General features: G+C 51.7%; 3 protein-coding genes across 6 annotated transcripts; 1 reads left to right on the top strand and 2 right to left on the bottom strand.

The window, feature by feature from the left end:
- Positions 1 to 12469: 12469 nt before the first annotated feature.
- On the bottom strand, positions 12470 to 23530 carry TMEM249 (transmembrane protein 249). Of its 3 annotated transcripts, none has more exons than XM_083449092.1 (6): positions 23348 to 23530; positions 22693 to 22875; positions 20023 to 20120; positions 17160 to 17352; positions 14898 to 14983; positions 12470 to 12687 (listed from the first exon to the last, which is right to left on the bottom strand). In XM_083449092.1, the coding sequence occupies exons 2-6, from the start codon at positions 22817 to 22819 to the stop codon at positions 12532 to 12534; spliced, it is 660 nt and encodes a 219-aa protein (XP_083305218.1). In that variant the 5' UTR covers positions 22820 to 22875; positions 23348 to 23530; the 3' UTR covers positions 12470 to 12531. The 3 variants fall into 3 exon arrangements, with proteins under 3 accessions (XP_083305218.1, XP_083305219.1, XP_083305220.1); XM_083449093.1 differs by having other exon boundaries at positions 22693 to 22872; XM_083449094.1 differs by having other exon boundaries at positions 23480 to 23522.
- Positions 23531 to 24293: 763 nt separating this feature from the next.
- Positions 24294 to 34219, bottom strand: FBXL6 (F-box and leucine rich repeat protein 6). 2 transcript variants are annotated; one of them, XM_083449043.1, is made up of 10 exons: positions 34149 to 34219; positions 31528 to 32112; positions 31084 to 31239; positions 30832 to 30895; positions 30076 to 30207; positions 29804 to 29911; positions 27790 to 27903; positions 27052 to 27283; positions 25783 to 26032; positions 24294 to 24774 (listed from the first exon to the last, which is right to left on the bottom strand). In XM_083449043.1, the coding sequence occupies exons 2-10, from the start codon at positions 32058 to 32060 to the stop codon at positions 24606 to 24608; spliced, it is 1758 nt and encodes a 585-aa protein (XP_083305169.1). In that variant the 5' UTR covers positions 32061 to 32112; positions 34149 to 34219; the 3' UTR covers positions 24294 to 24605. The 2 variants fall into 2 exon arrangements, with proteins under 2 accessions (XP_083305169.1, XP_083305170.1); XM_083449044.1 differs by lacking the exon at positions 34149 to 34219 and having other exon boundaries at positions 31528 to 32132.
- Positions 34220 to 34902: 683 nt separating this feature from the next.
- On the top strand, positions 34903 to 64054 carry SLC52A2 (solute carrier family 52 member 2). Its single transcript, XM_083450302.1, has 12 exons — positions 34903 to 36073; positions 36188 to 36249; positions 36554 to 36692; positions 40627 to 40773; positions 43449 to 43587; positions 45641 to 46502; positions 47527 to 47650; positions 47997 to 48205; positions 49783 to 49808; positions 59258 to 60275; positions 61643 to 61766; positions 63561 to 64054. Exons 5-12 carry the CDS (start codon positions 43458 to 43460, stop codon positions 63771 to 63773), a joined length of 2706 nt encoding a protein of 901 aa, XP_083306428.1. The 5' UTR covers positions 34903 to 36073; positions 36188 to 36249; positions 36554 to 36692; positions 40627 to 40773; positions 43449 to 43457; the 3' UTR covers positions 63774 to 64054.
- Positions 64055 to 68693: the final 4639 nt, after the last annotated feature.

Below are 68693 nucleotides of genomic sequence, written 5' to 3'. Positions count from 1 at the left end.
TTTTTAAGCAGAGGTTGGAAAGCCATCAGCCATGGATGTTTTAGTTGAGATTCTTTCATTGCAGAGGGTTGGGCCAGATGTCCTTTGGGGGTCCCTTCCAACTCTACAATTCTATGATTAGAAGAGCCTTCTGGGTCAGATCAAAGGCCGCTTACCTAGTCCAGTCTCCCATTTCCCACAATGATCAGCCACTATTGCAAATGCAGTCGACTCTCAACTTACGGTCCAGGGATAGCACATAAAGCCAAAAATTTGGGCGCTCTCCCAAGGTGAATGCAATGGCAGGTAAGATTGGTAATGTTACCCCCTGCAGTCCCACCCTCTTTCTTTCTTTCTTTTCCCCCCCAACCAAGTTCAAAGAGCTGAATTTGCACAAATTAAATGTGTGTAAGTTGCGAGCCTACTGTAATTTGAAAATGTTAAGCTTGGGCGGAAAATGAGGCATGAAAATTGTGAGCTTTTCTTATGGTGCTTTTATGCTGCACAAACCCCCTTGAGTGATGGGCCAATGAAGGCAGCAGAATTGGGGAGAGCAAAAAGAACAGCCCTTACCCTGTAGGACCTGTGGGCTGAGGGCAGCAGAAGGTAGCCTGACTCCTTACTAGAAAAGTCTGGAGGTGAGACTGTCCCAACACAGCTTGAAAAAAGAAAAGTATAAAGAAAATGAAGATTGACAGAAGGTGTGGGGAACTTTTGGCCCTCCAGGGGTTGCTAAACTACAACTCCCATCATCTCTGGACATGGACCATGCTTGCCGATGTCAATAGGCAGGGAGTTCCAGAGTGCATGTGCAGCCACACTAAAGTATTGGTTTCCTACAAATTACCTGCAGCAGAGCCAGTTCTGCAGATCTAAGTGGTCAAGGAGGGGCATGTGGGGAGTAGCAATGGGGAAACATCAATAAATAGAGAATAAGAGAATGCCGTGTGGGCGGCCCTGAACAAATCCACCAGGAATGCACTATTATTGTGTCAATGACAAGTTGCAGGAAATACACCTGCAAAAAAACAACACAACCCATCAGATTGGAACGGGAGGCAGTTTTGCAGCTTTCCAGAATGGCTGTAGCCCCCACCCCCTTCACCTCATCGCCAGAGAGGACCCAAAGCTGGTTTTAAAAGGTGTGTGTGGTCAGAGAGCACTGCAAATGCAAGCAAGCAAGGGAAGGATACGGTTCGTAGTGCATCTGATGGAGTCAGCAGCCTGCCACAGCAAATGAACGAAGAGGAGAGTCTCTTAGGTGCAACCCTGCATTTTTATTCTCCGTTCTGTGCGACGGATTAACCCTGGGCTGGAACATTTCAGAAAGGCCGCTGCAACTACGGGGCGGGGTGGGGGGAAGCCGGGCCAGCTGGCTCACAGTCCCCACCCCCACCCCTGGTCCATGACATGCCTGTGCCCCCGAAATGGAAGACCACCCTCCTCTGAGCAAAAGCTCTGGCTTCCAAATGCCAAGGACACACACACACACACACACACACACACACACAAACACACAAACACACACACTGCCTGTCCCAGCGGCAACAGCAGCTCAGGTTGCCAGCAGGCAGGAAGAAGAGACCACCCTCTGCAAAATCAGCTGCTGGGAGGCCAGAGGAGGTGCTGAGTGCCAGCACCTTCTCCCAGGTCAGGAGATGTCCCACCGAGGGCGGAGTCAGCTGGGCTCCCACCAGAGCTGCAGCTACTGGAGAGAGTGGCTCAGGCAGGGCCAACTTGGTCTTAGTTCAGCAGAGGCGGGAGAGGATGTGTGGGAATGTTCAGGGATGCAGGAGAGGATATATTGTCCGATAATAGCCTTTCCAACTTGTGTAAACTAGTTCACAGTTTAGCAGAGTAACATTCCCCTTTTTAAACTCACAGCGGATGCGTTTGCTCAGGCTCGCTGAAGCCTCTATAATAACTGTTCTGGTAATTTCCCTTTATTCCCTCATAAAAGATAAGACACGACACAGTCTTCTATAAAAGTATAAAAAGAGTTTACTCACTCACATTCTGTTCACAATAGGATCCCAGAAGCCAGACTTAGCTTAGAAAAGTAACATACACTTGGAAACTGTCTCAATAAGAAGACAGTCCCTTTGTCCTGTCTTGGCCAAGAGGGCATCTTTGGCTAAGCAGATGTTGCTTCTTGGATGCATGTAGTCAAAGAGAGAGAGATGGCTGCCCTGCTCTGTGCTTTTGTCGTTACCTGCACAGGTGAGGCCACGCCCACCTCTAGTCACATGCAGAGGAAGTCTGTCCCAGCCCAGAAGGAAACAGGAAGCTTACCTGCTGGCTGGACAAACATTCCTCCCCATGTGTAAATACGTTCACTCTAGGAATGTTGTACTTGACTGCTCTTGTGTTTCACATCCCACAGGATGGAGAGGGCCCTGTGGCCAGGTGTGCCCAGGGACACCGACCCCCTGTTCCCCCTGGCCTGTCCTCCTGCCCTCAGCCTCCCCCGGAGGTTGCCAGGACTCTGCCAGGCCGGTTCCCTCTGAGGGCAAGCTCAGGTCCTGGCTGAGCCATTCTGTGCTGGAAGTAAATCTCTTCCAAACGTTTCCAGATTGAAAGGCCACGTGGTGTCCATCTGTCAAAGGAGGGTACCAAACTTCCAGAGCAGACTTTGTTTTAATTTTTGCTTGAGCAACAGGTCAGGTGCCCTCTTCGTGCCCCACAAAGCCAGAGGCTCTCTTCTGCCTTGGTCAAACCCCACCTGGAGTCTGGTTTACTGCTCTGGGCACCACAGCTGGAGAAGGATATCGCCACCTGGAAGGTGTGCAGAGAAGGGAGACCAAGGGTCATGTGGCCCAACTCGCCGCAACGCAGGAATCTCAACCAAAGCATCCTTGAAGATGGCCGTCCAACCTCTGCTTGAAAGTGTCCAAGGAAGGAGAGTCCACCACCTTCCCAGGGAGTCTGATCCACCACCCAGTAGCTCTTACCAGCTACTCACAATCTGAATCCATGAATTCACGTCCTGCCCTCTGGAGCAGGAGGGAACAAGCAGGCTCAGTATTCCAGGTGGCAGCCCTTGAGATAATTGGGGACCCTGCTCCCCCCCCGCCCGCCTCCCTTCTGGCCCTTTGGTGGGGGCATCCTGCAAGGGTCAGGGCAGAGGTGTGAGCTCACCTGAAGGCAGACCTGGGGGAAACACCTCCCCACCCCCAAAAAATGACATTGAGATGGCTCTAGTTACAGGTAGGTAACCGTGTTGGTCTGCCGTAATCGAAACAAAAAAAAAAAAATCCTTCCAGTAGCACCTTAGAGACCAAAAAAGTTTGTTACTGGGACGTGGGTGGCACTGTGGGTTAAACCATAGAGCCTAGGACTTGCCGATCAGAAGGTCGGCGGTTTGAATCCCCGCGATGGGGTGAGCTCCCGTTGCTCAGTCCCAGCTCCTGCCAACCTAGCAGTTCAAAAGCACGCCAAAGTGCAAGTAGATAAATAGGTACCACTCTGGCGGGAAGGTAAACGGTGTTTCTGTGCGCTGCTCTGATTCTCCAGAAGCGGCTTAGTCCTGCTGGCCACATGACCCGGAAGCTGTACGCCGGCTCCCTTAGCTAATAAAGTGAGATGAGCGCCGCAACCCCAGAGTCAGTCATGACTGGGCCTAACTTTCAGGGGTCCCTTTACCTTTTAAGGTGCTACTGGAAGGAATTTTTTTATTGAGATGGCTGTCACCTGGAAAATAGAGCAAGCTTGTTTTCTCCTGCTCTGGAGCTCAGGACTCGAACCAGCGGCTTCAGGTTACAAGAGATTCCGACTAAGCCTCCGGAAGAACTTTCTGGTGGCAAGAGCTGTTGGCCAGTGGAACAGCCTCCCACGAGAGGGGGTGGACTCACTCTCCTTCCCTGGAGCAGAGGTTGGACGGCCACCTGTCCTGGGTGCTTTAGCTGAGATTCCTGCATTGAAGGGGGGGCTGGACTAGATGATCCTCGGGGTCCCTTCCAACGTTACAATTCTATCCTTCTTAGGGAGATCCCGGCACGCCTGGCTGGGGGAGCGCCAGAGGGCTGGGCGCTAGGACCCAAAGCAGCTCTCCTGCCCCCCCCCCCCCCGTGCGCGCCTTTGTGCTCCGCTCCTTGTCACTGGCCGCAAATGAAGCGGTAAATAAAGAAACAGATCAGCTTCTTCCCCCCCCCCCTCGGGGGAGGCCGCAGGCAGCCGCCCGCCCAGCGGGGGGCGGGGATGGAGAGGGGGAGAGAAGGAGAGTTCATTAGTTGTGGATGGAGTCTGTTTCATTGTTCACTCTATAAAAGCAATTAAAGGGGGTCGCCTCGCACAGCCGTGGAGCTGAACGGCGGGGGGGGGGGCTCCATTACATGGCCTGCCACACCAGCACGGCTGCTGCTGCGGTGGGAGGAGTGGGCTGGGGCGGGAAGCCGGGAGTGGGGGCTCATCAGGCCATCCCTGTTGGAGCGCCTTGCTTCCCAACTTCAGGAGAGCCGCCAGGTTACTAGTCCCTGCGGATTTCCTCTGGGTTTGCAGGGAGCCTGACAGAGCTCGGAGGGAGAGGGGTGAAGGCTCACAGACCAGCCCACCCCCGTTGCTGGCTGGCACCCACAGTCGGGCCCGCTTTCCTGGGTGCCGGGCAACCTGTGGGTGCTGGAGAACCGGGGGTGGGTTGGTGGGCTGGCTCAGGAAATGCTAAGAGGGGTTTTGGAGTCGCTGGAAGTGAGAGCGCCTTCGTGGAAGGGCCAGTCGCTGCCTCTCGGCCTCATCTACCTTGCAGGGTCGTTGTGTTGATGAAATGGGGAGAGCCACGCACTGCAGATGGCGACAGCAGTCACGAAATTAAAAGACGACTGCTTCTTGGGAGAAAAGCAATGACCAACCTAGACAGCGTCTTAAAAAGCAGAGACATCACCTTGCCAACAAAGGTCCGTATAGTCAAAGCTCTGGTTTTCCCAGTAGTGATGTATGGAAGTGAGAGCTGGACCATAAAGAAGGCTGATCGCCGAAGAATGGATGCTTTTGAATTATGGTGCTGGAGGAGACTCTGGAGAGTCCCATGGACTGCAAGAAGATCAAACGTATCCATTCTGAAAGAAATCAGCCCTGAGTGCTCACTGGAAGGACAGATCCTGAAGCTGGGGCTCCAATACTTTGGCCACCTCATGAGAAGAGAAGACTCACTGGAAAAGACCCTGATGTTGGGAAAGATGGAGGGCACAAAGAGAAGGGGACGACAGAGGACGAGATGGTGGGACAGTGTTCTCGAAGCTACCAGCAAGAGTTTGACCAAACTGCGGGAGGCAGTGGAAGACAGGAGGGCCTGGCGTGCTCTGGTCCAGGGGTCACGAAGAGACGGACACGACTAAATGACTAAACAACAACAACACACGTCACCGGGAGCTCCTTGGGGGAAATGGCAGGGAATGACTGCAATCAATAAAACAATGCAAAACAACAACAACAACATCTGGTGCCCTCCATATGCTTTGGACTACAGCGTCCGTCATCTCCAAATTTCCTCACGAGCAGGCCCATATGCCAACCAGGCACCTGTGAGCCACTTGCAGAGGTCTTCCCTGGCGTCCACAGGGTATGCCTTCCTGCCCTCTCCCTCCCCAGTTGAAATTAGGCTTGAAATAAGCATCCAGGTGTTACCTGTAGGGGAAGGTTTGGGGGGGCACATAGTGCTCACACCTGTCTCCTCGTGTTTGCAAATGTGTCCAGGGGCCCCAAAAGGTTGGGATGCCCTGCAGCACCACAGACCCCTCCGAGATGCAGGAAAAGGACATTGCAAGCGGGGAAAACCGGGAGAAGATGCTTTGCTCCCTCTGTCCCAATCAGTCCCTTTTTTCAGGGGTACTCAGGGGTACACAGGACCAGCACCTCCTCTTTTGTTGCTAAAAATGTGACACTTAATGTAACAGCTTCATGGTGTGAGGACCAGCACATATTTTTCTAGAGAAAAAGCACTGCTCACAATACTAGATTCCAGGTTCACTTAGGGCAACTGACTGAGTGCATGGCAGATTTTACACAAATAACTTTTATCTGATGGCATTCCGTGCTCCAAGTTGTGGCAACTGCAACCGAAGGGGTTTTTTTTTTTTAATTAAAAAAAGTGTTAGCAAAGCGTACCACTTTGTTCCTGCTGCTGAGTCTGTTTGAAGGTCAAATGTCCTCCCCGCCCCCCCCCCCCCGGCCTTCGAACTTCTAGCCATGAAATGGTGAACAAAAACCCTGTGGTTTTTAATTCAGCATTTCAGAGTTGCAAATTCCGGGAACTTTCTGTTCAAGGATCTTTAGCCGTGAATTAATAATCCCGAAGACAAGCTAAATGGACCCTCCATGGTTCAAGATAGTCTACCTCTGGACAGTAGTTGCAGGGAGGCAAACAAGGGAGGGGAGGTTTGCTGACTTCATGCCCTGTGGACTTTCCAAGGGCATCTCCTTGGCCACTGGGGGAAAACAAGATGCTGGAGCAGGCGGCCTGCTGGTCTGGTGCAAATACCAAACTCTCCTGTTGTTTGGATGTCCTGGGAGCTCCGGGCAAGATGGATCCTCCTGGAAGAGGCTTCTGTTGAAAATGCTTTGCACACAGGCAAGAATTGCTTCCAACTCATTCCCCTGTGATATGGGACGCAGGTGGCGCTGTGGATTAAACCACAGAGCCTAGGACTTGCCGATCAGAAGTTTGGTGGTTCGAATCCCCGCGATGGGGTGAGCTCCCGTGGCTCAGTCCCTGCTCCTGCCCACCTAGCAGTTCGAAAGCACGTCAAAGTGCAAGTAGAAAAGTAGGTACTGCTCTGGCGGGAAGGTAAATGGCGTTTCCGTGCGCTGCTCTGGTTCGCCAGAAGCAGCTTAGTCATGCTGGCCACATGACCCGGAAGCTGTACGCCGGCTCCCTCGGCCAATAAAGCGAGATGAGCGCCGCAACCCCAGAGTCAGCCACGACTGGACCTAATGTTCAGGGGTCCCTTTACCTTTACCTTTACATTCCCCTGTGATGGAGATATGATGGGGGGGCAATGGCTGTACCTCCTGGGCAGGAGTCACACACCCTCAGGAGAGCAGAGAAAGGAGGAGAGGCCAGGCACACACACAAACACACACACACACACACCCCTACAACTCCAAGCCTGATCCCACCCCCTTGACCCCAGGGAGCAGGGGTTGAAAGATGGATGGGTGAAGGTGGCCACAGCGATAAGGCTAATGAAAGGAGGAGTCCAGAGAGAGACTCCTCTCCTTGGGAGTGCCACAAAGATATGGGGCACTAGAACAGGGGTCAGCAAACTTTTTCAGCAGGGGGCCGGTCCACTGTCCCTCAGATCTTGTGGGGGGGGCCAGACTATATTTGGGGGGAGGGGATATGAATGAATTCCTATGCCCAACAAATAATCCAGAAATGCGTTTTAAATAAAAGGACACATTCTACTCAGGTAAAAACACACTGATTCCCGGACCATCCGCAGGCCAGATTTAGAAGGCGATTGGGCCGGATCTGGCCCCCAGGCCTTAGTTTGCCTACCTGTGGACTAGAATGTTGAAGGCCTTGGTTTGGCCTCGAAGGCAGACAGCAAGGACAGGGAAAAGGAGGTCCTTCTTCACACGGCACACAGTTAACCTGTGGAACTCTCTCCCTCTGGAGGCAGGAATGGCCACCAACTTGGACTGGAAAAATTCACGGAGGGGAGGAGGACTGCCGTTGGCTCCTAGCCAGGATGGCTCTCCTACGCTTTCACAGTCAGAGGCAGCCATGCTTTCAAATGTCTCTTGCTGGAAACCACAGGAGCGGAGAGTTGCTCTCGCGCTCAGGTCCCGCTTGCTGGTTCCCCAGAAGAGGAATCTTAGGTTTTTATGAATCACAGAAACAGAGAATTGGAAGAGTCGGAAGGGGCCCCAAGGAGGGAGGAGGGCCCTCATGATCGAATCCTGCTTGCTGGTTGTGGGATGTGAAACACAAGAGCAGTCAAGTACAACATTCCTAGAGTGAACATGTTTGCACATAGGGAGGAATGTTTGTCCAGCCAGCAGGTAAACTTCCTGTTTCCTTCTGGGCTGGGACAGACTTCCTCTGCATGTGACTAGAGGGGGGTATGGCCTCACCTGTGCAGGTAACAACAAAAGCACAGGGCAGGGCAGCCATCTCTCTCTCTTTGACTACATGCATCAAAGAAGCAACATCTGCTTAGCCAAAGATGCCCTCTTGGCCTCCAGCCAAGAGAGGACAAAGGGGCTGTCTCCTTATGAGATAGTTTCCAGGTGTATGTTACTTTTCTAAGCTAAGTCTGCCTTCTGGGATCCTATTGTGAACAGAATGATGTGTGAGTAAACCTTTTTATACTTTTATAGACGACTGTGTCATGTCTTATCTTTTATGAGAGAATAATGAAAAAATACCAGAACAGTTATTAGAGAGGCTTTAGCGAGTCTGAGCAAACGCATCCGCTGTGAATTTAAAATGGGGAATATTACTCTGCTAAATTGTGAACTTATTTACACAAGTTGGAAAGGCTGTAATCAAACAATATATCCTCTCCTGCATCCCTGAACATTTCCACAATGGTTTCCCATTGAGGCATCTGGTTGGCCACTGTGAGAACAGGATGCTGGACTAGATGGGCCATTGGCCTGATCCTGCAGGCTCTCCTTATGTTCTTATGTGCATGGAATGATTCCTAGGAAGGGGGTGGAGGTGGGGCTCCTGGGTCTTTCAATGAGTTAACTTTGACACCACCTTTGCTAGGACATGGACTGACCTTTTGGAGGTTCACCGTTTTCTAACTCCAACCCCTGTGCTCCATGTACATCCAAACTCTCCGAGTCTGAGGGCTCATCCTCTGAATAAGCCTGTCTGTCGTTTGGGGACACAGGTGTCCACAGTAGGGCAAAGGGTCTTCCAGCAGCGTAAGCTGCCTAGACTGGGACAACCTGCCTGCAGCCGCCACCTTTGCTTTGGTAACCTTGAGGTCGGATTCCTGCAATGCGCTTTCTGTGGGGCTGCCTTGGAAGTTGGAAGTGGTGTGCAGTGTGGCCGCCCAATCACAGGCAGGCTCAAGGCAATGAGCTCCTATTTCACCAATCCTGGCACAGCGGAGCTGGCTGTCTGGAGGTTGCCAAACCCAACTCAAGTGCTGGTTTTGACCTAAGAAGCCCGGTACGAATCAGGACCCCGGGATCTTTCAGGGCTCCTCTCCCAGTAGGAACCGGCTTTCCTATCTTCACCTGAGACCTTCCTCTGGGTGCCTCCTCTGAGGGGAGTTTGGGGGGGGGGCTCCCTACTAACGGAATACCCTCTCCAGTGGGGTCCACCTTGGGCGGCTGCTCCCAGACCTGTTTCCCGCAAACCACCAGCCGGAGAAATGGCCCGTGGGTGGGCTCATGCCCTGCTCCGGTGCAAGGAGAACATTAACTGGGGAGGGGGGGGTGTTGTTTAGGGTATCTAAGCTGCAGAGGGAAAGTTCAAGAGCCCCACCACTGCTCTGAGCACATCCACAGCCTCCGCAGGCTGCATTTTAGCATTTTCAACAAGCCCTCCCGTGCCCCTCTCCGGGTCCCAACCTTCAGTAACTCGTTTAATCCTGCCTCCCACCCGCTCTCGTTTCCCACAATTTTTAAGCATGGCGCACATGTGTCGGGGGCTGGGCTAGGTGTCCCTTTCGGTCCCCCCTCCTCCTCCTCCTCCTTCCGACTCTACAGTTCTCTGTGCAAAGCGGCGCGGTTTTGGGACTGCAGCTGGCAAGGCAGAGGCGCTTGGAGGACACGCTGCAGCAGCGCGCGCGGGGAGGAGATGCGATTCAGTGCTGCTGCAATGTGGGCCGCAGTGGGAGAGCTGAGCAGGCGCCTCTGGAAGGTGCGCAGGCGGCCACAGGGACACCCCCCACGACGCGCAGAAAGAGAAAGTTGCCCCTCTCTAGCCCCTCTCTCCTAAAGCCCCCTTCCCCTCCACCCTCGCCCAAAGCCAAGTCCCCTATGCCCGGAGCCTCTGCACAGCCCCCGTCCCTGCCCGCCCGCCCTTGGCTGGTCCCTGCCTTCTGCTGGGAGGAAGGAAGGAGCCGGGCTGGGGAGCCAGCAAGGAACTTTCCCAAATTCTCAGTGCTGCAGCCAGAGGCTCAGCAGAGGCCCCGAGTCAAAGTCAAGGAGCGCCATCTAGTGGGCGAAGGGGGGCAACAGGAGAGTAAGGAGAGAGAACACTCAACGAGGCTGCAGGGTTGGGGTCCAGCTGTGGCGCGCCGGTTGGTGCAGGGCTACAACTTCCATCAGCCCATGGCAGCCTGGCCAGCGCTCAGGGAGGACGATGGGAGTTGGAGCCCAAGAAAAGTCCCACCATCTGGACCGCTGAAATGGGTGCAACTGGGTTCTGAAATCCGCACGCAAGCAAGCACACCTGGGTTCAGACTGAGGCTTGGAATTCAAGCTACTGAAAGTTTGGCATTCACATTAGCGAAATGAGCAGGATGCTTCGGAGTGGGAAAAGGCGGCGGGAATCAAGCCCTGATTTCCCCCAGAGAGTTGTGGGAAGGCTGAACTGAGCATTGTAGAGCGCCCTGGCTTAGAGCCTGGTTTAAAAATCAATTCATTTGCTGCACCCCCAGCTTGTCTCCTTGTTTGGGGGGCTGTAGGTGACCAAAAAGGGACGCAGGTGGTGCTGTGGGTTAAACCACAGAGCCTAGGACTTGCAGATCAGAAGGTCGGCGGTTCAAATCCCTGCGATGGGGTGAGCTCCCGTTGCTCAGTCCCTGCTCCTGCCAACCTAGCAGTTCAAAAGCACCTCAAAGTGCAAGTAGATAAATAGGTACCACTCCAGCGGGAAGGTAAACGGTGTTTCCGTGCGCTGCTCTGGTTCACCAGAAGCGGCTTAGTCCTGCTAGCCACATGACCCAGGAGCTGTATGCCGGCTCCCTTGGCCAATAAAGCAAGATGAGCGCCGCAACCCCAGAGTCAGTCATGACTGGACCTAATGGTCAGGGGTCCCTTTACCTTTTTAGGTGACCAAAAAGGACAAAGGAGATGGTGTTGGACTTTTGGAAGAAGAGAGAACTAGCCCCGCTGTACATCGGGGAGGGCTGTGTGGAGAGACTCTCTTCCTTTAAATTCCTAGGAGTTTATCTCAGTGAAGACCTTACTTGGAAAATCAATACAACCCAGGTGGTTAAGAAAGCCCAACAGAGACTCCGTCTCCTCAGAATATTGCAAAAAAACAACAACAATGTCAATCAACATCTGATGCTCTCCTTCTACCGGTCCACAACAGAAAGTGTCCTTTCCTACTGCATCACGGTGTGGGACGCTGGTTTGACATCACCTGATAGGAAGTGCCTACAGAGGGTGGTGAATACAGCACAAGATATTATGGGCTGTCCCGTGAATCTGCTGGATGAAATAGCGGAAGAACGTTGCCTCAGGAGAGTAAGGAAAATTCTCAGGGAAGATTCACACCCTGGCGGGCACTTTCTTGATCTCCTGCCCTCGGGCAGAAGATATAGAAGCAGGATTAGTCACACCAACAGGGTAAAGAACAGCTTCTATCCGTGGGCTGTTAGCTGCTGAATGAAAAGATAACAACAGGGCAACTGACTTTTGGGTTTGGTGGGTGCGTGTCAGTAAACGAGGGGAATTAAGACTAAGAGAGCTGGGGGGGGGGTCTTCGAATCTCACTGTATACAAGATGTACAAGTGACAATAAAGAGCCAGTGTGATGTAGTGGTTAAGAGCGGCAGACTTGTAATCTGGTGAACCAGGTTCGTGCCTCCGCTCCTCCACATGCAGCTGCTGGGTGACCTTGGGCTACTCACACTTCTCTGAAGTCTCTCAGCCTCACTCACCTCACAGAGTGTTTGTTGTGGAGAGGAAGGGAAAGGAGATTGTGAGCCACTTTGAGACACCTTCGGGTAGCGATAAAGCGGGATGTCAAACCCAAACTCTTCTATTTCAGTTTCAAAAGTCGGGAATAGCAGCAACTACCAGAGAGCCAGACTTTACTGGCAGCTCCACAGGGAAGGGTTAAGCTCCTCTTCAAGAAGAAGAAGAGTTTGGATTTGATATCCCGCCTTTCACTCCCCTTAAGGAGTCTCAAAGCGGCTCACAATCTCCTTTCCCTTCCTCCCCCACAACAAACACTCTGTGAGGTGAGTGGGGCTGAGAGACTTCAGAGAAGTGTGACTGGCCCAAGGTCACCCAGCAGCTGCATGTGGAGGAGCGGAGATGCGAACCCGGTTCCCCAGATTATGAGTCCGCCGCTCTTACCCACTAGGAGCTGGGCAACAGATAGGCTTTCAGGATGAATTTGGGTGGAGCTCCTCTTGGACCACTCCAGCACCAAGAGGTTTTCGGGTCTGGTCATGCTGGAACCATTCCTCCCAGTTCCTTTGGGCCACCCACCCTCCTTCTCCCATTCCATGGAGATCTCCCCAGGATTGAACCCGGGCCATCGTAGACACAAAGCAGCTCAGAAGACCTCTGCTGATGGACAGAGAAGAAAGGAACCAGGCAGAGCCTGGCAAAGGACACACTTTGGACACAATCATCACCCAGAACAGAGTGCCCACCTTTAATAGCCAAGCACCCACCCACCCCTGCCTGCTCCCCTCACACGCTCGTGTTCTCCCCGTAGTCCATGTCATCGTCGTCGTCGTACCTCTCCGGCGGAAAGTGTCTGATGACGTGACGCGTGGAGATATCCTCATAGTCAAAGAAGTTGAGGTTGAGGTTGCGGGCGATGCGGCGCCCCACGGAATCGAGAAGCTGGGGGGAGACACAGGCAAGGTGGGGCAGGTTGAGCAGGCCTGGAAGCATGGAGCCTGTTTTCACCCCTCCAAGTCTCAAAGGTGGGGAGAGCCAGGCAGTGAGCCCCAGGGGCCCCCTGAGGCCTGCGGGGGAAGCAGGGGGAGCCCCCTAACTCTCACTACCCCTTTGCTGGACCTCTGCGGTTCCTTGACAGAAAGGCCCTTTTTACATGCAGATGGGAGTCAGATCCAAAAGTGGAGATGAAGACAAGGTAGCTGCTGGGAAGTGAACTCCGTCAAAAGCAGTAGGAGTAGACTTCAGATAAAATAGCGGTCCAATAGCAGTCCATTTATTTATTTGATTTGATTTTTTGAATTTCTATACCGCTTTATACTTTTAAGAAAAATCTCAAAGCGGTTTACAGCATATCAAATCAATAAAACATAAATAAAGCAATCTGAAGGAAATCAAATATAGAGCATACAGTCAAAGCAACGTAACAGAAAACTAAAATATTACCATTGCAGGGGGTTGGAGTAGATGGCTCTACGATTCCACGATTCCGTGATTCAGTGGGGAGGGTAATGTGAAACACACCACCCTTTCTCATTCAGAAATCTAACATATGGGACAAAGTCTGCCCCCTTCAGAAATGTGGCTTGCCCCTTCTATACACACACACACACACACACACACACACACACACAGATGCTTATGCTGGATGACCAGAGGCTAGAGGTGGGCATTCGTGCTTAGAATTCCACGTCTAGATCCCAGGATTGGGGTGAGGTCAGTAAAATAGTAGGTCTTATCTGAGAGGGTTAATTATATTTGGAATGCAATCATAAATACAGTTGTACCTCCGGTTACGTAAACTTCGGGATACATAAGCGGCAAACCTGGAAGTATATTTCCAGGTTTTTGCTGCACACGCATGCGCAGAAGCAATAGACCGCTTTTGTGCATGCGCAGAAGAACTCTAATGCCACGCTTACGTGCGCAGAAGCAGTCTCTCCGGTTGTGAAAACCTCAGGATCCGGCCGGACCTCCAGAACGGTTCCCGTCTGCAGCCGGAGGTACCACTAGACTGTTATGTAGTCAGCGGTCTGTGTTTTCCTGAGCTTGAGTCTGGACTAAGGGTTCTGAGCTCCTGTGTTCTGAACTGATACATGATATCCAATCACAGAGCATTTCAGGATTTGGGCCTCTGCCATTGGCCCTTGAACTCTGAGTCGTGATTCGCAGCTTGGAAGTTTAGACAGCCAATCACTTTGGGAGTGGGCGTGGCCCAGGCTTTCAGGAATGTATATGAGCTGTTGCTTTGTCCCTGTTTCCCAGGGATGTAGTTCAACAACGGTTCTTGCTGTTATCACTGAGCTTTGCCTGGTGGGACCCATCTACACTTCAACTACTCAGGAGACCCGACAAGAGCAGCGCCCCCTTTAAGAACAAGGAAAGAAAAATCAACATGCACACACCGAAGCACACATGCACACGAGAACCAACCACCGGGTGGCACATGTGCAATGTCTCTCCCTAGATCACAGAATGGTAGAGTTGGAAGAGACCCCAAGGGTCATCTAGTCCAACCCGCTGCAATGCAGGAATCACAACGGAAGCGCCCGTGATGGTTTAGATCATACTGGAAAGGAACGTCAAGCAACGGGTGCTAGTGGTGTGTTGACGACAACCTAGAGAAACTTTGTGGCCCCATAGCTTTGTGAGAAAGCGTTGGATTTTTCTCCCAGCGTAGGGATTTTTCTCCCATTGCAGGGGGATCAGAAGATGGGGGAGGCTAGATCCATCCCTGGGATCGTGGGCAAGCAACTCGGAGTGTCTTTAGGGTTTGCTGCTGTAGTTGGGAAATCTTGCTATGTCAAACGCTTTTGCCCAGTGAAAGGACTCGCTGTGTTTTGAATTATTGTTGCTGTGTGAGTCTGGTTTTAGCTAGTTATATTTTACACTTTCCTGGAGGCAGAGACCAAGAAATGGAGAACCTTTAAGGTTCAGGAATCTGCAGGGCCAACATATTCACTGCAGTTACCATTCGGATTGTTTTGGAAGGTGCTCCAACCATAAGGAGAGGAGGCAGAGTATCTACATGTATATCAAGCCAATAAATGCATCAGATATCCTGTGTGAAGCTGGGCCTTTGGTCCTCCATCTGCCAGGCATCCGGTCAAGACACAGAGCCCCATAACTGGCCCAGTAAGGGTCCACCCCCATACCTCAAACTGGTCCGTCAGTGCAGCCAGAGTGAGCACCTCCAGGCGGTATCCATTGATAATGAGGCTGTAGTAGCGTTTTCCGTAGGCTAGAATGAGGAGGAAACAGAGTGTTACTATGGAGGCTGCCATTGCTGTGTCCGAGCTCTCCTGGTCCAGGGTGCAAAATAGATTGATGTACCATATTTTTCGCTCCATAAGACACACCTGACCATAAGACGCACCTAGTTTTTAAGAGGAGGAAAACAAGGGAAAAAAATATTCTGAACAAAACAGTGGGTGCGTGATTTTTATGGTGCAGGCTGTAGCCATGGACATGCTATGTGATCTGATGGTGAATTTGGAGTGACCCAGTGCAAAAATCCTGAGGATCCATGAACCTCCCCCCTCCAGGCAGCCTCCTTTATTGCTAGCCTCCCTTATTTCCCTCCCCGATTGCTTACTGATCAGCTGCTTCCTTTCAACCCCCCCTTCCCTCTTGTTTGCCTTAGTGTCTTTTCCTCAGCTGGAGCAGTTTTTTGCTCATCCTTTTCTTCTAATTTCTCTCCTCATTGCCTTAGTCTTCCTGTCTCCTCTCCTTGCAAGTTCACTGTCTTTACCTCCCCCCTCCCAGGCAGCCTCCTTTATTGCTAGTGTCCCTTATCTCCCTCCCCGATCACTTGCTGATTAGTGGCTTTGTTTCAACACCCATTTCCCTCTTTAAAAAAAAAAGCATGATCTGCTTTTGTCCCCTCGGCAATTCGGCTCCAGGGACCACACATTCGCTCCATAAGACGCACAGACATTTCCCCTTACTTTTTAGGAAGAAAAAAGTGTGTCTTATGGAGTGAAAAATACGGTAAATCACTTGTGTGGGGTAATTAATAAAAGAAGAAGAAGAAGAAGAGTTTGGATTTGATATCCCGCCTTTCACTCCCTTTATGGAGTCTCAAAGCGGCTAACATTCTCCTTTCCCTTCCTCCCCCACAACAAACACTCTGTGAGGTGAGTGGGGCTGAGAGACTTCACAGAAGTCTGACTGGCCCAAGGTCACCCAGCAGCTGCATGTGGAGGAGCAGAGACTCGAACCCGGTTTCCCAGATTACAAGACTACCGCTCTTAACCACTACACCACACTGGCTCTAGAATTGACTAGATCCCTAGGTCCAAAGTATGGGGCTATACACACTTTAGAAAGAGACCCCAGCAGAGTATTAAAATCACAGTATCATGCAGTGCAGTGAAACATGAGGAATAGAGGCTGTTTGACATTTTAAATATCCTGCTTACAGGGCTCCCCCTCTCTACCCCTCTCTCAATAAACAGACCACACCGTTAGTAGGTTTAAATCATGGGTAGGCAAACGAAGGCCTGAGGGCCAGATGTGGCCCAATCACCTTCTCAAACCGGCCTGCGGACAGTCCGGGAATCAGCGTGTTTTTACATGAGTAGAATGTGTCCTTTTATTTAAAATGCATCTCTGGGTTATTTGTGGGGCATAGGAATTCGTTCATTTCCCCCAAAAAATATAATCCGGCCTCCCACAAGGTCTGAGGAACAGTGGACCAGCCCCCTGCTGGAAAAGTTTGCTGACCCCTGGTTTAAATGCTTTACTTACAAATTCTAAAGGTAGATTCATGTGTTATTCCATGCAGCAGCAAGAAGAACAGAGGCTCTTCTTCAAACATCAGGAAGAACTTTCTGGCAGTAAGAGCTGTTTGACAGGTTGTGAATTCTCCTATCTTGAAGGTTTTAAAGCAGAGGCTGAATAGCCATCTGTCATGGATGCTTTAGCTGAGATCCCTGCATTGGAACGGGTTGGACTGGATGACCCTCAGGGTCACTTCCAATTCTATGATTCTATGATAAGCCTTGGGCTTACAAAATACAGGAAATTATTTCTGAGCATGCGGTCAGGGCTTGAAGCAGTCAAGCCCAGACATGTTGCCTGGTCAGTTTCACATGGTGGAATGACAACTTCACTTCCTCCTCCACGTGAGGTGAAGTCTAAGAATAGCAACCTGATTGGCCTACGGGAGAATCCCGGAATTAGCCAATCACGTGGGGCCCATTGTGTAAATAATGTATATAAGGCAGACATTCTGGGGGAACTTCCATTCCTCCTCACCACTATGAGCTGAATAAAGAGCATGAAATCCACTCTCAACTCTGGGTCTATTTCAAGAGGGAAGGCCTGGACGTAATGGGAGAGGAGGAGGAGGAGTTTAGCAGAGGAGGCGACAAGGGTGCCTTCTACATGCCCACCCCCCGCCATGCTGGTGGTACCATCGGGCTGGGCTATGAGCCGCACGTAGATCTGATGCAGCGGTCCCTCCTGCCAGAGGATGCCTTTGATGTAGAACTGGTAGACCTCCTTGATGTGGTTGATGATCAGCCGGCGCTTGTGGATGTTGCTGATGGACAGCCAGAGTCCGGTCAACATGCCAAAGACAAAGAAAACCGTGAAGTCTTGAGTGCCCTGAAAGGAGAGCAAAGGGTCCAGGCAGAGGAGGTTAGGGGTGCCAGGGGGGAAATGAAGCTTAGAAAGAGGTCCATCAGCTGGAGAACCCTGCTCCTCATCAGGGTCAACCCGTTGCCTCCAGGAATCTCAAAAACAGGGGACTGGAAGGCAAAATCTCTGCCCTACAGCTGCTCCTCAGAGCCAGGTATTCACCTGGACCGGCGTTCCCCAGCCTGGTTTCGTCCAGATGTTTTCAACCGCAACTCCAGTCAAGCCTGAGCCAAATGGGACTGGTGAGGATTGCAGTACGAAACATCTAGAGGGCACTAGGTTGGGGTATATTGGTCCAGCCAATCTGTTTTCTCCACCCCCACCAAAAAACACCTGGAGAATCTCCTCCTCAGCTTGGCCGATTCCCTTGTGCAGATGTGGGAGATCTGAGAGAAGTCAGCTCAGAAGGACTGAGCAGGGACATCTCCTGATGAAACCAACATAAGTAGTGGATGGGAGCAACCTTATCTGTGAAAAAGCTTTGCACTCTCTTTGCAACGCTCCCTTTCTCTGTAGGGTTGCAGAGGGCCTTTACTGCTATGAGGAACCGCTCTGTTGGACGGCATTTTCCAGACATAATGTGGCACCTGTTGTGTGCCACCATGGACCTCACACTGGCCTCAAAATGGGCTGAGTGGAGCTTGCTTGGGTGTGGCCTGTTTTTCTACTGCTGACTCTCAGGCCAACTTCTCTGCAGCTTTGATGACTATAACTGAACCCCCAAGACAACCAGCTCCACTCACTGCTAGGCATATACGTATTTTTCGCTCTATAAGATGCACCAGACCACAAGACGCACCTAGTTTTTGGAGGAGGAAAACAAGAAAAAAAAAAATTCTGAATCTCAGAAGCCAGAACAGCAAGAGGGATCGATGCGCAGTGAAAGCAGCAATCCCTCTTGCTGTTCTGGCTTCTGGGATAGCTGCGCAGCCTGCATTCGCTCCATAAGACGCACACACATTTCCCCTTACTTTTTAGGAGGGAAAAAGTAAGTCTTATAGAGCAAAAAATATGGTAAATGTGGGACCAGCTAGCAAGGGAGCCTGCTCCCGGGGGGGGCAGGGGAAGTCCCAGGGGAAAAAGCTTCAAGGCAAGTTCTGCAGGCGTGAGAGTTCAGCAGCAGGTGAGGAGGCCAGGGCACCCCGCTCTGCTCAACAAAACCCCAAACTCTTAACAAAGTCACAAAAAAATGCAGGTGAAAAGCCAGGATAGGGGGGGTAGGGAGGGTCATTTTAGGGGTTGAAATCTAATTTTTGCCAATTTATTCAGTGGCAGGTCTTTAAAATATGTTCTAGGGTGTTAGGAATTGAAATCTGCTATTCTTTTTGTGATTGGACAACGTTTAGCTCGGTAAGTCTACATCTGATGAAAAAGCACATCAACTGCTTTCCGAAAACAAATGAATGTTAATTTTACTTCCTGAAAATGTCATGAAATGCTATAAATAAATAAAATAAAATAAATGCAAGCGCTTGGCAATCATTTTATTATTATTTCTATGCACTTTTATGCACCGTTTACTTACCAAGCAAAATCAAATTATATTAATTTTAACAAAATATCTAATTTTTGGAATTTGAAAGTTGAAAAATTCAACCCAGTGTCCCAGGGTTTTGTACTGTCTGTATCCTGAGCTTACAGGTCAGGTGAGCCAGAGAGGTCGTGATGACTGAGATGTATAAAATTAAGCAGGACATGGATATAGTTGATACAGAAGCACTAGAATCTGTGGACATACGATGAAGCTGAATGTCTGAAGATTCAGGGCGAATAAAAACAAGTCCTTCAGAGTTAAACTGGAGGCAGGGATGGCCACAAACTGGGGTGGCTTTCAATGGAGAAAAGGGGTTCTTGATGGCTCGTAGCCTGTGCTTTTTTCTGGGGGTACACAGGGTATGCATACCCCTAAACATTTTGTGAATCTAAGTTTGGCCTCATTGAAGGGAGAACAGGATTCTGGACTAGATGGGCCATTGGCCTCATCCAGCAAACTCTTCCTAATACTATGGTAATTTGCACAATAATTTCATACAAACACACAGGCGGACCCTTAACTTCACAAAAGAAGCACAGTTGAGGCTGTGTACTTCATTGCATCAGTTCCCTAGACGCAAAAAAAGGCTTTTGGAAGACATCTGAAGGCAGCCCTGTTTAGGGAAGCTTTTAATGCTTAATAGACTATTGTATTTTAATATTCCGTTGGAAGCCGCCCAGAGTCACTGGGGAAACTCACCCAGATGGGCAGGGTATAAATAATAAATTATTATTATTATTATTATTATTATTATTATTATTATTATTATTATTATTATTATTGGAGCAATGGTGATCTGCCTTACATGACAACTCCCTTTTATATTCTTCTTCGATTCTGTGAATGTACCTGGTAGTTCATGGAGGAATTAGCTGGTGCCCAACTGCAAAGCGGTGTCAGGGGAGACAACAGAAAGAAGGCAAAGTCAAGAGAGCAGCGAGGGAGGGATGTGAGTTAGGGAAGCCGCACAGACCCTTTGGGGCCAAGGGACTAGCTCAACACTTTCAGGGGAAATCTGTGTTCCCACAGCAGGAGAATTGCGGCAAGACAAAAATATCTCGTTGGTACCTGGTTCTCAATAGTGGCAAGAATCATGTGCCTACCCGTGGTGACTTGAAGTGAAGTATGCTGAGCCCCAAAGAAAGCAGGAAAATCACCAGTCCTTTCCAGATCATGTCCTTGTAATATTCAATCACAAACACTGTAGGGGGGGAGGCAGAAAGGGCAAAATTCAGGACTAAGCCCCGCGGAGCTGAGCTACAGGCCACCACACCCTGGGCTGAAAGTCCCCAACCTCCCTCCCTCAGCCCAGGCCACAGAACCCAGCACCCCGTGGCCAGAGCTGGGAAGCACCCAGAACACAAAATTAGAGCTCCTGATGCACATAAAATTGAAATTTCAATGACACAAAACATGCAACAGCGGAGAACTGTTTAGACACCTTTTTATTTGGGTGAGCAAGCTAAGACACAGACTCCCCCTTGCTATCATGAAGATATTCTGAAACACGGACGTTTAAGCAGCTACGTTTCCCTGTCTAACCCCAGACATGCATCTTGCATGAGAGTAACTCCGGAGAATAGCTCCCTCTCCTGACTTCTCCCGTGTCAGAGACAGGAATAGGGCTGGGTTTGTGGGATGAAAATACCGTATTTTTCGCCCTATAGGACGCACTTTTTCCCCTCCAAAAATGAAGGGGAAATCTGGGTGCGTCCTATGGGGCGAATGCAGGCTTTCGCTGAAGCGTGGAGAGCGAGAGGGGTCGGTGCGCACCAACCCCTCTCGCTCTCCAGGCTTCAGGAAGACATCCGCAGCCTAGGCAGCCCTGCGGGAGGTCCCGCAGGGATGTCTAGGCTGCGGATAGCAGCCTCCTTCCCGGAGCGTCGGGCGCCCTGAAAGCAGAGCGCCCGGCGCTTCGGGAACACGTCCGCACCCTAGGCAGCCCTGCGGGAGGTCCCCGCAGGGCTCCCCACGCTGCGGATAGCAGCCTGCCGCCCGGCGGGTGGGGCGCCCTGAAGCAGAGCGCCCCTCGCGCCGGGCAGACACCCGCAGCGTGGGGAGCCCTCCAGGAGTTCCCTGCAGCGCTCCCCACGCTGCGGATAGCAGCCTGCTGCCTGGCGCGAGGGGCGCTCTGCTTCAGGGCGCCCCTCACGCCAGGCAGACACCCGCAGCGTGGGGAGCCCTCCAGGAGTTCCCCGCAGCGCTCCCCACGCTGCGGATAGCAGCCTGCTGCCTGGCGCGAGGGGCGCTCTGCTTCAGGGCGCCCCTCACGCCAGGCAGACACCCGCAGCGTGGGGAGCCCTCCAGGAGTTCCCCGCAGCGCTCCCCACGCTGCGGATAGCAGCCTGCTGCCTGGCGCGAGGGGCGCTCTGCTTCAGGGCACCCCTCATGCCAGGCAGACACCCGCAGCGTGGGGAGCCCTCCAGGAGTTCCCCGCAGCGCTCCCCACACTGCGGATAGCAGCCTGCTGCCTGGCGCGAGGGGCGCTCTGCTTCAGGGCGCCCCTCACGCCAGGCAGACACCCGCAGCGTGGGGAGCCCTCCAGGAGTTCCCCGCAGCGCTCCCCACGCTGCGGATAGCAGCCTGCTGCCTGGCGCGAGGGGCGCTCTGCTTCAGGGCGCCCTTCACCCCAGGCAGACATTGGCCAGCCCCACAAGCTCGGGGGACAGCAGGGAGGCGCAGCGCCGCCACCCCGCTGTTCCTCGACCTGGTTCGGTTTCCTGGACCTGCTTTTGGGGGGGAAATAAAGGGAAAAAAATTTCCTTTATTTCCCCCCAAAAAAACTAGGTGCGTCCTATGGGACGGAGCGTCCTATGGGACGAAAAATACGGTAGATCTGACCCATGCGTGGGTAAATTAACAAAAGAATTGGCTGGGTGCCAGGATTCAAAATGTGGGGCTTTGCACACTCTCAAGGGGAGACAGCCCCCAGCAGGGTTAAAAACACTCTTAAGTTAACCAGCAGCATAGTGTGAAATATGAGTTATTAGACCCTTCTCTATATCCCATTTAGTCTGCCTTAAAACACGTCCCCTCTCTCTACCCCTGTAGCAATGGCACACAGCGCTAAGTTTGTTTAAAGGCTTTCCTTACTAAATCCAAAGGTCTGATTAAAGCACTGATCCATGCAGCAGCAATGGGTAACACAGGCAGATTACTCTTGGGTGCAAAATGAACAAGATAGTTTCAAATATGCAATTTGAACTTGCTGCAAGTTCAGACATGGCTGGAAGAGATAGGTAGCCATGTTGGTCTGCCATAGTCAAAACAAAATAAGAAAAATTCCTTCCAGTAGCACTTTAAGAGACCAACTAAGTTTGTTATTGGTATGAGCTTTGGTGTGCATGCATGAATCTGAAGAAGTGTGCATGCACATGAAATCTCATACCAATACCAAACAGTTGGTCTCTAAGGTGCTGCTGGAAGGAATTTTTTAATTTTGTTCTGATGGCTGGAAGAGAGTGTGAGAAAGGAAGAGAAGCACTTTCACTTCCTCCCTCACAGGAAAGGCATGACCTAGCTGAGTCTAGGAACACGGCTCTGTTGCCTTAACTCCTTCATGCATGAACTAGCCCTCATGCACAGTTATGTTTGACTGCAGTTCCCAACACTGGGGAGGCTTGGGTGGGGGCAGATACCGTTTGATGGTTCCCTACGATGTGTGCAATGGTTGCTAGAGCAGACTTCAAGTATAACGGTGGCCCGTCTCAGGCAGTCCTCCAACCGCACAATCAAGAAGACCCAAGAAGCCTTCCTACGGCCTCGCTCCTCACCTTTGGGCTGCTGCACTTGGAAGGGGAAATACTTGTTCTCCTTGAGCAGCTCAGGCAGGTTTTTCTCTCTGCTGGCAAAGCTGCAGTGCCAGAGGACCAGGGGGCCCTTGAGTATAGCCTTGGCCATCCGGCTGGGTCTTGAAGGGAGTGTCTCTCCACTTTCTCCTTCCTGGAAAAGAACTGCTGGGGAGAAGAGGGAGGACCCTCGTCACGTGCCGGACAGACTGTGGCTGCAACTCCTATCAGCCCTTTTTGAATGGTAAGCATTTGCCGATTCTTAAGGTAAAGGTAAAGGGACCCCTGACCATTAGATCCAGTCGTGGCCGACTCTGGGGTTGGGGCGCTCATCTCGCTTTATTGGCCGAGGGAGCCGGTGTACAGCTTCCAGGTCATGTGGCCAGCATGACTCAGCCACTTCTGGCAAACCAGAGCAGCACAGGGAAACACCGTTTACCTTTCCGCCGGAGCGGTGCCTATTTATCTACTTGCACTTTGATGTGCTTTCGAACTGCTAGGTTGGCAGGAGCAGGGACTGAGCAACGGGAGCTCAGCCCGTCGCAGGGATTCGAACCACCAACCTTCTGATCGGCAAGTCCTAGGCTCTGTGGTTTAACCTTCAGCGCCACCCACGTCCCCTTTGCAGATTCTTACTTACCCCTTAAGAATCTGACCTCCTTTCCTTATAAAGACTGCCTCTGTCTTTCAGAGAAGGTGTTGCTAAAGAAAAGCCAGGACCAAAAACCAGGACCAACCAGTGCCCAAATTATTTCTGTGCACCTATTTCCACCTGGTCCTGCAGCAGGTGTGGGACAGTCATGGGACAGCTTCCGTAGCAACGGTGGCCAACAGAATCCCTCATCCCCATGGAAACCGGGCTTACAGCGCAGACAAGACCACAGCTGCTGCCCTCTGCAGAATCACACAGGAACATGCTTAATTCAAGGAGTAACACACACACACACACCCCGTGCCTCCCACTTCACTTTCTCCTCCCCAAGAGCTGAACATAAGACCAACTCTCACCAACCTGAATGGGAAGCTTGCTAGAGTTAAAGCAGGATGTCATTCATTTATTTATTTAAAACAGTTGTATACCACTGTGCCATAAAAATACGTATCAAAGCGCTTTAGAGCAGTAAAACATAAACCAGTACAATAAAAGCCATGTTAAGAAGATAAAAACAGACATCCATTGACTATTGTGGAATGATATTAATTGCCTGCACAGGACAGGCCTGGCAGAACAGGAAAGCTTTCAGCAGGCATATGAAAGTTGGCACAGAAGGCACTCACTGAATCTCTAGTAGGAGAGAGTTCCACAGGACTGGGCCAATGACACTAAAAGCTCGCTAAAGGATCTTCTAAATCACATCCCTGACATGGGTGGGCAAAACAAGTCAACGTTCAATGGCAGCAACTTCCCCCAGATGTTACGAATAGCAGCTCCCCCTTATCTTCCTAGTCTAGATTGGACAAAGTGTTTTTAGGGGGTCCAGCTGCAAGGATAAGAAAACATCCGGAAGTTGCTGGATAACTCCTGTTTGAGCAACCAGCTTTCTACAACCCAGGCCCAGAGAGAACACAGAGTCACACCCACTGTGCAAATTTTAAAAAACTCTTTTATTCTGGTAGAGTTTGGAGCTACAAACAATAGAAAAGACAACAGAAATAAGTTACAAAAAAGGTGGGGACAAAGCAAGTAGAATGTTTCCCCTCCCAGTAGTGCAGCGAGAACATCACAGTCTCTTTTCTCCTTGCAAGGGACAGATCCTGCACCTCTGCTGCCTTGAGAAAGGTGTAAGACCCCTGCCTTGAGAAAGGTGTAGGTGCTGAAAAGGACAGGAACTTGGCTTGCTGAGGCAAGGAGAGGCAGAACTGATCCTCCTGTTACGGTATTCCTGGAGAGGCAGCTGCTATGAGGCATCTCCTGGTGTGGCTGGCTCTTCCGAGCTGGTCAGGAGCTGCTGCAAACACTGCCGGATTTCACCGTAACCCCGGTACACCTTCTTCATGCCCCGTGGCAAATGGCGGCAGGATGACAGGTTGAGGTAGCTGAGAGCAGGGCAGCTGGCAATCAGGGTGCTTATGGGGGGAAGGAAAGGAGATCAATGTTAAGCTCCTTCTCAACCTTTCTGGTGTGGGGAATTGGCAAAACATTAGATTATCACAAGGCCACTCGTAATGTGAAGGTCAGAAACAGGAAGAAACACCAACAGGGTTCCAAAGGGCTGACATGCCTGTGCTTTTCCCCTGAAGGCCACAACTCTGATCAACCCAAAGCTTGGAGAAAGATGCACATGCCTTCCAAAATGTCTCAAATGGATTGAAAACAAGAGATTCCATAAATGTGAAAACCGTGCAAAGTTCCTCCCAACTACTCAGGAATGTGGCTTCCGTCCCATCGGGGACAGGGGGCTTGTGGGTGGGAAAGCTGGCCTGAAAAGCAGCCATTATTCGGGCCAGGCCTGCCAACAAGAGAATTCTGCCGGTTGCAGCATTCGGGCCTAGAGCTCAAGCCAATGGACTGAAGTGGGTGTGGGCATTCCCAAGGTAGACTTGCCTGCCAGGCAAACCGAAGCCACCGCAGGGAGCAACATTCAGCAGAGGAGTGGCACTTGCTACTTTTGTGAGTGGCACTTGCTACTTTTTGGTCTAACCATGCTACACAAACCAGAAGAAATCCACCGCCTCTGCTTTTGTACTATTGGCAGTCATCTACACAGCTGCCTTTCAGCACCAGACAGAGGGTGCTTTCATTTCCCCAAAGATCCAGATAGTGATGAAACTGTTTTTGACTATTGCTGTTTTATTTTCTTTAAAAAATTATTAAGATGTATGTTTTAAGCCATAGTGAAATTGTTTGCTTGAAGGGTTATGGATATTAAATTATATAGATATATTCAACAGCAGCAAGACACAGCCCAGAAGTGGTTCTGTCCACAGATTCTCACCGTTCCTCTAAGGAAGGCAGCACCCAAGTAGTATATAAGTGGCCCCCACATTGTTTTCCTCAAGAGTTGAAGAGAGCTGGGTTGGGACCTAGTTGGAGGAGGGGGAAAGATGATCTCAGGGGGAAACCCCGCGGCTCACCTGACTGTATGGAGGGCAGCCTTGGTTCCCGTGAGGTTGAGGGAGCGCAGGACTGGCTCCCCTCTGGCGCTGTCTCCCTGAGTGAAGGCAGCCATTGCTTGCTCCAGATCACTTTCGCTGAAGCTCTGCCCGGTCAGATCCAGCTCTCTCAAGCTATGGTTCCACTTCCAGGTGATGAGGGGGCTGCCTTGGAGGGGCAGGTGCAGGTGGCTGGCACTACAGTACAGGCCCAGGTAGAGCTGCTCTAGGTCTGCGGAAGACATCTGGTGTCAGGAGGGATAAGCGTAGTGACAACAAGGAAACATACAATGATTAAATAATAAAATCACATGATACAACCGCCACGGGGATGTATCTTACACCAAACAGGGTTGGAAGGCCATACTCATTATCCAGTGATAAAGCCATGTTTCACTGAAACAGATATCATCGCTACCGCCACTGCTTTTGACTGGGGCAGTCCTGTTTTAGATAACTTCTAAAAATCCCATGTACCATCCTCTTGCCATAAACTGCAGGCCGGACAACTCTGCTAAGGGCCCCTTATGAGGTGGCCAAGAGGACCTTCCTACACCCAAGATCTGTGTAGTCTCAACTTCATGTGCCTAAGACTACACACGACAACAGCAGAGCTGTGTGCTCCACACACACAATTTACTTCCCTGTGGTTTTGCATTCAAACTCCCCCTTCCCCTCCCTCAGGTCTTTTGGGGGAATAGATGCCTGACAGAATGGCTGCACAGAGATAATGCCCACAGAAGGGGAGGGCCCAGCTTCCTACACAAGCATGGCACCCATATTGAAGAGGAGACCTTATTCCCTCAGGCAGCAGCCCAGCAGTACAGTGGTACCTCGGGTTACATACGCTTCAGGTTACAGACTCCGCTAACCCAGAAATAGTGCTTCAGGTTAAGAACTTTGCTTCAGGATGAGAACAGAAATCCTGCTCTGGCGGCAGCAGGAGGCCCCATTAGCTAAAGTGGTGCTTCAGGTTAAGAACAGTTTCAGGTTAAGAATGGACCTCCGGAACGAATTAAGTACTTAACCTGAGGTACCACTGTATTAGGTAATGACTCAACTCAGCATAAGGGAGCTCCTAAAAGGAGGAGTCCCAACACGCAGGTTATAAATGACTGAGCCAGGTCTTGCTTTAAACAAGCAGATTTGCCAACTAAGGTAAGTATGAGCATGAGTGATGGGATGATGATAATTAGGCTGCCCAGAAAGTGGCCTAGAAAACACAGAGGCAACAGATCCTTCCACACCCACCTGGACAGGGCAGCAGCTCCAACCCCTTGGGGGTGACACGGAAGCAGCCGCGCAGGTCGAGCACACGGAGTCGGCTCGAAGTGCACAGGATCCGTTTCAGCATGCTGTCGTCGACGAAGGAGAAAGAGGTTGTGGCCAGGCACAGCTCCTGCAGCTGCGGGAAGCCAGGGGAAGTGGGAGCCGAGCGGGGAATGGGCTTTGGATAGCAGATGAGGTTGAGCAAGCGCAAGACCTGGAAGGAAGAAGCAGAACAGGAGGGTCAGGAGGGCAGCCCTGAGCTCTGAATTACTCATCAGCCACAGGGCAAGGAGACACCAAACCCAAATCCCTGCCCCGAGGGAGAATCTTCCCCCGTGAGTTCCTCTCTCAGACATACCAACAAATAAAGCCACACCCACCGTGCATCTGTGGAGTGGTTAAAAACTCCAGGTGACTCAAGAAGGAAGCCAAGCCATGCCATCTGTTACCGGATAATTGGAAGGGGGGGAGAGAGACCCCCCCACTTGCCTCTCCACACCACAAAGCAAAGACTCTCTGCTGCACATTATCAAACCATTCACTCACTCACAAACCACACAGAGGTATTTCCCTGTTCTGGCTGAAGTCTCTTGCTTGTGACCCCCGACCTGAACCCAAGGGAGTCAAGGTCAGGCGACTGTGGGGTGCTCCAAGGTCTCCCTGTTACCCATCTCAGAATAAGAGAAGGCAGCCCCACAACCCCAGTTAATCCACACACACCTGCAGCTGTGGACAAGCTACTTGAAGCTGCTCAATTGGAAGCTGGAAGTGCTGCGTACTTTGCTCTATCTCTGTGTTCACCTCTAGAAGCTGCAGTTCTGGGCAGCTGCCATTCTGGAAAGAAAAGTCAGATATAAATGACAACCGAAAATGGCCCTGGGATCCAGCAGGACTAGTTAAAACCTAGATTCTGTGAGAAGGTCTGATCCTGCATGCCCACCAGCCTAGCCTCAGACAACAGTGGGGTATGAAGTCAAGCTTTCTCTAAAGATCTCAGCTGGTGATCAGTCTTGCTTGGACTACTGCAATGCGCTCTACGTGGGGCTACCTTTGAAGGAGACCCGGAAACTACAACTAATCCAGAATGCGCCAGCCAGACTGGTGACTGGGAGCGGCCGCCGAGACCATATAACACCGGTCTTGAAAGACCTACACTGGCTCCCAGTATGTTTCTGAGCACAATTCAAAGTGTTGGTGCTGACCTTTAAAGCCCTAAAGAGCCTTGGCCCAGTAGACCTGAAGGAGTGTCTCCACCCCATCATTCTGCCTGGACACAGAGGTCCAGCGCCGAGGGCCTTCTGGCGGTTCCCTCCTTGCAAGAAGCCAAGTTACAGGGAACCAGGCAGAGGGCTTTTTCGGTAGTGGCACCTGCTGTGTGGAACGCCCTCCCACCAGATGTCAAAGAGAAAAATAACATCTGAAGGCAGCCCTGTTTAGGGAAGCTTTTAATGTTTAATAGGTTATTGTATTTTAGTGTTCTGTTGGAAGCCGCCCAGAATGGCTGGGGAAACCCAGCCAGATGGGCGGGGTATAAATAATAAATTATTATTATTATTATTATTACTACTACTACTACTACCATATGCCAGGAAGTGTTCCTTCAGACACCCTGAGCCAACGCTGTTCTTAATACAGTGGTACCTCTAGTTACGAACTTAATTCATTCCGGAGGTTGTACATGATTAGAAGTAAAAAACAGCATTTTGAACTGGGGCCGGAAACTGACTGTGAGCCAATGCAGCTCAAAAAGAATAAGGGTTCACAACTTTCTTCTCCGGTACCTCCCCTTATGATAAAGAGACATTTCCTACCTTGTGAACCCATTTAGTCAATCCCATTCTGGCACCTTTTTATTTAACTCGTGGCACACCAGATGTTGGACATCCAACTCCCATTGGCTTCAGCCAGATGGCCAATGGTTAGGGTTGATGGGAGATGCAGCCTCTGCCCCCCCCCCCCAATTCCCAGTTTAAGAATAAATACATTTACACCCAGTGTTTCCATTGACAAGTTCATGGGAGGGGGGCTTGGATAAACTAAATGCTTTAAGCTGCTAGGGTGGACAAGAGTCAAGCATTCGGGTGGTTTGCCTCAAACTTTCCTAGGATCTTTTTCACATCCTCAAGCTGAACAAACTGAAAAAATATGCACCACAAAACCTCCAGAGTGTAGTCCTTAAGAGACTTCCTTTTTGGATGTGAGCTGCAGTACTTGAACTACACATCATTAAAATCATTACATTTTTATACAATACTCCTAACGGGCAAAGTTTTTGTGCACATTGCGCCCCTCACCTGTCTTTACAACTCTATGGAGTTGGCCACCCAGGAAGAGAGGCACATGACAAATGCAACATGAGCCTGAGAGTCCATTGGATAAGCAATTCTATTTATTACCTTGGTTCTTCCAGATCCAAGGCTCTACCCCTTGGACCACACTCTCTCTCCAACCCTAACCTTAGGAGCAAAAGTGAACGAGAGACTGCAAAGCACTTTATTTCCAAAAAATGGAAAGGTTTTCAAGCGCAGCCTAAGGATTGCATCTGCTGGGGGTGTTTCAGTTCTGCATGTCCTGCGCTGAGTCCCAGGGGGCTGAACTAAATGCACTATGCGTCCACTCCATCATTTGTGAGCTGCCCCCTCAGGGAGGATTGCTCCCCAGCCAGAGATTCAAGATTGTTTACAATAGTTATTCTGTGACGAGCCAATCCCTCCATGGGGTTTCAGCTGTTTACCAAAAGCACAGAAAAAATGGCATTCAGCCGGCTGCTGTACGTTAGCCATAAATGGCGGATCCGAGAGCCAGCAGCTTCCAGAAAGCTGACCACGGCCGAAGGGTCAACCTGGAAACACAGAAGAGAGATATCAGTTATGAAACTCAATATTGCAACCAATCTGCAGCTGAACATCTACAAGAGAAGGCAGTGGGATCCGGGTTCAAGCCAGCGGAATCCAGGAATTCTGCCCTCTCCGTGAGACACTACCTTGCAGCACAGCCACCATTCACCTGAGAATTCTGCAAGTTCAGGCTTTCCAGTTGCGGGCAGCATCCGGCCAGTGTGCACAGAGACTCCGTGGTCACCCCACGGCAATGGGACAGCTTGAGAGATGCAAGGAGTGGGCAGGATTTGCCAATTGCCTAAATAGTCCCGGACAGGAAAGGGAGATTAGTTGACAGAAGATACCTTGCCTCAGGTGTCAAGGTGTTCTACATTGTAAGAACACATTAACCTTGCCTCCGGCATGAATGTGCTCTATACATTACGGAAAAACACAGCACTAGATCACAAAAATTAAACAAAACGGTAGCAGTTGTCTTGTTTTGCATCTTTTGCCCACTTCCAAAATTCGGGTTTTTGCATGCCAGTAAAAAGGATGCGGGTGGCACTGTGGGTTAAACCGCAGAGCCTAGGGCTTGCCGATCAGATGGTCACCGGTTCGAATCCCCGTGACGGGGTGAGCTCCTGTTGCTCTGTCCCAGCTCCTGCCAACCTAGCAGTTCGAAAACACATCAAAGTGCAGGTAGATAAATAGATACCGCTCCGGCGGGAAGATAAACGGCGTTTCTGTGCACTGCTCTGGTTTCTCCAGAAGCAGCTTAGTCATGCTGGCCACATGACCCAGAAGCTGTACACTGGCTCCCTCAGCCAATAAAGTGAGATAAGCGCCGCAACCCCATAGTTGGCCACGACTGGACCTAATGGTCAGGGGTCCCTTTACCTTTACCTTTAAAAAGGCATAAGATTGCAGTAGCCTCACCCACCTTCAGGACAAAAGGCACGTGGCTTTTCCAGTGGCAAAGAGCAAAGTCTCGGAGGTGAGAAAACCTGCAAGGAGCAAGCGCATAAAATGATTCCGCGTTCCGGACCTGCTGCATATAGGCTCCAGAGGAGCAGGGAGACAGCTAGGGAAGCCACAGAGTCACTGCCAAAGAAAAGGGGGTGAAATCCGGCAGGTGACTTATGCTCCTCACATACAAAGACTGCATCCCCCACAAAGAAAAGCAAATACTCACCGGTTGGCAACCAGCCACCCCATTGTGTCCAGGACTTTCTTCTCTAGAACAGAATGTTTCTGGCCTGGGGCAACCCAGCAGTGGCCAACAGTCACCTTCTGCCAAAGCACAGGGTTGGAAGCTGCTCCATACCAGAGACGGCACACGCGGGCCACCCTAGAGAGAAAACCAGCAATGACTGTCACGTCTCACAGGGCCACTGCGCATTACAGGTACTCACTGTGAGTAATCTGGCAAAATAATACATGCTCTATGGCTGCCTTTGCCAAGCTGGTGCCCTCCAGATGTTTGGGACTACAACTCCCATCAGTCCCAGCCCGCACAGCACAGGCCACACCACGAGGCCAGCACCAGGTTGACAAAGGCTGCTCTGTGGGATCTCTTGCTTCTCCTCAGGCAAGATGCTTTCCCACCCCTTGGCTGTGGCCCCAGTGCTCCATTTACCTACAGAGGAACGGCACTGAGCCTTCCGATGCCACAACATGGTGGAATATCTGGACCAGGATCTCCACCGGGAGGCACTCGCCCCAGGAACTTCCACTTGCTGGCTGGGTGCTGAGGGGGAAGGCCTTGCTTTCTTCTCCTTGATCCTCAGCAGCCACATGCCGGTTTCCCAAAGTCTCTTCTTTTACGCGTTTCCTCCCGTGCGTTGCCTGCTTCTTCAGTCCCTTCTTCTTCTGCTGCTGCTTCTGCTTCCCTTTCTTCTTGGGCACTTTCCGGAGCGGCCGCTGTCGTGCCTCCTCCACGTTGGAAACTATCAGCAGCATGTCATTGTCCGTCTCGTGCACAAGGTAATGAGGGGCAACTCTCCGCGGGGCTTTGCGAGCCGCCTTCTTCTTCTTCGTCTTCTTTGCTGGGGCCTGGCCGGCATGCCCCGCCTTCCCACTCACTTCTGCCCCCCTCTTGCGGGGAACCCGTCTCAGAGAAGAGGGGGGCATCCCTGGAGACAGCTCACTCCCTCCAGGCTTCTCATCCATGCTGGCCTTCTCATTTATGGTGGCTCATAAGGGGGTGTCCAGTGAATTCTTCCTGGGGAAATGTAAAAGAACAACCATTGTGGCAAGAAGGGATAACAGAATTTATATACCCCTGGTGGTTATACAGTCATACCTCGAGTTGAAGTAACTTCAAGTTAAGTATTTTTTCGGGTTGCGCTCTGCGGCGACCCAGAAGTAACAGAGCACGTTAGTTCCAGCTTTCATTGTTCACGCATGCGCACTCAAAATGACATCACGCGCATGCGCGCAAGCGGTGAAACACGACCCGCGCAGATGCGTCTTATGTTTACTTCAGGATGCGAATGGGGCTCCGGAATGGATCCCGTTCGTATCCAAAGGTAACACTGTACAGTTCTTTTCCCCCAAGTCCTTGAAATGTACTATTTCAGTAAGTCATAAAGCAGGCCTGCCTCATTATTCCCATGTTGTGTGTGTGCGCACAAACACACACGTGTCCATGGCAGTTGCTTAAGGCCACATCGTGAGCTTATGGCTCAGCTGAGCTGGGGCTTCCACCTCACAGCTCCTATTTGCAACTAGAATCTTCTCTACATTCAAGGAAGTCTAAGGTCTGACTCTGGGCAGCCTTGCCTAGAGCAAGAAGCCACCCCCTTCTTTATTATGGCCACACCTGAACCACTGAGGATTACAGACTTCCTGCTGCCAGGGCACAAGCGGGCTTCCAGAGCCACCTTTCCTGCCGAATGCCAATGGAGTGGCTGGGGAAACCCAGCCAAATGGGCGGGGTATAAATAATAATAATAATAATAATAATAATATTTTAAAAATTGCCTATAGGGCATGAGAGAGTAGCTCAAGGACCCTCTTCTTCCTCCCCCTGGTGCCCAGCCATCAACGCTCAGCCTCTTCTTGCTTTGGCTGGGGAAATCGCAGCCGCCAAGGGAGCCAGGTGCTGGAGAGTTTGGCCCTGTTATAAGAATTTTAAGGTCATATATATATGACCTTAAATAAATAAGTGTTCATAAAAGGATGGAGGGGGTGTGGGAACCTTCCCATTGTCTCAGGAAGTGGGTAATCACCAGGCAATCAGATAAGGCATTATCAGAAAACCTGCCAGACAGGAAAAACAACAACACTCAAATTTCTGTTGTAGACCGCCTTTTCTGTGATGTATGTATGATGTATGGAGGAGTGGTCTTGAACTACAGGGTGGCAATTTCAAAAGTCTATACAAGGCCTTGTGCGCCATTGTTCTGGGTTCCTCTCCCTCCTGGAGAGCCAGTGTGGTGTGGTGGTTAAGAGCGATAGACTTGTAATCTGGTGAACTGGGTTTGCTTCCCCGCTCCTCCACCTGCAGCTGCTGGGTGACCTTGGCCAGTCACACTTCTCTGAAGTCTCTCAGCCCCACTCACCTCACAGAGTGTTTGTTGTGGGGGAGGAAGGAAAAGGAGAATGTGAGCCGCTTTGAGACTCCTTCGGGTAGTGATAAAGCAGGATATCAAATCCAAAACTCTTCTCCTTCTTCTTCTTCTTCCTGCGTGTGGTGAGTGAGGTCCCTGTTGCAACAGCTCAATAAAGATCCGGCTTACTGGCTGCTCTGCTTCTCACTATTCTCTGCTTGGCCTCTGTTCTTTTCTCCTACCAATAGGGAACCCACGTCAGGCCTCCACAGGGCCTCTTGGACGCCCCCTAAGGGGAAAAGGGCAGGTTTTGTTCCCCGCAGCCCCTCAGATATGGACCAAGGGAGCCCGGAGGACTCTGGGAAGGAGGAGCTGCTCCTTGGTCAAGGGCGCCGCGGGGCATTGTGGGAAGGCAGCCCGGGCTGAGGGGCGCGCAGGGGATGCTGGGAAAGAGCCGCGGAGGGACGAGGGCTGCTCCTGAGAAAGCGACCCAGGCCAAGGCGCCGCGGGGCATTGTGGGAAGGCGGCTGCGCTGCCCGGCCAGGCGCGCGCGGAGGAGCCTGGGAAGGCGGGGGTGGGCGCGGGGCATTGTGGGCCGCCGGGAGGGAAGGGCCCCCCCCAGGGCCCGCTGGGCATTGTGGGAAGGAGCACGTCGGCGCGGGGGATGCCGGGACGGGGGCCGAGCGGAGGCCCGCCGCGCGCTTACCTGGCCTGCGGGGCTTCCGCCGCGTCCCCTCAGCCGGGGCGGGGCTCCCGGAGGAAGGGGCGGGGCTTCCGCGGGGGGCGGGGCCTCCAGGCTGCGTCCCGGTCGCCGCCGACGCCGCCGGCAGCACGTGAGTCGCCCGTAAGTCGCCTTCCCGGGCAAACGGCGCCTGCTCGCCCCCCCCGGGGGTCTCCCTCCCCCCCTCGAGTGGCCCCTCCCCGCAACTCCCCCCGCGCCCCCCCGAGACCGACCTTCCCCCGGGGTGGGAGTTGGGCCTCCGCCGGGAGACTCGGGCGGCTCTCCTCTGAGGAGACCCCTTGGCGCAGCAGCGGGGGAGGCGAGGAGAGGCTTCGCTTTCCGGCAGGCCGGGACCCCTCGAGGTCATCCGGCGAATCTCGGCGGGGTTCCCCGTGACGTCGGGAGAGCCCTCCGGCCCTCAGAAAGGGCTTCCCCATCTCCTTTCTGAAGCCCCGGGATCGGGTCCTGCCCTCCGGAGCGGGAGGAAGCCCGCGGGGTCAGGCCGGGACAGGCGCCCCGGAAAGTTCCTTCAGGAGGGAGGCCGTGGGAAGGGCCGGATCAGAGGCAAAGTCTGCCTGGTGCGGCGCCCTTTGTCCCTCAGGGACCCGCCAAACAGGCATGACAGGCAGGGTAGAAATGTAATTATTATTATTATTAATAATAATGGCTGTTTGTTTTCCCCACCTGACAGCCCAGTCATCGATATTCAGTGGTATAGTTCCTCTGAACATGGAGGTTCTGTTTAGACAGAACAGCTTATGGCTGGAAATAGTTCTGTCACCCTCCGTGAATTTGTCTAATCCCCTTTCAAAGCTGCCTAAGCCTGTAGCCATTGCCTCTTCTCAGGGCGCCGAGTTCCATAACTTAATTCTGGATTTTGTCTGCTCTGAAATCAATTTTTCTGGCCTGAATTCTAAAATTATGAGAGAGGGAGGAAAACCTGTCCCTGTCTGCCTTCTTTACACTGTGCATAATTTTGTAAGCCATCATGGCTTTCCTTAACCTTTTTTTCCTTTTCTAAACTAACATGAGGCACTCATGCCAAGCACTTTACTCTTTCCTAGTAGGGAAGATGTTCTTTGCCCTTGGTCACACTGGCTGCCCTTTTCTGCATCTACAATTCATTTTTTGAGATGTGACCAGAACTGAACACATTATTCCCAGTGTGGTTGCACCGTAGATTTGTGTAAAGCCAAGATTCTGGCCGTCATGTTTTCTGTACCTTTCCTGATAACGCTGAGCACAGAATTTTCCTTCTCCCTCACCCTGAGTTATTGCATATTAAATTGACATTTTCATTGAGTTACCCACCAGTGATCTCTTTCCTGGTCAGTCACTGCCTGTTCAGACCCCAGGACTGTGTACACGAAGGGTTTGGGGGGTGTTTGCCCTTTTAATGCCCATTCAGCCGCTTTGGAGAGGGGCTTTGGGGACTCTCTGAAGGCCACTTGGCCTTTTGCCATCCTGAGTAATTTGTTGTTATCTACAGACTAGGTCACTCTGCTGCTCACTCCTGGCTCCAGATAAGTTACATACAAGTTCAAAAGCACAAGTCCTCTAGACTAGAGGCTCAGCTTCTTACTTCCCTCCATTGTGGGACCTGTCTGCTTACTGCTACCATCTGCTTCCTATTCTTTGCCCAGGTGCTAAATCACGGGAGGCCCTTTTCTTTCATCCCTTGTGTTGTGCCTCTTAGACTTCAAAGTGTAGAAATATTCTTTGTTTTTGCTGCAGCAGACTTACTCCGTTTCCTGTTTGGAAGCTCTTGATAAAGTTCTCACTTGGAGTTGTAAAGGGCAATGAGTAACTTCTTAAGGGATGAGGAGCAAAGTCTGCTGCTGTGCTACTGGGGAGCTTGCAGCTGCCTGGTTCAGAGAAAGGCTGATGGGAGCAGGGATGTCCCAATTTAGGTGCTGAGGGTATTAGAGAAATTAGCTTAATGGCTTGGTGGAGGTGGCAAGTAAGAATTGCAGGGGGCATTGAGAGAATCTGGAGAGATTGATGAGAACTCCTCTGTTTTGTAGTACCCCACAATGAAGATTTGGCTGGAGGAGAGAGCAGGGGAAGAAGGACATGCATTGAAAGAGTGAGTTACCCTTTTGGTCTTACGTCTTACATTTGCACCTTAGCCTTATTCTTAAGGCAAGTATAAGGAACATATTTGGCCCTCCATGATGTGCTCCAACTCCTACCTGACAGTGGACAGTTCTAGCTGGGGCAGATGGGAGTTGAAGTCCAACAACACCGGGAAGACCACCATTTGTGCAGAAGGAGACAGGGACCTGTCCAAGGCCATCAAGCTGAGCAGGAATTCGACTCTGGTCACCACCTTCATTCCAGCAGCACATGCTGGCTTTCGATTCTGCTGCTGATAGGCTCTGTGCTTCCAGGTTCCTTGACCCAGGAGAAGTTAGCTGGTGTTGCTGTGACATCGCTTGAACTTTCCGTCCTCCTTGGTGGCCGACCTCAGAAGTGATGCTTCTCCCTCCGCAGTCTCCCAGAGGGGTTTGCGCCTGAGACTGGTGGAAGGTAAGGTTTCTGTGCCTCTTCTCTTTCCAGTTACAGGTAGGTAGCCGTGTTGGTCTGCCGTAGTCGAAACAAAATAAAAACATTCCTTCCAGTAGCGCCTTAGAGACCAACTAAGTTTGTTATTGGTATGAGCTTTTGTGTGCATGCACACTTCTTCAGATACACTGAAACAGAAGTTGTCAGCAGGTTTACCACACCTATCAGCCAACCATCCATTCTCACCACCCTTCTGAGTGATACCCCTCCCCACCCTCTCACTATATATAAGGGTTCTGTTTCAGTGTATCTGAAGAAGTTTGCATGCACACGAAAGCTCATACCACGAACAAACTTAGTTGGTCTCTAAGGTGCTACTGGAAGGAATTTTTCCCCCTTTCCCTTCTCTTTCTGCCTCCCTCGACGTTGGCAGTTGGGAATGTTTCAGGCAGGAATGCAAGAGAGCGTTGTGCAACTTATTTATGCAGATGAGGCCCATCCCTAGAATGTGCAGAAATAAATTTGAAAAGTGCCGTGGGGGTGGGGGCAGCTTCTTGCCTGTTGGGGCTGGATTTTGGCAGGGAGAGCAGATGTTGGTGGTGCCGTTATGGAATTGGACATACTCCCAATTTCTGTTCCTTTCAGGCAGGAGGCAACTTGCTCCATGGCAGACGAGGCAGCCTGCCTGCCATTTTCCCTTCTAAGGCAAACTTGTTTTGGTGAAGGGAAGCGGTGCTGGAGCATCAGCTATCCCTGCACAAGGGGCTTCTTTGAGCAGGCCAAGGTCCTCCTCTGCTTTCATCTGCAAATCCGTGTGTCTCGTACCAGGGTCCGAAACTCCCATTGTTCTAGGCGCATTTTGCCACAGGGAATTTAATTAGCGCAAGCAGTTTCTGAGCTCTGGGTGCAGTACTGCACTTGAGATTCCATAGTAAAAGTGCAGAGTGGAAGGAAAGGAGGACCTTTTTCTGCCTCCCTACTTCCAGCTCCTCTCTGAAGACTGGAGAAGAGACCCTCTTAGGAATATTAGGGGGGTGGGCAGAGGAATGACCACCCCATGTGAAAAATGAACACAATGTTTTATCTGCAGTTCATTTCAGCTGTGTATTCTTGTTATAAAAATGCACGCCTAGACATTCCGTTGTGGTGTCCTTAACCTTGGTTTAAGGTGCCCTTTAGCTCCTGGCTTTCGTGTCTCCATTTCTAATACTGCCTGGTACACATCACTTGGAGAGCACTGTGCTGATTAGGCAGAGAACAGGTGGTGGTTCTGGAACGGTAAACAATCATGGAAAACTGAGGGGAATTACATTGGCCTGTGCCAACATGGGAGTGGTGGCATTAACATCCCAGCGTGTATTTTTGTAAAGTTCGGAGGGGGCTTTTCTTATTCAAGTTGGGGGGAAACTGAGGGGAACATTTTGCTTCCTTTGCGACCGTTGCTTTTGCAAGAACAGGTGGAACGGTCTCTCTTTAGCAACCCGTCTCCTCGGCTGAAGGGAACATAGTTTATTCAGAGAGTAGGAGCATTTGCCTTGACATGTTCTCAGAACGTGTGGTGGGAGGAGCGAGGCCGCATGCACAGGTCCTAACCCCTTCTCAACCAACTCCACCTCCAAGCTTTGCACGTACAGAAGGGAGATCTGAAGCGAGGATCTCTGCAGGTTCAGCTTGTCATCCTCCCAGGTCATCAGAAACCCTAGTGGATTTCTGATGCAATAACTTCCCTCTTCAGACCTTCCCACTTTGCGTGCAAAAGTCTGAAGCTATAGCCAGTGGGGATGGCTAGTCCTGTTCCTCCCTCTCCATGTACGCACAGGACGCTGGGGGAAGGGGCTGTTAGTGCAGGAGAAACTCCAGTTGCAAGATCCTATAGCCTTTCCTGGCAGACAGAACTGGAACCTCCTGACATTAAGGACAGAACTCAGGATGCCACAGACCTTTAAGGTCAAATTGAATACTGAGTGCATGGCAAAGTGATATAAACTCAGATCTACACTTGCTTGCTTTCCAGCCGTTTCGTCTGTCTGTCTTTTACTCATTCAGAAGTATGTCATCCAACAGGGGTGGGGAACCTCCAGCCCCCAGGCCAGGTATGGTCTTACGTGGGTCCCAGTTTGTCCCCCGAGACTGTTTCCACCCTCCGCACAACTTTCATCAAGTTCCCCTTGATAGCACAGCCAGTCACTGCACAAAGCAGGCTGGAAGCCCATCAGCTGATAGTGGCGCCTTCAAGCCCACCGGGTCAGAGGCTTTTCAAAGCATCAAGCAGGGCTCTTTGGGCTCTTTGCAAGCCCCGTGATAATCACCATGCTTGAATTCTTAATCACAGGTCATTGAATCTGACCCTCGCCTATCAACCAGATCAGGTTCCCAACCCCTGCACTCAGGTTAGGCAAATCCTACAGCCGCCTTGTCTTTAAGCAGAAGCCTGGAAGCCAGGAATTGGATGCAGACAAGTAAATGGAGGAGGAAAGGAACTCCCTGCCCTTCCTCTGCCCACAAACCAGGCAGGTTGTTGTCGGAGGAAAACCCAGCATCAAAACGCAGCTCTCTTTAGGGAAGTTTTTAATGCTTGAAGTTTTGTTCTGTTTTTAATGTTCTGTTGAAAGCCGCCCAGAGTGCCTGGGGAAACCTAGCGGGGTAGAAATAATAATAATTATTATCTGTTTTCCTCCTCTGCCAGCCACAAGCAGTCTAGTGAATAAAAAAATCCGGCTAGTAAGGTTTGTGAGCTTATTTACAAGGTTAACCTAGAGGGTTTGAACTTAATTGTGCATCATGTCATTGCATGTTAGCATATCCTGTAGTGATGCCTATGCATGTAATTAAGGGGAATTCTACCCTTTAGTTTGTTACACCATTAAGTGCCATATTTCAGAAGTAAAGTTCACTGCAACCACTGCTCTGCCTGTTATATTTCCAAGTAAGACACCTTTAATGATTTCCACTTATGTAAGTAACTACAAAATACATAACAGATCATTAGCTGCAAGTCAGTTGGATGGAATAGACTTGCAGAGAAATCTGCAGTGTCATGCTCCTTGGCAGAGAATTTACAATTTCATGCTCCTTGTCAGAAAATGATGCTTAGGAGCATCACTTCTAGATAAGGAAAGTCAAGAAACGCCCCTCTTGTCTCTTCATTGCTGATTACACACCCTCCTCAAAGGTAAGGTTTTATTGGGGTGGCAAATCAGGGTGTCAGTGGGCAGGAAAGAACCCTGTTTTGTGCTGCATTTCCGTGCAGAGCCTTGGCTTAAAATGAGCTGAGTCTTTTGGAACTTCTCAGCTATGAATTTTTCACTCCTGTTATTAAATGCAGGGTGTTTGATCACTACAACCTTATGGTAAAAGTGAAGCCACCTTCTCAGTTCTTATTTTTTAAATATTATTCAAGGGGGAAACTTGTGTGAGTGTGTGTCTGAAAGGCAGGGAGGCGCACAGGATTGCAATTCACTGGAGGAAGAGGACACATCAAAACCAGAAACCATGGTGGTGCACAAAACAACCAATGAGGGCACCTTCCGGAAGGGGAAGGGCCATAGCTCAGCACCAGGGCATCTCTGCCTTGCATGCAGAAGGTCCCAGTTTCAAATCCCAGTGGCCCTCCCTCCTCTAGGCCCTCCACTCCACCAAGAGTGCCGAACCTGAAATCCTGGAGAGCCATTGCTTCCAGTCAGCGTAGGCGAGATAACTGAGCCAGACATACTGCAGCTTCCTATCTTCCGCCTGCCTCCTTCGACTCACTGGAGGCCTTGCAGCAGCTCATTGCCGTGGGTGACCCAACTGGTCAGACCAGCCAGGCAGCAGAGGACAGGAGCCCTTTCTCGTGGGCACAAAGGTCTCGGCTTCTCTTTTCCCAGGCAGCCACTGAGCCTCTTTTCCCCTTCAAGAGCTGACTCAACAGTTCAGAGCAGTCCTCTGACTCGGACCCCTCCTTACTCTGTCCATGCAGCCTCTTGCCCAGGTGGCCATCCTCATCTTCCCCCACGCTGACCACGGAAGGACACGAAAGAGAGAGGCTCTAACTGCCGGTCTGTGATTCTTTCTACGCAGAAGCTGATTCCCAGCACATCATCTTTTGTTTAATAATAATAATAAGGTAAGTGGTGTACATTCAGCAACATATTTGGAAAGACAGAAGTACTAACTGGAAGCTGGTTTTTGTTTCCAGTGGTTTTGCTTGGTTTCTGTATAGAATGTGTTATATTGTCTTATACTGATTACTTCTAGTATCGATTTTATGTTTTGCTTGCTGGAAAATCTCAGATAAGGAGGGAGATCTTGGCTACCTGAGTTTTTATAGTATCACTCTGGTTGTGGCCTTCTGCTCTTTCAAACAACTGCTCTTGAAAAGTAGAATACGCCGCCATCTCTTAATGTTGGATTCAGAGTGCAGCCGCAGGCAAGAGAGAATTCTTGTCTAAATTGCATTTCTTTGCTTGATTCATCTTGGGTGCAGAAACTTGGGAATCCTTCCTGCATGCAGCAAGCACCACATTCAGCCCCCAGTTTTAAAATGAGTTGGAGAGGAGAGGAGGCGCTGCCGAAGTCTCTCAGCCCTGGTGGGGCCACTGCCAAACTGGATGTCCTCAGACTAGATAGGCCAAGGCTCTGGCTCTGCTTAAAAAGGCTTCCTCTCATCATCTGCGCATTGGGCCTCTGATTAAATAGAGGTGCATTTCCTCCCCTCCCTCTAGGGATGGCTAGTCTTGTCCCATAAAGTCTCCTGGCATTGCTTATGCTGCAAGATACAACCCTGCTTCAGATTTCCGGACTGGCTGTCTTCACTCAAGGTAAAAGCTGCGTTGCTCTGGACTTTCCATTCCTCTTGGTTCCAAAAGTCAGTTGTCCCCACGGAGCAGCCTCGCGCGTGCTTCCTGAAGCAGGGCATAGTGCGCCCTGCCAGGCATTCTGCAGGCCTCTGAGTATCCTATGTGCAAGCAGGCAGGAGGGATTCACACAGTGCCCTCCCTGCCCCATGGTGCTTTACTGCAGCGTAAAGCTGTGTGCTTGGGGGGGGGAGGCTCTGCCCCAAGGAGCTTGCACTCTAAACCAGTGCTTCTCAAACTTGGGTCTCCAGCTGTTGTTGGACTACAACTCCCATCATGGCCAACCAATGGTCCTGCTAGTGAGGCATGATGGGAGTTGTAGTCCAGCAACAGCTAGAGACCCAAGTTTGAGAAACGCTGCCTAAATCTTCCTTCCCCAGCCTGATGCCCTTCAAGTGTTTTGGAGCGCAGCTCCCTCCAGCCCCAGCCAGCCTGGCCGAGGCCACCAGATTTAGCCATTCCATTTATAACCAGAGCCAGTGTGGTGTAGTGGTTAAGAGCGGTAGTCTCGTAATCTGGGGAACAGGGTTCGCTCCTCTGCTCCTCCACATGCAGCTGCTGGGTGACCTTGGGCCAGTCACACTTCTCTGAAGCCTCTCAGCCCCACTCACCTCACAGAGTGTTTGTCGTGGGGGAGGAAGGGAAAGGAGATTGTGAGCCGCTTTGAGACTCCTTCGGGTAGTGAAAGGCGGGATATCAAATCCAAACTCTTCTTCTTCTTCATACCCCACTGTTCACATCCACACCCTCTCTAGGTTCTCCCATTACATGTTCTGATGTGTTTCTTGTTTGTTTGTTTGTTTGTTTGTTTCATTTCCATACCACCTTTATCTCCCAGGGAGCTCAAGGTGGTCTGCATGGGTCTCCTGCTGCCCATTTCATCCTCACAATCACCCTGTGAGGCAGGTTAGGCTAAGAGATAATGACTGGTCAGCCAGTGAGCTTCAGGGTGGAGCAGGGTTTCGAACCCTGGTCAGTGTGGTGTAGTGGTTAAGAGCGGTGGACTCATAATTTGGTGAACCGGGTTCGATTCCCCACTCCTCCACATGCAGCTGCTGGGTGACCTTGGGCTAGTCACACTACTCTGAAGTCTCTCAGCCCCACTCACCTCACAGAGTGTTTGTTGTGGGGGAGGAAGGGAAAGGAGATTGTGAGCCGCTTTGAGAGCCTGCTTGCTTTAAAGGAACCAACCAGACAGGAGCCGCTTACACTCGTGTAAGTGGCTCCTCTCCTCTCCCTCTTTGCTCCTTTAAAGAAGCAGGCTCTCTCCTCCCCACTCAGTGGCTCTTCTCCCGCTTTGCTGTTTCAAAGCGAGCCACGGAGGAGGGAAGGAAGGGGAACCATGGATCCTCTGCTCACTGACTGCAGCAGATCCCCCCGCCATCCATAGGCATTCCCTCCATAACACGCACAGACATTTCCCCTTACTTTCTAGGAGGAAAAAAGTGAGTGTTATGGTGCAAAAAATACGGTATATTGGTTGGTCACTGCTGCTGACCTGAAGGCATGAAGGTCAGCAGATTAGAGGAGAGGCACTCCATCCCAGCCCGCCATACAGGCCTTTAAACTCCAGCATCAACACCTTAAATTGGCCCTGGTAGCAAACAGCCAGTCGCTGTAGATCCTTAAAGATCAGGGACACCTGTCAGCATCTTGGCTGCCACATCTTGCATTGCCTGCAGCTTCCGGGTCATCTTCCAGGGTGTGTTGCAGTCATCTGGCCAAGAGGTTACCAGAACCTGCCCTCCTGTGGTGGTTCTGCTCCAATATATCCCTCTTGGGGTGGCTGCTCTAGTGTTCGCCAGTGAGGAGAGAACAGAAGGAGGGGAGGGACCAGCGAGGCCGGGGTGGCATACGGGGGTGCATGTGGGCAGTTTGGATTCCTTTGCAGGTGAAGGTGAGGATCCCACTGAGTCGTCTGTCCTCCCTCCCTCTCTCTCCCCAGGCAAAGAGGATGTCGGCCTCGCTGAGCAGCCGGGCCATCGTCTCCCACGTCCTCGTGGCCCTCTTTGGGATGGGCTCCTGGGTCTCCGTGAACTCCCTGTGGGTGGAGCTCCCCGTCGTGGTGAAACTGCTGCCAGAAGGTGAGGAGCAGGGGCTGGGGGCTGGCTGGCCCCTCTGGCGGGAGGGAAGGGACCAGAGGGATCAGCCAAGCTCTTGAGGGGCAGGACAAAGAAGGAGGGCCTGGAGGGGTATGCCCAGACAATGCCACCTCTTTCCTGGCCTTGGGAGGGGCTTTGGTCTCCTGGCTGGGGAGACTCCACAGGCTGCAGCCCCTGCTGGGCTCTGGAAGCATATGGCAGGGCCCCACCCACTTCGGCTGGACCTGGAAGCTGACGTTCTGGGTGTCTCCTCTCCCCCTGTGGAAAAGTGGCCAGCTTCTCGCTTGCAGATGCTCAGAGGCACCAGAAACTGCTGTTACCATGCTTCTGAAAAGTCCAGAGTGAGGGGCCGGCCCCTCTCCGAGGCTGCCTCCATGCCAGCCATAAGACTTGGGACGGGTTTCTCCTCTTAAAGACATGCAAACAGTGTGTGTGTAAGAGACAAGACGATAGAAGCTTAGAAAACTATGCACGCCTGGAGAAAGTGGATAGAGAAAAGGTTTTCTCCCTTTTTCATGTAACTCGTGGGCATCCAAGGTAGCTGTCAGGGGACTGCCATCAGAACAGGGGAGGGAGGCAGGGGGGCCGCTGGGATACAGAGAGCCTCCAAAGCTCCTGAGGAGCAGTTCCTCTTCCAGTGGTGGGAAAAGCCACACCTCCAGTGGAGAAGAGAGGGAAGGGGCCAGCCAGGCAAGGAAAGGGCTTGAGGATGCTGCTGAGAACCCCCAGCGCCTCACCTCACCAGGCAGGCCAGGAGGGACGCACGCCACTTCCATCGCCCAGCTTGCACAGAGGAGTGAGACGCAAGGAGGGGAGGAGGAGACTTGGGGTGCCGAATATCTTGCATTGGGGGAGAAGCCGGAAGGAGTCACTCCCGGATTCTGCAAGTGACTGAGATGGACATGAACTTGGTAGATCTGCACTGTAAAGAGTTTGCACGATAAAACCTGTAAGCGCCAGGTCGGAGTCCTGCCTGGTTCCTCACGAGCAACCACCACCCGCACCTGACAGAAGCTGATAGTTGGGTGATTGAGGACAGATCCAAGTACTTTTTTATTCAGTGCATAAACTTGTGGAACTCCTTCCCACAGGAGGCAGTGGGGGCCACCAACCGATTTGGCTTTAGAAGACAATGAGACAAACTTGCGGAGGAGAGGGCGAAGGGGGGCTCCTCGCCAGGACGTCTCTGCTCTGCCCCCACAGTCGGAGGCAGTGATGCTTCTGAATCCCAAGGGCTGGAAAGCACAGGAGGGAGAGTTGCTCTTGCACCCAGGTCCTGGTTTCCCTTTGGGGCACCTGACTGGCCACTGTGATGCTGGTCTAGGTGGGTCACTGACCGCATCCAGCAGGCTCTTGAAGAGCTCCAGGGAGACGCTTGTCTTCCTGGTCCTTGGGGAGCGAGCGCTGAGGCCGAGGGACTTCAGACGTCTCCACGGCAGCCCCTCCTTCCTTCGCAAGCTGAGCCCAGCGATTGCAATGAAACGAGGCTGTTCTTTGCCGCCTTGCCTGGGGAAGGGAGGGGATTATGCTGCTTTCCTTTAGAAAACAAAGTAAGGCAGGGAGGCTCCCTGTGATAAGCCCTTCTTTGTGAGAACTCCTTGTTCTGGGCAGAAGCTGCCCTGCCTGGCGTCTGCGTGGAGGCATCACGCTTGCTCCCTCATGGGGGACGCAGGGCCTGGGAGACAAAGGAGGCCTTTCTTGCTCCCTTACTTTGCTCGACCCTTCGTGGCCGGGTCGGGGGACGTTCTGTAATTCCAGCAGAAAAGGAGAACGTTTCTCCACGTGTTGCTACAAATGTCCTGGCCTTGTGCTGCCTCCTTGAATGGCCGTGGTTGGGCTTCTGCGGAGTTCTAGCAGGGCAGGAGGCAAGAAGTGTGTCAGTTGATGAATGACTGGAGAGCAAGAGTTCAGCTGCTGCAGAGAGAGGATGCAATAGCCAAAGTCACCTAGTTTCTGAGCCGCCCAGAAAGTCCCTAATGGAGCTTCTTCTTCTTCTTCTTCTTCTTCTTCTTCTTCTTCTTCTTCTTCTTCCCAGGCTGGAACCTGCCTGCCTACCTGACCGTCCTGATTGCCCTGGGCAACGTGGGCCCCGTGAGCGTGACCCTGGCTCACCACTTTGCCCCCGGGCGGCTGAAGGAGCGCTGGCTGATCCACGGCATCCAGCTGCTGGCCGTGGTGGCGGCCTTCTTCCTGGCCTTCTTCTGGGACCGCATCGTGGTGGTGGCCGGTGAGCCCCACAGCCTGGCCTTCTTGGTGCTGGCCTTCCTGCTGGCCCTGGTGTGCTGCACCTCCAACGTCTCCTTCCTGCCCTTCATGTACCAGTTTCCCCAGCTCTACATCCGCACCTTCTTCATTGGGCAGGGCCTCAGCGCCCTCCTCCCTTGCGTGCTGGCCCTGGGCCAGGGCGTGGGCCAGCTGGAGTGCCGCAACGGCACCAACGGCACCCAGCCGCACTTTCTGGAGGAGAACTTCTCGGCCACCACCTACTTCTGGATGCTCCTGGCCCTGCTGGTCGTCTCCGCGCTGGCCTTTGCGGCTCTGGTGCTCTGGCACAGCCGCAGCGGCCCTGCGGAGGAGAAGAGCTCTTCCCAGGACAGCGTGAAGACGGAGGAGTCTTTCCCGCTGCAGTCCGAGAGCGTGCCCGCCTCCAAGCATGGCGCAGAGGATGCCGCGGCCGGAGAGCCCCCCAAGCAACCAGCTTCCGCCTTCTGGACGGCAAGAAACATTTACCTGCTGGTGCTGCTGGGGGTCTCCAACGCCCTGACCAACGGGGTCCTGCCTTCCGTGCAGAGCTACTCCTGCTTGCCTTACGGGAACATGGCCTATCACCTCTCCGTGGTGCTCAGCAACATTGCCAACCCCGTGGCCTGCTTCACCGCTATGTTCCTGCTGTGCAGGTGGGTGGGCAAAGGCTGGGCTGGGGGCTCCCCTTGGGACGGGGGCCGCTGTTTCTCATCCCTTGTCTCATGGCACAAGCACAAACACCCTAGCTACATTTTAAGAAGTGCTGGTACATCGTGAACTAATTTACTGTAATGCAGTTTTTCTGGTCTTAGAAGATACAAGAGAGATCCACTAGCTCTTCTGAACCAAACAGCATGTCCCCTTCATCTCCTCTTCTGAGCAAATCCCCCTCCCTCTTGCCAGTGCTGCTGAAGGCAGCCTTGGCTTCTGCACATACAGACATTCCTTAGAGGAGGAGTCCTGCTAAGGCCCTTTGGGGCAGCTGGTGTGATAACCCTGAACAGAACCCAGGTGTTGCAGGGGCGCTGATCAAGACGTGGACCAATTGTATCAACAATCCCAACACAGTTTTCTGGTTCAAATGATCCTCTCTCTCTCTCTCTCTCTCTCTCTCTCACACACACACACACACCCCACTTCCTGGTATGAGAGCTGCTAGAAGTTGCTTATCTGCATTATCTGGTCATGCTATACCGTGACTAGAGTTCTGCGTTGAGAAAAAGGCCCACAAGATTTCCCCACTTTGACCTGCACCACCTCTGGGATGAGGGATGGCTTGGGGCTGTGATGGGGGGGGGGGCTGCCCTGCAGTCCTGCTTCAAATGCCCACCTGCCCAAGGCTTCAGTTCGGCCCTGAAATGGGGGAATTGCTCCAAGTTAGAGGAAAACTCTTGGAGCAACTGGATGTTGCTCTTGGAGCACCACTGATGGTTTCTGTAGGGCGATGCTGCCCCACTGGACCACAAGGAGGCAGCATGTGGCCAGTGTTTCAGTGGGGAAAGGCTCTGGCGAGATTTCTCCTGACTGCAGGGGGAAATTTGGGGCGGGAGCGTGTGTCCCTTTCACCAACAAACGCCTGGAGACGGGGAGAGCGTAACTTGGTGCTTGAGTTCAAGCCCTCTTCTCTGCAGCAGCTCCAGATCTCAAGTGCTTCCCTGCTTCTCTGCCTCTTGCCAGGTCGTCCCTGGGCCTGGGCATCATCTCTGCCGTGGGGTGTGTGTTTGGAGCCTATCTGATGGTGCTGGCGGCCCTCAGCCCCTGCCCTCCCCTGGTGGGCAGCCCTGCAGGAGTAGCTCTGGTGGTGAGTATGGCTGAGCTGTTGGTCTCTGGGCACAGGGGGAGGCAGTGAGGAAGCTGGTCCTTCCCCCAAGGAGGAGGAGCTGCTGTTGCTGCTGTGGTTGCTGAGCCCTTCCTCTGGCCAGGAGCAGATCCTGCACGTTTTTCCGCAGGATCTGCTCCTGGCCAGGTCAGGCTGCAGTGGCCGCAGCGTTGCCCCCAGGGCGAGTCTCCCCCCGTTCACCAAAACGAGGGTGAGCTCCGATCCCCAAGTCACAACAGCCTTTTAGTCCCCCTGCGTCCTCCGCCTTCCCCTCCCCAGCTGTCCAGGTGTTGCTGTTTCAGCTGAGGGTTTCTTCTCTCCTTGGCAGGTGATCTCCTGGATCCTCTTCATGGGCCTCTTCTCCTACCTGAAGGTGGTGATTGGCAGCTTGCTGCACGAGGCCGGCCACGCCGCCCTGGTCTGGTGTGGCGCCATCATCCAGGCGGGCTCTCTGCTGGGGGCGCTTGTCATGTTCCCCCTCGCCAGCATCTACAAGCTCTTCTCGAGTGGGCAGGACTGTGTGGACAACTGCAGGCCGTGACACAAGGAGGAGCGGCAGGAGGCCATGCTTCTGAGGAGCCACCCTCTGCCGCCCCTCTCCAGGGCTGTCAGCACTTGGGGGGGGAGGACCTGGCTGCTCCTCCTGGCTCCCCTCCAGCACTGCCAGCTGAACCATCTCATGCTCTTGCCCCCCAGGAAGAGGAGAGAAACTGAGGGGCGAAGCGCACAGACCCCCCAGCCCACCTTGATTGGTCGCAGCCTCTCTCTCCTCTGCTCCCCACAGGTTAGTCAGAGCCATCTTGGGGCAACAGGTAGTTTGGAGAAGCTGCATGGCCACGTGCTTAGGAGCGAGGGGTGCTGCTGCAGACACAGAGGCCTTAACCACCATGCCTTAAGAACCAAGCTCTACCCACCCCCCTTGGGACCAAAGCGCTTCACCCCCCCTCCCCACACATACTGACTCTGCAGACCCCACCTGCCTCCCCCCTGTTGGTGACCAGGCCCCTTTAACTTCTCGGAAATGGTGTCCTCAGAGGAAACAACTGGCTGCCATGGGGGGCTGCATTGTGGAAGTGGGGAGAGGGAGGGGCGCCCCCCTGTGACGGGCGAATGGGGGGGGGGGAGTCAGGAATACTTTTATTTTTTAAGATGGGTTGACTACAGTTCCATTGGCTTTTAAAAACAAAACACCCACCCACCCCCTACCAGGAATAATTTAGGTAACCTGGACACATTTTATGTACAGTGGTGCCTCGCAAGACGAAAAGAATCCGTTCCGTGAGTCTCTTCGTCTAGCGGTTTTTTCGTCTTGCAAAGCAACCCTATTAGTGGATTAGCGCTATTAGTGGTTTAGTGGCTATTAGCGGCTATTAAAGGCTTAAGGGATTAGCGGATTAGCTGCTAAAAGGCTATTAGCAGCTTAGTGCCTTAGAAAAAGGGGGTGGGGAGCGAAAAAGAATCGCAAGACATTTTCATCTTGCGAAGCAAGCCCATAGAGAAATTCGTCCTGCGAAGTGCATTGAAAAACGGAAAACCCTTTCGTCTAGCGGGTTTTCCATCTTGCGAGGCATTCGTCTTGCGGGGCACCGCTGTACCTTGCATTCTGTCCAAAATCTGCACAATTGCTGCTGAGGTTTTACACTAAACCGGGGGTGGGGGTGTAGTGGCAAGAGTGTTGGACCTTGGCGTTTGTCCCCACTCAGCCCTGGAGCTCTTCCTGAGCGGCCTTGGAGTCAGTCCCTGCCTCTCAGCCTAGCCTACCTTCCAGGGTTGTTGTGAGGATAAAATGGGGAGCAGAATCCACACTACCTGGAGCTCCTTGGAAGAAAAGGGGCAAAACTGATGAAGCGGGAGGGACAGGTAAGAAAGGGCAGGCACTCTTGGGGGAAGCAGGGGAGAGAGTAGAACAAGTCAGGAAGGTCCCAGGGTGGGGAACTAGACTTTGCCGAAAGTGGCCCACCCTCAGAATTATGGAGCCTCTCCTCAGGCCTGTTCTATGTAAGTCTCAGCTAGAGGAGCTGGTCTTTTTCCATACTTCCCTGTGACACTAGAGGGGCAAGAACAGGGCAGACCAACATGCGGCCCTTGAGGCATTTTTTGTCCCCCGCCTGCAGCCTTTGTGCCGCCTCCCCAAAGCTGGGTAAGTGAGGCGCTGGGCTCTGGGAAGGCGGCCTGAGGGCTCCGACAGGGTCTGAGTGTCCTGCCACCTCCTTCCCAAAGCCTAGTTAGCGCTTTCCCAGCTTTGGGAAGGGTAAAAGGGCCCCTTGGTGGTTCTCGTCTCATGAGAGGGCCAAGAATGTGGCTGGACTCCTTGCGATAGCTGGGTGCAAAGCCGTTTAGAGCAGTATAAACCAGGGTCAGCACCTTGAATTGGGCTCCGTAGTGAATGAGCAGCCGGTGCAAACCTTTCAAGACCAGTGTTTTGTGATCTCTCACAGCTGTGCCAGTGAAGTCTCTCTGTTTTGCACCAGCTGCGGTCTCCGAAGAAAAGCAGGATGCAACTGGCTTTTAAGCAAAACGGCACTTGCAGTGCAATCTTGTACATGTCTTCTTGGAAGTAAGTCCCATTGCATTTGGTGGGGCTTACTCCCAGGAAAGAGGGTTTAGGATCGCTGCCTTGAACTGTATTGGTCGGCTAATTAACGCTGAGTAAGCCCTAGCCAGCCTGACAGCGGCTGTGGCGGGTTCTCCGTGGGGCTGCCCAGCATGGCGGTTTGGGAAGTTCACCTGGCTCAGAAAACGCCCGCAGCCAGTTCGTTAAACGGGGCTTCTCAACCTGGTGACTGTTTGCCAAGCCTTAGAAGATCTGCCCCGGCTTCTGGCCACAACTGAATGTGCTGGTTTATTTATTTATTTATTTCAACCGGAAGCCCTTAAATGCAGGAAGGGGCCCCCTCACTTTCTGGGGTCCTTCTTGGGGTTCCCCCTCTGGCTGGATGGAAGCCACTGCAGACGGGCCCCAGGCACACGCAGCCGCCAGTCTCTCTCAGGCATCCGTTAAACCTCCAGTCGCCAAGCCCTGGGCAGCATGGAACCTCGATTGTTCTTCCAAGGATCATACAGATGGCTAACTTGTTGTAATTGATTGTTTCGTTCATTGTAAGCTGCCTTTAGCGGGGCTGGGGACCAAAGACAATATATGTCTTTACTCTTATTTTTTTGTATTTTATTTGCGATATTTTTAGGATGTTCTAAAGCACTTAGAGATTTTTGGAAACCTGAAGCTTATATGTCTATTTTGTGTGTGATGCATTTCTTTTACGGATGTAATTTTACTGTTTTTCTTACGCTGCACACTACTGGAATATATTTTTTCCTTAATGCTGATGGGGTAAAAACTTTTGCAAAGAAAGTATAAATTGCCTAAATGAATAGTACATTTTAAATGAATAAAATGAATCAGAGACAGACTTTACCTGCTGGTTTGGCTTCAATTTATCATGTCCCACATAAAATGGAGAATACACATCTCAGGGTAGATAGGTGGATCTTCAGCATTTGCCAAAAGCTATATATTGATATATATATATCAGCCCTGAGTGCTCACTGGAAGGACAGATCGTGAAGCTGAGGCTCCAAGACTTTGGCCACCTCATGAGAAGAGAAGACTCCCTGGAAAAGACCCTGATGTTGGGAAAGATGGAGGGCACAAGGAGAAGGGGACGACAGAGGGCGAGGTGGTGGGACAGTGTTCTCGAAGCTACCAGCATGAGTTTGACCAAACTGCGGGAGGCAGTGGAAGACAGGAGTGCCTGGCGTGATCTGGTCCAGGGGTCACGAAGAGTCGGACACGACTAAATGATTAAAGAACAACAACAACATATATTGACGCATCTCTCTGGGGAGGGACTTACACAACTTGGGGGCTGCCACAGAGAAGGCCCTCTTAGGCTGCCACCACCCCGGACTTCTGTGGGAGCTGGAACTGTCAAGACAGCCCCTTCTGCTGATTTTTAATACCCAAAAGTGTCTGAAGGAGGCAGCTCTTTAGGTATTTGGGGCCCGAGTCATTTAGGGCTTTAAGCACGAGCTCCTTGAACTGGGCCCAGAAAGAAACTGGTAGCCAGTGGAGCTGTTTTGGAGGGGGGGAGTTCTGAAAGCATCCCAGCCAGTGATCTGGCTGCTGCAATTGAGACCAGCTGAACTTCCCCAGTCTGCCAGGACAGCCCTTTTGTCCTTCCTCCGTTGCGGACTCTGGCTGCAAACCACCACAGTTAGTGGTACCATCCCTTGAAGCCAATGGCCTTGATCATCTGCCACAGATTTGCAGTCCCTAAGCTTTAAGAGCACAGGGCAAACACTCCGGGGCAGCATTTTCCCAACTTCCTCCTGCCAGGGGAATGTTCAGCACCTGATGAAGGTGTTAACAGAGAAATCTGGGGGCTCCCTTGGACAAAAAACAAGGACACCAGCCAGGAATACCAGAGCAAAACAGCAGCCAGTCAGCTTGGTCTTTATTGAAGACTGTTGCAACAGGACTCCCACCTGTCACCAGGTGGAACAAGATGGGAGCCCCGAACAAAAGAGAACCCAAACTTTTATTAGCTGCTAATCCCCATGTTACACCCCCCCCAAAACTACATCACTCATACATCACGGTTACTGAAAGGGGAGGTCCGGGGGCTGTAATCTGAGCATCCTGGACCCTGCCCCTTGGTTCCCCTTGCCCTCCACCAAACACCCATCAAGTGTAACAAAAGAGATCTTTACATTTCCTTGTTTCCCAGCCAAGTTAATCACACCCTTTTGTCTTCCTCTGGGTTTATTATTTCTGGAATGGCTACCTGTCTGGCACTCAGGTATCCGGATGCCAGGGATTATCACTCAGGCAGAGGGGCTGCTGAGTAGCTGAGCTCACAGGTCTAGATGAATTTCTGAAGTTTTCCCTGTGAGCCAGTACAGAGATCCATTGATCAGTGAATTCTTACATTTGGTATTGTGCAGCAAAGGGCTTTTGAATAGATAGGAAGAAACTGTGATGAAGTGTTTTGTGGGGACAAGTGATTGTGCTGATTTTGGTAGTTGGCTTCATGTGCATGATATCTGCTGGAGGGGCAACACCCCCCCCCAACCTATACATAAATTCCTGCAACAGAGGGAAAGGAAGATGTCCCAGGTGAGAACCAGAAGGGATCACCTTTCACTGTGTGGGACAGGATCTACCTGTGAATGAGGACTTTGCATTCTTTCTACTGTGTTTAGATGATGGTGGTGGTGGTGATGATGATGATTCTAATGTACTAGGAAAAGTTTTAATACCATCTTATTTTTTTAAAAAAAAGGAACGTCCAGCACCGAACTGGTTAGCAGGACCCAGTGATGCTCTGCTCTGCCAGAGATACTCCTTTTCACTCCACCCTGATTTTCCTGAGGCTGTGGAGCTCTGGAAAGCCTTTGTGCCAAACAGACCCCCCTCTGTCTTAGGCCGCAGGAAGAGGGGTGGGGAGCTGCGTCACGGACCAACTCGGGACCAGAGGGCAACCCAGGGCTCGTGAAAGCAGGCGTCCTCTTGCGAGCTCTGTGGAGTGCCTCTGGGCCAACAAACGCCCTCCCTGCAAGGGTGACCCACCAGGGAGGTGTTTACCGCTAAGGCAGGGCTGGAGCGTGGCCACTGCCCTGGTGCTGTTGTGTCTTCTGCTGCAAATCCACACCATGATCAACTCCCATCCGGAAACCAATGTCCCCACTGTGGAAGGACGTGTGGATCCAGAACTGGCCTCCACAGTCAGGGACTCATCGTTAAAACTGTGTTTATGGAAGACCATCTTACTCGGCTACAAAGGAAAGAAGAAGGCATGCCTAAGAGCATCATCAGAGCCCTGCTGGATCAGGCCAATGGCCCATCTAGTCCAGCACCCTGTTCTCACAATGGCTGAATGAGCGGTTGCCTGTGGGAAACCTGCAAGCTCAGCATTCAAGCACAAGAGCAACTCTCCCCTCCTGTGGTTTCCAAGAAGTGGTATTCTGAACCATCTCTGCCTCCAACGGACTGCTACCCAGTGTGGCCAGTAGCCACGTACAGTCTCACCCTCCATGAATTTGTCTAACCCCCTTTTGAAGCCTGTGGCAGGGAGTTCCATAGTCGAATCATGCGCTGCCCTGAATATTCCCGCATTCAGCTTCCTGGGATGTCAGGAGAAAGGGAAGGGAGCTTCTCCCTGTCCGCTGCCCCCGGGCCAGGCACGCTTTCTAACCTCCTGCCTCTTCTCCAAGCCAAGGAGCCCCAAAGGCTTTCCCTGCCCGCCACGCCCCCTGGGAAGACAGGGTGGGACATCTGCAAGCTGACAGATGTGACAGATCTGTGGTGGGAAGAAGGAAGCCCATCATGTGTTCCTTCTGCTCAGCTCCGCTCGGCTCAGTGGCGCAGGCAGCCCCAGGGGCCAGGAGGAGAAGGAGGAGGAGGAGGAGCCTCCCTTGAGCAGGTAGGAGGTCAGCCTGGGGGGCGCTGGGGGGGTCTGGAAGGGCACGGCAGGTGATAGCAGTGAGGGGAGGGAGAGACTGGGTAAATGCGGGGGCAATCTGGCAGCCTCTCTGCCCCTTCTTTTTGGGAGGGTTGTTTTAAACCGCTCCTCACCTGCCAGAGAGCCTTTCCACCTTTTCCTCCTCCAGCCCCCCAGAAGTTAAATTTCTACAAAATGCAGTTTCGTAATGTTCCCTTCTTTAGCCATTCCCTGTAATGATTGATTCGGCATTCTTGAGTCAGGAGCTGGGGAAAAGGTTATGGATAGTTTACTTAGACTCCCGGCTTCAGAAGGCAAGCGCAAGAAACAGATGGAGCCAGGATGGCACCTTCCCTGAACCACAGAATTGCAGAGTTGGAAGCCCCCCCCCCCCCGGCAGGGTCATCTAGCCCAACCCCTTCTGATCGGCAAGTCCTAGGCTCTGTGGTTTAACCCACAGCGCCACCCGCGTCCCTGTTGCTCTTTGTTGTTGTTGTTGTTTAGTCATTTAGTCATGTCTGCCTCTTCGTGACCCCCTGGACCAGAGCACGCCAGGCCCTCCTGTCTTCCACTGCCTCCCGCAGTTTGGTCAGGCTCATGCTGGTTGCTTCAAGAACACTGTCCCACCATCTCGTCCTCTGTCATCCCCTTCTCCTTGTGCCCTCCATCTTTCCCAACATCAGGGTCTTTTCCAGGGAGTCTTCTCTTCTCATGAGGTGGCCAAAGTCTTGGAGCCTCAGCTTCAGGATCTGTCCTTCCAGTGAGCACTCAGGGCTGATTTCCTTCAGAATGGAGAGGTTGGATCTTCTTGCAGTCCATGGGACTCTCAAGAGTCTCCTCCAGCACCAGAATTCAAAAGCATAAATTCTGTTGCTCTTTAGCCACACCTTAATTCCCAGGCGGAGGGGTGCTGGGTCTTAACCTGACCGCAATTTCCCTGCCTGGAGGAATCATGGGCTCCCCCGACCACCAGATGGGGTTGGGGCCCTCAGCTGTCACTCACTGCAAGGGGGAAATAATCTCTGCCATTCCCCACCAGCACTTTGCTGTGTGTGTGTGTTTTTGTGTCTACATCTGTTTTCATAGAATCTTAGTTGGAAGGGACACCAAAGGCCATCTAGTCCCACCCCCTGCGATGCAGGTATCTCATTTCTCTGTTCATTTTTCTGTCACAGTTGTGAGGAAGCTATTGAGAAAAATTGAAATTGAAAATTCAAAACAAAACGCTTCAGTGGTGCAATTTAACTCCCCATCCATCCCTGAAGGCAATGGGCTTGCCTTTCATTAGGGAAACAGACCAAGGCTGCTAAGGGGTCTAATCTATGCAGACAGTAATGCCTGGGACTGGGCCGGGGGGGGGGCAAATGGCATCTTCTACCTTTTAAAGAAAGTAAGGTAAGAAGACAGTGGAAGACAGGAGTGCCTGGCGTGGTCCAGGGGGTCACGAAGAGTTGGACACCACTAAACAACAAGGTAAGAAAGAAGAAATAGAAAAGGTGAGAGCAGCAGCAGCGGCACTTCTTAATATCCAAGAAACTAGGAGGCGGCTCCTGGAGCATCAACAATTGTTATGGTCCGTGTTGAATCCACTCGTGTATGCAGTCTGTAGTGTAGTTGATGGCTTTCTGTCATCAGGGCCATCAGGGTTGGCATAGCAACTGGGCAGGGCTCTTGTGGATGTGCTCCTATGCTCAAGGGATTATGGTGGCCTGTATATCAAACCTTCCCCATTTTGTAGTTCTTCCTTCATGGAGTAAAATAAAAGTGGAACAGTGCAAATCTGATGTATGGTTGATTTTCTATGAATTTATAACACAAGTGTAGCGTATGTAGTGTGTGGGTGTGTGTGAAGTCTGTACATACTGAATGATGGGGGGGGGTTTCCTGCTACAAGAACTACTTCATTTTATAACACAACTAAACAACACAAACATAAAAACAATACAAACAAATTCTTGTCTTATCCTTATTTTTTTCTAAACATTGCTAGGTGAGCTTCCCCAAGTCCCCCCCCCATCTGATTTTCATCCCACCCGCAAATCCTACCTATGTTTCCTCCTCCCCCAAGGTTTCCCCCTAGCTCCAGATTGCAGCAGCCCCCCTTTTGCAGAGTGCAACAATTCTGCTCTTTGGGAGGGGCAGTTTAAAATGAGGCCCCGATGTGGAAAAAGTGGCAGGACTTTGCCCCTTCTTGGCCAAGTCCAAAGACTGTGTCTGCAAGAGGAGGAGGAAGAGACGGCTGCCTGAGAGCTCAATGGAGAGGAGGGTAAAGCCTAATTCTGCCAGGCTCCGCAAGCCCAGTGCCCCTTCGCCCTTTAGCCTGTGGCCGACCCAGAACAGGGAGAGTCCTGGCCAAGAGCAGGAGAGATGGGAGGCATGGAGATTGTCCCTGGACATAACCAGTCTCCGAAACTCGCTTCAGTGCACATTTCAACATGCATCTCCCTAATTCACGTTTTTCAAACATTAAGGGAATCAAAACACATCTAGCATCCAAAATCTGCATTTCTGTGAGTTTTGCAGTGCACTTCACCAGCCACATAATACGAGCAAAAATGAATATATTGGGGAGAAGTGTCGCTAAGTACATACATGCTAGTGAAAGCAGCATAATTTTAGGGGAAATTGTGTAATTTGGGCAATGTTGCATACTAATCTGCCCATTAGGAGAAATTTCTACTAGAAAGCTGGTGAATTTTCATGAGGACCATAGCTGTCAACCTTCCCTTTTTTTGCGGGAAATTCCCTTATTCCAGCGCCGTTTCCCACTGCTATCCCGGATTGTTAGATATCCCGTAGACTGTCCGTAGACAGGGGAGGCTGCTGATCCCTTATTTTCGAGGCTGCTGATCCCTTGTTTTCAAATCTGAAAATTGAAAGCTATGATGATGACCTTTTAATGAAATTGAAAACTAATGTGGAAATGTGGAGACCAGAACTTGAGGGTGGAAAAGCGAGAAACCGAGAGAAACTGAAGTTGGCAGATTTGCCTCTCCCTGCCCCCCAGCAACACCTTGGGGGATTTGCTCCCCAGATCCTGAAAGGATTCTTTCTGCTGGAGGAGACAGACTGGTGGATTCTGCCAGGGTAGCAGCAGGAGCAAGCCTGACCCGCAGACACTCTCTGCATAATATCTTCTTGGCATGACATCACAGGGAGATTCACCTGCAGCACAGGCTGCCTCAAGGCAAGGCTCCTCCGGCACGTCTTGACACCCCGGCTTTGTGTCACCCAAAAGGAGAGCCTGAGAAAAAAGCAGGCGGACGAGTCAGACCAACAGAAGAGGTGCAAACAGCAGCAAAAAGGATATCAGGACCGTCAGTGATCACAAGCCCACCACGAGTCAGCTGTGTGATGCTGGAGGGAGGGAAAACTCAGGGGAGAATCGTCTTGTGGGGTAGACCCAGGAGAGGCCTGCTGTTGCCCTCAGCTCCTGCCTGGGGGCTTCCCCTAGAGCAGGGATCGTCACCCTGTTCAGACCCACTTTTAACCCAAACATTCACTGGGGAGCTGCTTCTTAATCCTAATCTGCATGGTGGCCGTGCTCCTGTTGTGACCCAGCTTGAGTTTGGCCTCCACATACTAGTGGGTCCCGACCCACAGTGACATGGGGGGTGTCTCATTCTCTGCTGGGAGGGGAGAGGGTCCTAGCCAGATGGGCCCCCTTTGGCCTGATCCAGCTGCTGCAGCTGGGCTTCTCTGACGCTCCCCAAGGCCATTTCCAGACCCATTTATCTGGATTTGTTCAATGTGGCTGGTGGTCTGATTTATTAGCAGGGAGTTGAGCTGGCCTTGGCACAAGCAAGGGGGCATTTTCCTGTTCCTTTGTTGCGTAAAAGCGCCAAAGGAACTTTAACCATGCAACCAGATTCAGCTGAGATGGACTTGAATCCCAACCCAGACTAGTGGCAGTTTGCAAGGACCACAAATATTTGAAACCCTTTGCCTGAAAGGCTCCCGGAAGCAGCAGCACCCCAACACCTGCAACTGTTAAGCCTGCAGCCCAAACCCACCTCTCAAAAATGGAGGCGGATGGGCAGAGGGAGTCACCTGATGGCATTCACTCAGACCCCAGGGAATCTCAGGGCATTAACCACATTAACCATGCAGTTAACCTGTGGAACTCCCTGCCACAGGAGGCAGTGATGGCCAGCAATTTGAATGGCTTAAAAAGAGGATAAGACAAATTCATGGAGGAGGAGAAATTTACTGATGGCTCCTAGTCAGGATGGCTCTGCTGTGCCTCCACAGGCTTCCTTTGGGGGCATCTGTTGGCCCCCGTGAGAACCAGGTGGGCCCCTGGCCTGATCCATCAGCCTCTCCTTATGCTCCCCCCCCCCCAATTATTATTTTTAAATTCATTTTATAACATAACTAAACAACACAAACAGAAAAAAACACACAATACAAACAAATTCTTGTCTTATTTTTTCTAAACATTGTTAGGTGAGCTTCCCCAAGTCCCCCCATCTGATGTCATTTTACCTCATCTTTAGCAGTTTACATATAATTTTTAACCATTTTTTTATCACACTTAATTTTACCATAAAAATCTTCACATTTTATCACTTACAAATAATACTATTTTAAAATACACTATCTTCTGCTTCTAACCCTACAGCCTATATCCACTTCCAAAGCTATTCTAAGATTTAAATATTAACATATTTTTTCAAATATCCTTTAAACTTCTTCCAATCTTCTTCCACCGTCTCTCCTCTGGTCTCGGAGTCTCCCCGTCAGTTCGGCAAGTTCCATATAGTCCATCATCTTCATCTGCCATTCTTCGATAGTTGGTAAATCTTGTTTCTTCCAATTCTTTGCTAATAATATTCTCACAGCTGTTGTGGCATACAGAAAAAAAGTAACACCCTTTTTGGGGATTTCACCCCCCACTATACCAAGAAAAAGGCTTCTGGTTTCTTAATAAATGTGTTTTTCAACACTTTTTCAGTTCATTTTAAATCCTTTCCCAGAAGTCTTTTACCTTGGGGCGCGTCCACCACATGTGGTAAAAGGTTCCTTCTTTTTCCTTACATTCCCAGCATTTATTATCATGAGTATGATACATTTTTGCTAATTTCACTGGTGTTAAGTACCATCTGTCCTTATGCTCTTCTTAATCCGCTGCCTCCTTTTCCTCTTCCAGAAGCGGCCAGCAGCCGCCAACCCGCCCCCCTTGACCCTCCCGCCACAGCGATGAGCTTGGTGGTGCACGCCCTGGTCTGCCTGCTGGGTACCGGCTCTTGGGTGGCCATCAACGGCATGTGGGTGGAGCTGCCCCTCATCGTGCCCAGCGCCCCGGAGGGCTGGTTCCTGCCGTCCTGCCTGACCGTCATCACCCAGCTGGCCAACGTGGGGCCCCTGGCCGTCACCCTGGCGCACCGATTCCTCCCGGGACGTCTCAGCGAAGTGGGGGTCATCTACGCCATCCTCTCCCTCGGCTCCCTGGCCTGCCTGCTGCTGGCCTTCTTCTGGGGGGAGACCAGCGTGGTGGGCGGCTCCACCCGGAGCGTGGCCCTGCTCAGCCTCTTCTTCCTCCTGGCCCTGGTGGACTGCACCTCCTCCGTCACCTTCCTGCCCTACATGCAGAGGCTGCGGGCGCCCTACCTCAGCACCTACTTCGTGGGCGAGGGGCTGAGCGGCCTCCTGCCAGGGCTGGTGGCGCTGGGCCAGGGGGTGGGCACGCTCCGCTGCGTCAACGGGAGCCAGCAGGGCAACAGCACGGGCCTTCGGGCAGAGTACCAGCCGGCCCGCTTCTCCGCCACCGCCTTCTTCCTCTTCCTCTGTGCCATGACGGCCTCCTGCCTGGCTTCCTTCGTCCTCCTCAACCACCTGCCAGCCGCCAGGCGGGAGCAGGCCAAGGAAAAGTACCGGGTGCGAGTCCAGATGGAGGTGGCGGGCGGCGGGCGGGCCACGGTGGAGGAGCGGCCCAGGCTCAGCGACCCCGCGGGCAGCCTCTTCGGATCCGGAACCTACTCCTGGCCCCAGGTAGCCTACATCTTTGGGCTGCTGGGCTGGGTGAACGCCCTGACCAACGGCGTCCTCCCTGCGGTGCAGTCCTACTCCTGCCTGCCCTATGGAAACACCACCTACCACCTCTCTGCCACGCTGGCTGCCTTGGCCAACCCCCTGGCCTGCCTCCTGGGGATGTACCTGCCCAGCAGGTGAGTGGGCTGCCGGGAAGGGGGCAGAAGGCACACACAGGGCCCTTGGCTGGGGTCAGTTCACAATATGTGCAGACAGTCTCAGGGCTTGCGCTGTCAATGGAGTGGCGTGGGGCAGACCTCCGGGATTTCCTAGAATTGGAAGGGACCCCAGGAGTCCTCTACCTGTAGTCCAACCCCCTTCAGTGCAGGAATTGCAGCCAAAGAATCCCTAATCCAGAAGCCACCCAACTTCTGCAACAAAGGAGAACTCCGCCACCTTCTGAGGGAGTCCGTTCCACTGTATAATAATAATAATAATAATAATAATAATAATAATTAATAATAATTTATTTATACCCCACCCATTTGCCTGGGCTTCCCCAGCCACTCTGGGTAGCTTCCAACACAATATTAAAATACAGTAATGCCTCAAACATTAAAAGCTTCCCTAAACAGGGCTGCCTTCAGATGTTCTCTAAAAGTCTGGTAGTTGTTTTTCTCTTTGACATCTGGTGGGAGGGCATTCCACAGGGAGGGTGCCACCACCGAGAAGGCCCTCTACCTGGTTCCCTGTAACTTCTCTTCTCACAATGAGAAGGCCCTCGGCGCTGGACCTCAGTGTCTGGGCAGAACGATGGGGATGGAGACGCTCCTTCAGGGATACAGGACCAAGGCTGTTTAGGGCTTTCAAGGTCAGCACCAACAGTTTGAATTGGGCTCGGAAACGTATTGGGTTTCTTATGGTCAGAAAGTTCTTCCTGACATTTAGTCAGAATCTCCTCCCTTGTGATTTGAGTGCGTTGGTTCAGGTCCTCTCCTCTGGAGCAGCAGAAAACAAGCTGGCCCCATCTGCTGAGTGGCAGCCCTGTAGAAGTTTGAAGGTGGCTCTCAGGTCACCTCTCTCGCCCTTCCGTCTTCTCTTCATGCCCTTTGCATGCCCCCTTGGGGTCTGTGGGGACGGAAGACGGTTTTCAACAAGAAACGTAACCAGTAACGAAGCTGGCCCATCAAGGGTGGCTGGCATTAAGGCAGCCTGCCCAGCTTGGCTCCAGCACCAAATCCCTCAATCATCCCGATTTGAGCAGGACATTCTGGAAATACAGAAGCCATCCCAGGTCCCAAATGGACCTCAGGATGTCCTATTTTTTGGTCCCATGTTCTCGTGGGAGCCGGCTGACTCATGCAAGAGCATGAGACCAAAAAACGATCACCTCTGTTTTGATCAGAGGGGGGTTGGAGGGAATGCAGCACCCCAGCAGAGGTGCCGCTGAACCTGGAGAGGGCAGGAAGCCCTGGTGTTAAGCCTGGCGGCCTCCACCAGACCAGGGGTGTTGGGAGGGTCCTGAGCTGGGATCCTGAGCCATTTCTCTCCCCCCCCCCCCCAGATCCTTGATGCTCATGGGAGTCTTGTCCCTTGCGGGATCCCTCTTTGCTTGCTACATCATGGCCATGGCGGTGCTCAGCCCTTGCCCTCTCCTGCTGCATGGATCCCATGGAGTCGTCCTCATTGTAAGTATGAGTGGGGGGGGCAGGATAAGGCCCTTGCACCCTTCCTCCCACTTCAGCTTCCTCAGGCACCCGGAGGCAATGCCTTCCACCACCGTCTCCCAAATCGGATGCCAAGCTGCCTCACCGTGGAATACACACACACACACACACACACACACACACACCAGAAGTCAGGCCTGCCCCACCAGTCCAGCATCAGCAAGCAAGCAAGTACAGGAGGGGCCAGGAAAGTGGGCAGGGGGAGAGAAACCCCCACCTCTTGTTTATTATGGGACATCTAAACAGATGTAAGGGGACGCGGGTGGCGCTGTGGTCTAAACCACAGAGCCTAGGACTTGCCGATCAGAAGGTCAGCGGTTCGAATCCCCGTGACGGGGTGAGCTCCCGTTGCTCGGTCCCTGCTCCTGACAACCTAGCAGTTCGAAAGCACGTCAAAGTGCAAGGAGATAAATAGGTACCACTCCGGCGGGAAGGTAAACGGCATTTCCGTGCGCTGCTCTGGTTCGCCAGAAACGGCTTAGCCATGCTGGCCACATGACCCGGAAGCTGTCTGCAGACAAACGGCGGCTCCCTCGGCCTACAGAGTGATATGAGCGCACAACCCCAGAGTCGTCCGCGACTGGACCTAATGGTCAGGGGTCCCTTTACCTTTAAACAGATGTAACTATATTTATATAGCTATATCCTTCTTTTCTTTCACTTTCAGGACAGCTCACAGAAACAGAGCAATAAGAATGATAAAACCAACATACAGTGGGATCTTGGTTCTCAAACTTAATCCGTTCTGGACGTCTGTTCCAAAACCAAAGCGTTCCAAAACCAAGGCACACTTTCCCATAGAAAGTAATGCAAAACAGATTAATCCATTCCAGGCTGTTAAAAACAACCCCTAAAACAGCAATTTAACATGGATTTTACTATCTAACGAGACCATTGATCCATAAAATGAAAGCAATAAACAATGTACTGCAGTCACACAATCAATCAATCAGTAGCTGAACTGGGTTCCACACAGTCACAAGAACAAAAAAAACAGAGCCACAAAAACACAAAATAACGAGCAAAAACAGACAGACTCAAAACGGAAGTATAACACTCAAAACGGAGCATGTTCAGCTTCTGAAAAAAGTTCATAAACACTTCCTTCCGGGTTTGCAGTGTTTGGGTTCCAATTTGTTTGAGTACCAAGGTACCACTGTATTAAGGAAAATATTTTAGCCGCCTGAACCGGCAGAAGGCATAGGTTGGCAGACATATCTAATGGGCTCCCATTTAACTCAGTATTGCCTGCATGAACTGACAGCAGTGAATCTCAGGGGTCTCCGTCAGGGAGCCCTTGTTAAGCGAGGAAGCAGCAGGATCAGTGGTGATCCAGGTGAGGCTTTAAGAGTCCAGGAGGGCGAAGAGGTCCTCACCTGAGAGTCCAGGGTGTCACAACCAAAAAGGCCCTCCCTCCAGGCACTACCAGGCACATGACCTCATTGGGTGAGGGGCACCCAGGGAAAGACCCCTGGCAGCTGCTTTGGAGGCGGGCAGCTTCATGTGAGAAAAGGCAGCGCTTGATATCATGGCCTCCGAACAGAGGCTAGTATCCTCTTCTCCCCAGTGTGGACTGCAGAGCCCCTACGGATCAATCATGCGCAAGATCTAACACCTGAAGGTGGCCGAATGTCAGGGTGCTTCAATGAACCTGCATTTGGTGGCCTTGAGACCCTGTGCCTTCACCCACTGCTCATCGATAGGGCAGCCAGGGGCCCTTGGCCACCCCCTGCTGACGCTTGGCTTCCTTTGCAGATCCTGTGCTGGGTGCTCTTCGTCGGCCTTCTCTCCTACGTCAAGCTGATGATCGGGGTGGTCTTGCGGGATGAGGGGCACAGCGCCCTGGTCTGGTGCGGGGCGATGGTGCAGCTGGGCTCCATGGTGGGGGCCCTCCTCATGTTCCCCTTGGTCAACGTCTACAACCTCTTCCACTCCGGAGACCCTTGCAACACCAGCTGCCCTGACTAGAGGGGTCTCAGAGGCCCACGACTTTGCGAGCCAAGGATGGCCGCGCAACCTCAACAACTTGGAATCCTGTGCCACGAACCCTACGCAGCTGCATCAGATCGGGTGGACCTGAGACACAGAGCTTGGGACCTGGGGAGATGCTACAACTGCACCCACCCCCATGATGGTTGCCGTGGCTGTGTGGAAATGTGCTTGCGCAAGTGTCACGGGCACAGGTGGTGCAACGTTTGCATGGCAAATGGCATCAAGATCTGCCCCTGCTGAGCCAACTCATGTGCAAGAGCAGGCGGACCAGCCCAGCTCAAAGCAGCGAAATGAAGAAGGTCTCCCCTGGGCAGATGGACCAGCTGCTGCTGCCTCCTTCTAGTCCAGGGAGGCCACTTTCCTTGCCCTGACACCAGACAGGACATGGGGACCAAGCATTCCTGAACTACAGGTCGTCTCTATCGCTTGCGCAAAGCTGTGAATTACATTTTCACTGTGTTTTCTTTTTCCAACTTGTTGGAGGCTCTGCTGTTCTAACATACCACTCGGATTGAAAATGACTAAGCCCCCATCTGCAAAAGCTCACCCCCAAACCCTTAGGGTCCAATGTGGGTTCAGATAACTCATTGCCTTGTTTGCATGTCATGGGCAGCCCCACGTGATGGTTTAGCATCAAGGCACCTTTCTGGGCTGTCTATTTCCTCCTCACTCACACTAGGAGGAAACAAACCACAGTCCCTGGGATGGCCTTACGCTTGGATTGGGAACTGTCCTTTGTTTTGCTCCAGCAAACCACAGTCTGCAACGCTACGGATTCTGGTTTGTTTGGAAAGAAACATGCTGGTCACGCTAAGCCAGAGGTGGTGGTTGGTTGCATGAACCAGGGAGAGCAAAAGGAGTGGGATTAATTTATGCACACTAAGCAAAGGTTTCTGGCAGGGGTGGGGAACCTGTGTTGCCCCCCTTATATTGTTGGACTCCCATCAGCCTCAGTAGACATGGCCAATGGTCGGGGGGGGGAGTGCTGGTCCAGCAACATCTGGAGGGTACAATGTGTGGAGATGGGCTTCTCAGTGCCTCTGTTGGCAAAGCAGCAACTTCTCCAACTGCTCAGAATCCCGAAGCTATTATTCCCCCTCCCCTTTTAATTTCCAAGGCATTGCAGATGCTGCTTTGAAACAAATCGACATCACGATTTGTTGCCAGAGCAGAAGGCTGGCAGTTTAGACAAGGTGTCCCAGTGCTGCCGTTTTCATACCAAAGGCAAGTTGTTTTTCTTATCCATCTTAACTGATGGTTCTATTTCTTCTCCCCACTGTTCAGCATACACACCCCTTGGCGCTATGATCACATCCATAACCATTTCTCTATTATTTCTAATAGTAGTAATAATAATCCTCCTATATGTTAGGAGGGAGCAAAACAGGATCCGGCTGAATCTCATAACCTCAGAGCCATGACCTGGTGCCACTCAAAATAGTCCTATGCTTAACAATTGAAACTGATTTGTAAAAATGTTACATGGGGGGGGGGGGAATACGAGAGAGAGACATTACACACACTTTTGTAAATCAACAAAATCTTCAATTAATAATAATAATAATAATAATAATAATAATAATAATAATAATAATGTCCTGTGCTACCAACATGGCAGGAGTGCCTGGTGTTCTCTGGTCCAGGGGGTCACGAAGAGTCAGACACGAGTAAACGACTAAACAACAACCACCACCAACACAGTGTCAATCCAACCAACTCCCAGGGACTTACACCATGCACATGAAGAAAAACATACCCCTTTCCTGGAAAATACAACTCATGGGGTAGCAAAAGAGATTCCCTGTGCTCAGGGCCGGATTGAGGTTTGATGAGGCCCTAAGCTACTGAAGATGAAGGGCTCCTTTATATGGCCAGCTGTCCTTTGTCAACAACAAATTGTTGCTGTTTTTTGTGTTCTGCAGGCTAGCAGGTAGGCCCCATTACTTACATCATAAGAGCCTACACAACACAAAACACTGTTGCTGTATGTAGCTTTTATTTTATTTGTTTTATATTTTGGAAATGTACATCCAGGTTTTTTCCCTTTCATTTTTTTTGGGGGGGGGGGGCAAGAGAGTAGGACCCTAAGCTATAGCTTGTTTAGCTTATACATAAATCTGGCACTGCCTGTGTTGTATTTAGCAGAAGCTTCAGATCGAAAGAGATCTGAAATTCAATTTCCTCCAGAAATGTAGAGCCCAGCCACGATCTGCAGTGCCGCACGGAGCTCCCAGGGGGCAGCAGAACCCCCCAAAAAGACACAGCCAGGCACCCAGAAAGATGTGCGGGGGGGCACATTCCAGGCAGCAGGACTCAAGAGAGAAGGGCTGGCAAGAGCGCTGAGTGTGCCCATTGTCCTGTGTGGGCTGTGCCACCCGCCCTCCAGAAATGACCCCCCTCATGTCTTCCATAATCACTGGAATTAAAAGGGGGGGGGACTGGGAGGCACAGCCTCCTTCTGCCTCTCAGTGGCAGCAGCTCACAGGTGGTTGGGTTTAATTTCACGCTGTAAAACCTCCACCTGAGGACCAGCGCTCTCACCTGGCGACACCAGCAGATCCAAGCGCAGCAAGAGCGCTCACTTCACAGGAAGCTGTGCAAAGGGACTGCGCTAGTTTCCTGAGAGCCTGAATTCGCACAAGGACAACACAAAGTCTTGGGCACTTTGAAAACTTCCAAGTCCTCTCTGGCATAATGACGGAAGCAGGGAGTGGGCCGTGGTCCACAAACGCTGCCGCCACCGTATGTGTTAGCCTTCAAGGTCTTCATCATTGCTCTAGCAAAGGCTAACATGGTTTTGCTCCCCCTCAAGAAACTGGGTTCACATCTGCCTGTGCTGAGCCTGGCAGGCACCCCTCTTTCTTCTTCTTTGGCTATCCCTTGTAGCCAAGTAAGATTGTCTTCCATGAACACGGTCTTAACAGGGAGTCCATAAGTGACTGTGGAGGCCAATTCTGGATCCACACCTCCTTCCACAGTGGAGACATAGGTTTCCGGGTGGGAGTTGATCATGGTGTGGATTTGCCAAGCGTGCCTTCCTCCTAGCGTGTTTCTCCCTTGCGTCCTGAGTTCGAGTGTCTTCAAAGCCCATGACACCTTTGGTAAAGGCTGTTCTCCAACTGGAGCGCTCACCAGCCAGTGTTTCCCATTTGTCAATGTTTATACTACATTTTTTTAGATTTGCCTTGAGACACTCTTTAAACCTCTTTTGTTGACCACCAGCATTACGCTTTCCATTTTTAAGTTTGGAATAGAGTAGTTGCTTTGGAAGACGATAATCAGTCGTCCGCACAACATGACCAGTCCAACAAAGTTGATGTTGAAGAATCATTGCTTCAACACTGGTGATCTTTGCTTTTTCCAGTACACAGATATTAGTTCACCTGTCTTCCCAAGTGATGTGTAAAATTTTTCAGAGACACCGTTGATGGAATCTTTTGAGGAATTGGAGATGGCGTTTATAAGTGGTCCATGTTTCACAAGCATATAGTAAGGTTGGTAGTACAAGAGCTTTGTAAACAAGCATCTTGGTTTCCCTGCGAATGTCCTGGTCCTCAAATACTGTGTACTTCAATCAGGAGAAAGCCGCACTCGCAGAGCTCAGGCGATGCTGGATTTCAGCATCAATGTTGGCCCTTGTGGAAAGATAACTGCCCAGGTAGGAGAAGTGACTGACATTTTCCAACGTTACACCATTGATTTGGATTTGTGGCACTGCAGAAGAGTTAATTTGTACTTGTTGGTGCAGCACTTTGGTTTTTTGGATGTTGAGTGATAGGCCAAGCTTTTCGTAAGCTTCTGCGAAGATATTTAGGATGGTTTGGAGGTCATCCTCTGAGTGTGCACACACTATGTTGTTGTGACAGAAGTTATTGTAACCTTACTCTTTGCCTTCTGCCTGCTCTATTCTGAGGCACCCCTCACCCCAATCCAGGTGGGGCATTCCCCACCCCCATGTTAGAGGGATCCCCCTGGTAGTTTTGCAAGAACCAATTCCCAAAACCTTCCTAATGCAACATTGAAATATGAGCTTTGGAGTCTCTGTTTCCCACAGGCAACCTGCGTGCAGATGGATTGTGTGAACAGTCCCTCCCGCTTTTGCTGCCCTTGAGTTGAAGTCCAGAGAAGCCCCTTCCTCTGCCTTTGGGTCCAGGCGGGAGGGTCACGCAAGCAGCTGCTGCTGCCGGTCCACTCCCTTCTGGGCCAGAGCACTGGAAGAGACTCCAAGGCTGGCTGGCAAGCTGGCCTGTCATTATGAGGATGTCGGCTGCAGCGCTGCCTCCAGAGCCCCTCTGAGCCCCACACTCTCGGGAGGCCCCAGAGCCCAATCGCCCTCTGCAATCTCCTGAGCCACCCCTCCTGGAGACCCTTTCATCTGGGAACAAAAGCGCATTGAGCCCGGAGCAAAGAGCCCCTTGTTCTGCCAGGCCCAGGGAGGTGGGGGGAAGAATGCCAGGAGGGAGGGGCTGCCGCCCTTCGCAGACATCCCGGCTACACCTGCCTGCTCAGGAGATTAAAAGCCCCCCCTTCCCGACCCCTGGGGGGCATCCGTGGCCTACCTGGGCGCAAAGAGGGGGAGCCAACTACACAACTGCTTAGAGCAGAAAGGTTTCAGGAGGGAGTTTGCTGTGGATTTACTGGAGCATCTCCAACCTGCTGCCCTCCTGGTGTTTTCGACTACAACTCCCACGAGCCCCAGTCAGGATGTGGGAGCTGTAGTCTGAAACCTCTGCAGGGTGCCCGGTCAAGGAAGGCTGTTCTGTTGCCATCTTTTAATGTCAAGAAGCCCAGCTGTACCCCCAGGGACAACTAACCTTGTGAGACACATGCTTCAGGCCTGCAAGATGCCTGCGTTGACAATCACAGGACTGTAGATCTGGAAGGGACCTCAAGGGT

Source organism: Podarcis tiliguerta, assembly GCF_965153285.1.
Source record: "Podarcis tiliguerta genome assembly, chromosome: 7".
Lineage (NCBI taxonomy): Eukaryota > Metazoa > Chordata > Lepidosauria > Squamata > Lacertidae > Podarcis > Podarcis tiliguerta.
The sequence above is the reverse complement of the archived record's forward strand: the minus strand, read 5'-3'. Positions and strand labels throughout refer to the sequence as shown.

Bases quoted from the DNA above. Each gene is read 5' to 3' on its own strand.
- TMEM249 (XM_083449092.1), bottom strand. From the start codon at position 22,819: ATGGCCAAGGCTATACTCAAGGGCCCCCTGGTCCTCTGGCACTGCAGC. The intron at 17,353-20,022 runs GTAGGCACATGA...CTCTCCTTTCAG, and splicing joins TTCACTTCAAGTCACCACGG to GGCACTCAAGACTTCACGGT. The intron at 14,984-17,159 runs GTACCACCAGCA...TCCTCATTCTAG, and splicing joins GCTCATAGCCCAGCCCGATG to CCTACGGAAAACGCTACTAC.
- FBXL6 (XM_083449043.1), bottom strand. From the start codon at position 32,060: ATGGATGAGAAGCCTGGAGGGAGTGAGCTGTCTCCAGGGATGCCCCCC. The intron at 30,896-31,083 runs GTGAGTATTTGC...TGCTCCTTGCAG, and splicing joins GGGTGGCTGGTTGCCAACCG to GTTTTCTCACCTCCGAGACT. The intron at 30,208-30,831 runs GTGGGTGAGGCT...GGGACTATTTAG, and splicing joins ACGTGCCTTTTGTCCTGAAG to GCAATTGGCAAATCCTGCCC.
- SLC52A2 (XM_083450302.1), top strand. From the start codon at position 43,458: ATGTCGGCCTCGCTGAGCAGCCGGGCCATCGTCTCCCACGTCCTCGTG. The intron at 47,651-47,996 runs GTGAGTATGGCT...TCTCCTTGGCAG, and splicing joins CTGCAGGAGTAGCTCTGGTG to GTGATCTCCTGGATCCTCTT. The intron at 61,767-63,560 runs GTAAGTATGAGT...CTTCCTTTGCAG, and splicing joins CCCATGGAGTCGTCCTCATT to ATCCTGTGCTGGGTGCTCTT.